General features: G+C 47.5%; 1 protein-coding gene and 1 long non-coding RNA gene across 5 annotated transcripts in view; both read right to left on the bottom strand.

The window, feature by feature from the left end:
- Positions 1-836, bottom strand: part of MDGA2 (MAM domain containing glycosylphosphatidylinositol anchor 2) — a 504,154-nt gene extending 503,318 nt beyond the window's left edge. For both annotated transcript variants that reach the window (XM_072986938.2, XM_072986939.2), the window contains exon 1: positions 1-836. This exon is cut by the window's left edge and continues 202 nt beyond it. The gene's annotated coding sequence lies outside the window, so the exon portion shown is untranslated.
- Positions 837-47,109: 46,273 nt separating this feature from the next.
- LOC144586331 (uncharacterized) lies at positions 47,110-64,077 on the bottom strand. Of its 3 annotated transcripts, none has more exons than XR_013541110.1 (3): positions 63,878-64,077; positions 58,716-58,885; positions 47,110-49,182 (listed from the first exon to the last, which is right to left on the bottom strand). It is a non-coding gene; the product is annotated as an uncharacterized LOC144586331 (long non-coding RNA). The 3 variants fall into 3 exon arrangements; XR_013541106.1 differs by lacking the exon at positions 63,878-64,077 and adding an exon at positions 59,565-60,795; XR_013541105.1 differs by lacking the exon at positions 63,878-64,077 and having other exon boundaries at positions 58,716-60,795.
- Positions 64,078-71,365: the final 7,288 nt, after the last annotated feature.

Here is a 71,365-nt window from a genome sequence, read left to right as displayed (position 1 = left end):
AGCCGCATAGCCCGGCGAAGAAGGGGGCCCCCGGGGCCGGAGGCGGGGCGCGCGCCGGGAGCCAGAAGGAGGAGAAGGAGAGGCAGCGGCAGCAGCAGCGGGCGCCCCCGCCCCGGGCGCTCCGGTAGGGAGAGCTGCACGGAGCCCGGCCGGGGAGAAGCACCACCAGCAGCAGCACCAGTAGCGGCGGCGTCCACCGGGGAAGCGCAGGCGGCGCCCCCGGGCGGCTAGATGGCGACGGCGCGGAGGAGGGAGGCGGCGGCGGCGGCGGCGGCTCCGGCGGGGCGTCCCTGGGCGGCAGCCGGCCGCGCCTCGGCCCGCGCCCCCGGCAGGGCGGCCGCCTCCGGGGCCATGGCCGGACGAAGCGCCCGCCTCCCTCTCGCCTCTCTCGCCTCTCCTCCCCGGGGCCGAGCGGACGGGGGCCCCTCCGGAGCGCGGACGGCCTCGGGCCTGGCTGGCGCGCTCGGTCACTCGGCTCGGCTCGGCCCGGGAGGCGGCGGCTCCTCCACCTCCTCCTCCTCCTCCACCACCACCACCGGCAGCAGCAACGGCAGCCCCCGAGCCGCCGACGTCAAGTGCGCGCCGCCGCCGCCTCTCGCTCTCGCCCGCTCGCCCGCCCGCTCGGCTGGGCTTCTCCGCCTCCGCCGCCGCCGCTGCCGCCGCCGCGGAATGGGAGGCGCCGCGCCTCCTGCCTGCCTGCCCTCCTTCTCGCCCGCCTTCTCCTCCGCCCGCAGCGGCGATCTGGCGGGCAGGTGCCGCCTTGCGGGCAGCACCGCGCGCTTCGTCAAGGGGGCGGCGCGCCTCCCCTCCTCCGCCTTCTCCTGCTGCTCTTTCACACGCACTCACTCACACTCACACATCCCTCCGCCGGCCTTCTTCCTCTCCTCCGCCTCCTCGCCGTTGCCTTGCCGAAGAGCGCGGTGTGACCCCGGAAAGCGGCCAAGCTGGCCCGCCTTCCCCTTTCGTCCGGGCTTGGTTCCTTCCCCTCCTCGATCGGAGTCGCTCTCCGGAGGGAGTCCACTTTCAAACAGGGTGGCTTCCTCACCCAACAGACCAGCTGGTCGGGTTTTAGGTGGCTTGGGTTTTTTCTTGCTCTCCAGGGTGTTGCTGGACTCGAAAGCCGCTCAACTCATTCCCTCTGGTAGGACCTTTCCCTCCCTCGGGAAGAATATGCCCTGTGATTAGAAGCCTAGAAGCCACACTGCACTCTTCTCTCCTGGGAGCTCTTTTCCAAGGTCCAAACACTGCTGCAGTTCAACCCATTGTGGCTGGCTTTCTGGTGAGTGGCAGCTTTCAGGTGACACAGACTTCTTGATCAACAGGCAGGAAGCCTGGCAGGTTTTGTAGCTTTATCCAGTGAAAAATGCTGTTTGACTTAGAACTTCACAGCTACGGAGCAGTCTAGTCGTCTCCGCAAAGCAGCCTGGCCCTTAACCGGACAATGGAACAAGCTGGATTGGGGGCAGGCAGGTCAGGGCCAACTTTGAGGCTGCACAGAATTCCTCAATATAAGCCGGATAGTCTAGTGATTAATGAATGTCACCAAAGAATTCACGGTGATTATGCAGCTGGACGAACAAGATCCACAAACAGGAACTTCTCTTACATTCTTTATTTTTATTTTTATTTGGTTTGCCTGGTTTTATTTACACACACACACACACACACACACACACAAAAGTAATATATTATATTATGTACATAATTATATACATAATATAATACAGTATACATAATGTATGTGTCTTTATTATTTTCAAGACACTACTCTGGGCTGTGTCCATCAGAAATTAAAAAAATAAACATACATTATGTAGACACGAATTACTGTATATAAAACATAACAAACAGAATTCCTCCTTACAAGTCACGATACAGGCGGCCAACCCAAAGCTTCTCGGGATGAAATGGATGCCATCTTCTTTCTCCTCCCTCCCTACGGATCCAGGAACAAGCTCTTGGGGGGAGCAGCTTTTTAAAGGCAGGACGGGAGGGTGCCTGGCGCAAGGCCCTGGGGGGGGGTCGCATCCCATCCTAAGGGATAAGGGGGGGCCACCACGGAGAAGGCCCCGGTGACCGTGTCCCCTCAGACCGACTCTTTTCCTTCCGAAAAGTTTGCCTCAGAAAAGCTTCCGCCTTGCCTTCCTGGCTGAGGCCATTTCGTTTTTACCTCAGAATCGTTCTGTTTCTCGGTGGGCTTTTAATCTTTCAGGGGACTTTCTATTTTTCTGGCCCATAACCTTTTGTGGACATGCGCTATTCTGATATATAACTATCAGAGTCCGGGCAGAGCAGTTTAAGTGGGTTGAAAGAAAAACACCCTTCAAACTGGGTATTCTCCTTTGTGTATGTTTTGTGCCTGCGAGTCATAACAAATAATCACTTGGTCTTGGTTAAAACATTAAATAACGTTCGCTGTTCAAAAGCATATGTATAATTTAGTAAAACTCTCAGTGCTTAGACCCATTGGTATTTGCCCTACCTGCAGTTTGTACTTGTTGCCACCCGTGTTTAGTAGAAGAAACAATATGGGTAAAAGCAAAAGAGGCAGTGACAGAGTTTACCTTCTTGGGCTCCATGATCACTGCAGATGGTGACAGCAGCCACGAAATTAAAAGACGCCTGCTTCTTGGGAGGAAAGCAATGACAAACCTTGACAGCATCTTAAAAAGCAGAGACATCACCTTGCCAACAAAAGTCCACATAGTCAAAGCTATGGTTTTTCCAGTAGCAATGGATGGAAGCGAGAGCTGGACCATAAAGAAGGCTGACCGCCGAAGAATTGATGCTTTTGAATGGTGGTGCTGGAGGAGGCTCTTGAGAACCCCCTGGACTGCAAGGAGAACAAACCTATCCATTCTGAAGGAAATCAACCCTGAGTGCTCACTGAAAGGACAGATCCTGAAGCAGAGGCTCCAGTCTTTGGCCTTCTGATGAGAAGAGAAGACTCCCTGGAAAAGACCCTGATGTTGGGAAAGTGTGAAGGCAAGAGGAGAAGGGGACGACAGAGGACGAGATGGCTGGACAGGGTCATCAAAGCTACCAGAATGAATTTGACACAACTCCGGGAGGCAGTGGAAGACAGGAGGGCCTGGCGTGCTCTGGTCCATGGGGTCACGAAGAGTCGGACATGACTTAATGACTAAAAAACAACAACCAAAAAAGCAAAGTAGAAGTGAATAAATAGAAATAAATAAGTAGAAATAAATAAAATAAATAAGTAGAAATAAAATGAAAGTAAAAATAAACAGTTTAAAAAAAGACAAAAACGGGCTGGCACCTTAAAGAATAACATCTATATGTTCTTAAGATGAGCTTTCATGGACAAGTCCACTTCATCAGGCAGAAGAGAAAAAGATGTAACATGGCGAATATGTACACATGGCATCAAGCTATGGCTGGTGAAATAGATGAAGCAACTGCCTCTCCCATCTCGACACTATTAAACTTTGAGCCCTGCCTGGCTCTGTCAACTCTTATCAGCCACCTTTTTGCCCTGCCAGCCTTTTCTGACCTGTATCTGAGCAACGTCTAATGGACACCTGCCTTGTACAGCCGCCTGCCTGCCTGGCTCCAGACCCGTTCTGATCCTGTCCGAATGCTTCACGATGCAAATATGACGCTCTAGCTCTTCCATGCAAAGACAGACAAACAGACATACACAAATGCTTACGATGTTGTACAATCAGATCCATCACAAGTTCCATTTAGGGCTTTATAGGTAAGAACCAGAACTTTGGACCATGCATGAAAGCAGATTGGTGACCGGGGCAGGTGGAGCAGAATGGGGGTGATATGTTCGCATTTCCTGACCCCAAAAGTCAGTGCTCTGGACCTCTTGAAAATCCTGTATCAGTCTCATGGGAAGCCCCGCATGAAGTAAGGTCTTTAGGAGTTCTGGCGCATTAAGCCTCCAAAATTCTGGACGACGAGAGTTTGCTCAGCAGCCAGGAGGTCAACGGTCCTTCCCATGAGGCAGAAGAACCTTGCCAACTCCAGCCACGTTTTCTCCTCCAGAAAGGGTTGCACCTTGGAAATGAAGTCTTTTTAGTGGGTCCCCAGAAGCCCTTTATGCAGGCAGCCGGCGAGTGAGGTGGACCTGTTGGCTCAGCTTAAGATGGACATCCAGTGCCAGCTTTGGAGTTGCACCGAACTTTCTAACGTTCACCGGACACTTTTCCCTCAGTGTGGCTGAGACGGCTACCTACAAATGCAAGCATTTGTTGTTGTTGTTTAGTCGTTAAGTTGTGTCCGACTCTTCGTGACCCCATGGACCAGTGCACGCCAGGCCCTCCTATCTTCCACTGCCTCCCGGAGTTGGGTCAATTTCATGTTGGTACCTTCGATGACACTGTCCATCCATCTCGTCCTCTGTCATCCCCTTCTCCTCTTGCCTTCACCCTTTCCCAACATCAGGGTCTTTTCCAGGGAGTCTTCTTTTCTCATGAGATGGCCATAGGATTGGGCCTTATCTGAGCAATATAATGCAAACATAGAAATACATTTATAGACCACTAAAAAAAAAATTAAAATCATCATCCAGTACATGAGCTTTCATGGATCAAGGTCACTTCGTCAGGCATGTACCAGTGAGAAGAACTTTAAAGTCCTTCAAAAGTTCATGGCGAGATGGATTTTGCCAAGAAAGTTACTCTTAGATGTAAAGTCCAAAAGTTCTCGGCAAGATGGCTTTCACCAGGCACATCTTTCTTAGATGTGAGGCAGGCAGCATTTGAATTGCTGTTTTAAAGTTAAGGCTGAGGCAGTTCTTCAAACAAAGAGCCATAGGCCATGCAGGCGGACCCCCGCTTTGTCTACTCTTGAATTTGTATTTTGTATTGACCACATGGCTCTCTTTCATTTCAGTGAAATTCAGCGTGCCAAGTAATTCAAAAGGCTTCATCGCTGGCTGCAAGGTTGTCTAAAAAAAGGAGTGCTGTGTAAATCCAAAGCTTGTCAATTAGCAGCAGCAGAAAGCAGGGCTCTGTCTCCCTGTAGCATACAGGAAACAGATGAATCACGCCTGCCGAAGCCTTCTTCCGTTCGTCTGTGTCGCAGTCTACCTGTATCAGAAAACCCGGGGCAAATCTGCAGCTCCTTTTATCCTGCCTGCTCCTTAATGTTAGATTGAGCTCTCTTTGGTTTGCAATGGAAGGAGACAAGCTTTCAAAGGCCGCCAGATGTTTTGCCTGTTGTCTGATCAGTTTTCCACCTGACAAGCAGATGCAGAAATGGTCTCCATGGCTGGAAAAAAAAATCTGCATACACTTCTCGCCGTAAACGTCCTTGAGGTTCATCCGTCGCAAGATGTGTTTACATCAACAGAAATAGTTTTGCCACTTTCCCCTGGTTTGTTTCTCTCACTTCTGAGTTATATTCCAAAGTGAGAAAAGCCAGGAAAGTGAATCCTTTCCTTTCCTAACTCCTTCATGGCTACCCTTGGTACTCTCGGCTTTCTTCGGATTTCATGACTGGATGGAGATATACAAAATCTCTCACAATTCAATTTTCTTCATCGTCCGCATTCAAGTTGTACGGTTCCTCTGTGATCATGATTTTTGCCTCCTTAACATTCAGCCGCCATCCTGCTTCGGCACTTTCTTACTTCCACTTTCTCCAAAAGTCGTTTCAAGCCACTGCGTCTTTCTGCCTGGTAAGAGGGTGTCCTCTGCCTATCTCAAAGTGTTGATGTTTCTTCCACCCATATTCACTCCTCTTCCATCTCAATCTGAAATATTTTTGGCATCACCTGGCAGGACAAAGCTCCAAATAGAGTAGTCCTACAGCGAGCTGGAATTTTTAGCATGTATACATTACTGAAACAGTGCCATCTACGTTGGCTTGGGCACGTCGTGAGAATGGCTGATGGTCGGATTCCAAAGGATCTCCTGTATGGAGAATGAGTGCAGGGAAATCGCCCCAGAGGGAGACCACAGCTGCAATACAAGGAGATCTGCAAGTGAGATCTGAAGGCCTTAGGGATGGACCTCAACAGATGGGAAACCTTGACCTCTGAGCATCCAAGCCTGGAGGCAGGCAGTGCATCACGGCCTCTCCCAATTTGAAGAGACCCTTGTCCAGCAGGCTGAGGCCAAAAGGCAGTCCCGAAAGCAGCCAAAGCAGGGAGCTGGACAGGGGACAGATTGCATTTGTGTTCAGTGTGGGAGGGATGGTTACTCTCGAATTGACCTCCTCAGCCACACTAGATGCTGTTCCAAGTCCTCCATACAGAGCATGTTCCCATAGTCTCTCAAGACTGAAGGATGCCTAATCATCTGAATCTAGTCTGGCTTTCCATGTGAAAAGTTCTGTGTAGAGATGGAACAGATAAAGAGATAAAATGCGCCCTGGTCTTGACACCTTGGCCTCTGCCACACCATTCTGTTTCCTTGTATCCTGTCCTGATGTTAGTTTCTTGCCCACAATAAAAATTACGCATCAGGGGAGAGAGGTTGGGGCATCTTTAGGGGATGGGAAGATGTGTTTGCTTATTTCTTTTTGGGGAGGGAAAAAAACCTCATTCTGGGTTTCTCGCCATTGATTTCTGAGATCTGATCCCAAACAGAGGAACCAGAAAAGAGCCATGAACCAAAACAGCCCATCCTGGAAAGACAGTGACCGGTTTTAACCCCACTTTGATATGTCCCCTAGGGATCCAGCCAGATGGCTTGCGTGAAAAATCACTTACTCCAAGGCTTAAATCTTAGAATCACAGAATCACATGATAATGGAGTTGGAAGGGGGCCTCTAAGGCCATCCAGTCCAACCCCCTTCCTGCTCAAGGCAGGTATCTAGATCACAGCAATAACACGGGTGTGTGGTCTCCAGAGGCCAGATTCTTGCATGATGGACCCAACCACCCAGATTATTAAACAGTGACTCCTTAAATGCTTTTAAAATGTGAGTTCATGCTGTGAAAAAAAATTACTTTGTTTGGACTGTAGTCCCCAAGACAACTCTCAGCATTCCGGGGGTTATAGACCAAAAATGTCATCTTGAGGAGTCTTCAAGATGGATCATCCTCACCCTTTGTGCAGGAAAGGCAATGCTTAAGATAATCAACACATTGGAAACTGCTTTCTCTGGCATCTCAGAGACCCATCTCTCCATTTGCGACCTGATCCTTTTAATGGGAGATACCGGGAGCACAACCTCGGGCATGCTGTGTGCAGAACACGCACTTTGGCAGTGAATCCTGGTTGAACCCCCTTCCGGAGATCCCAACACCCATTGTCTTTTTGACAACACATCTCCTGTGCCCCATAGTGGGGGTTTAAAACAAGCCAAACCATTACTCTGAGACCCAGGAAAATTCCTAGGGCAGGGAAGGGACATCGCATGCTAGAATCATGCTGTTGGAAGGGGGGTCCCTCTAAGGCCATCAAGTCCAACCCCCTGCTCAAGGCAGGAATCCCAAATGAAGCAGATCGGACAGAGGGTTGTCTAAATTTCCCTTGAAGGCCTCCAGGGTTAACAGCGGTCAAACCTCTTGAGGTAGCTGGTTCCATTGATTCATTCATTTGTTTAAAATATGTTTACCGTGCCTTTCTCCTTAATAAGGACCCAAGATGTTGTACATCATTAAAAGACAATATTTAAAGCTAAGAACAGGAAGTGTACAAATATTTAAAAAGGAGCAAACGAATACCATTCTGAGAGATGGTAAACGCATGTTGTATAAAGACCCAGTCAGAGCAGCAAGGCCTAAAAACAGCCAGTCACTGAGGGGAGACTGGCCTCAAGAGAAAAGTCTATTTGCCTGCCTCTGGATGGAAGGACAGTCAAGATGGGGCCAGCCTGGCCTCCAGTGGCAGGGAGTTCCAGAGTCTAAAGGAGCAGCCACAGAGAAGGCCCTTCTCCCGCGTCCTCACCAGACGCCGCTGTGAAGGTGGCGGGACCCAGAGAAAGGCCCTCTCCTGAGGATCTTAACGCCCAACCCAGTTCATGGTCGTCCTGCTCTAACAGTTAGGATGGTTTTCCTGATATTCAGCTTTCCTGTCGCTTGAAGCCATTGTCATGTCCAGTACTCGGGGATGATGGAAAACAGATCCTGCCCCTTCCTCTGGATGACAGCCTTTCAAATAGTTGAAATGTGCTATCCTATCACCCCTCCGTCTTCTTTTCCAGAGGCTAAACATGCACAATTCTATCAGTCTTTCCTCCTAGGGCTTGGTTTCCAGCCCCCTGATCATCCTCGTTGCCCTCCCTCTGGGCTTGCTCCCGTTTGTCAGCCTTCACGAATCCTGCTCTGGGAGGAGCTCCAGAAACCCGCAAGATGGCCAGAATCCGTCCACCTCCGCTGATTGGGACGGCGTCAAGTTCCTTCTGCGTCCCACTTCCTTCTTCTTTCTGTCTCATCGGGGCCGAAGGACGGGAGAGTCTGGAGGAAGGGCAAGTGCTAGAACCTCCATTCTTTAATATCCTTTTTTTCCAACGAAGATGACAATGATTTGAAATCCCAAACGGAATTGTTTTGCAATCCCGGCTGGCTGCTTGAGGGCACGGCTTCCTTCCATCCTTCGCACCACGATGGCTTTCACACATGGGGAGAAGCCAGCGCCTTCGACATCCTATTTTAGGTGGTGGTGAGTCAGCTTCCCCCATTCGCTTTGGCCCGCTGACATGATTTCCCTCTCCCAGAAAAGGGGCTCTCTCTTTTTTCCCCGCAGACATTAGCACCGTAGCCCATTAGCTTAGCAATCTGGCGGTTGGCATAATGACTTCATGAGTTCTCTGGATCCTTTATTCATCTCCCCCCTCCCCGGCAAGGAAATGATGAGCACTATTAGCTCCAGTTAGGGAAATAGGTAAGTAAGTTCAATAGCCCTCCTTTTTGCCCAAGCTGGACTTCGAGGTCGTTTAACTGAAAAGGCACATGCAAAATGCAAAAAAGTTTACCACTGAAACACAAGATTCAAACACAGCTGAGCAAAGACTAGAGTACAGTGGTGCCTCGCTAGACGATGATAATCTGTTTCACTGAAATCGCTGTTTAGCGAAATCATTGTCTAGCGAAAAGCATTTCCCCATTGGAATGCTTGAAACCTGTTTAATGTGTTCCAATGGGGAAGAATCATCGTTGTCTAGCGAAGATCGGCCATAGGAAAACCGCTTTGCGAACCGCCAACCAGCTGTTTAAATCACTGTCTTGCGAAGCTTAGGTCCCGAAAACACCTGTTTGCGAGCGCAGAGGGAGCTGTCAATATCGTCGTCTAGCGAAAATCGGTTTGCAAAGCAGGGACGAAACATTGTCCAGCGAAATTCCCCCATAGGAATCACTGTTCTGTGAATCCCTATAGCGATCGCAAAAAGCCAATGTCTAGCGAAAAAACTGTCATGCGAGGTAACTGTCTAGCGAGGCACCACTGTACATAAAAGTCTGTTGATAACTGGTGAATCGCACACCAGTAACAGCTCCGGCAATTTCAAGAAGGCTGCTTTTCCAACCAACAAGGACCGATCTTAGCGGTCAAAGGCCCGTTGGAAGACAAGGGAAGACCACAGGGTGGAGAATAGTGGAGGTGTTCCAGACACTGGGAGCAGCCACTCAGTTGGCCCTCCTGCGTATCGCCACCAGATTCCTCCAAAAATGATGATCTAGGGCCGTGATGGTGAAGCTTTTTTTTATCCCAAGTGCCCAACCTGAAAACAACAACAACAACAACAACAACAGCAGCAGCAACAAGAACAACCCAACGGGTGGCAGGTGGCAGCAGTGGCAGAAACAGAAGTGGTAGTGGAAGGGGGAATCCCAGGCACGGAGGTCCCCCCAGACCCCACTCCGTATCCGCCTCCCGTCCTGCCCAACCCCGCCACTGCCTATAGCTTGGCCGGCCCACCAGCGCCAGCGGCTCTGGATCCTGGCCTGCCGCCTGTTGGGGCGCTAGCCCTGCGGCTGCAGCCGCCTCCTCAGGTTTGGCTGCCAGGGGTAGCGATCCAGCAACGTATGGCTCCTGTGCCCACAGAGAGGGCTCTCTGTGCCAGCTGAGACACATGCGCCGTAGGTTCGCCCCTCAGTGGTCTAGGGTGGGGGTCAAACAAGATGAGAAGCAGCATGTCACTTAAAGCAAAGCTCCTTGGAGAGTTAAGAGACGTCTCTTCATCCTGGCGCAAGGTTTCCTAGTTTCTGCCTGTCATATTAGCTTGGTGCTAGGAGTCAGCACAGGTTTTGATTTTCAAGTCTGGTTGCTCAGAGATTTGAAGGAATTGTGTCTCTGGAGGGAAAACAGGCATTTACATCAATGACCGGGATCTAGACAGGAAGACTCATTAACTTTTGCATCTGACATTAAACTGAGAGAGGTGGCTAATGCCGCAGAAGGCAGAATCGGGATTCAGGAAGACCTCAACAGAAGGGAAGAACGGTACAAAACAAAAGGAGTTTCAGTAGGGGAAATTAAAATTTTTGCTTTTAGTCAGGAAAAAGAAAAACAGATGTGCAGGGAGAAGGAGAGAGATGGCTGGCTTGACAGTGGCAGTCGTGAAAAGTGTCTAGAGGCCTTAGTAGACCACAAGCTCAACAGGAGGAGTCAGCAGTGTGAGGCCAAGGGAACAAAAGCCAAGGCAATATTAAGTTAAATTAACAGAAGCATAGTGTCTAAATCAAAGGAAAGGACGATACCACTTTATTCTGCATTGAATGGATCTCGCCTGAAATACTGTGTCCAGTTATGGGCACTGCAATGTAAAAAGGACATCTAGAGGTTGGAACATGTCTGGAGGAAACCAACGGGAGAAAACGATTCTGTGGCTTCCGAACCACCTTAGGTCCTTTTAAGGGAAAAGGTGGGGTAAAAAATTTTAAAACAATATTTATGCAACCATGCATGCTGCCTTTAGTAGTTTTGGCTGGGATGATGGCCAGTCGCTAATAGCACCAACCCTTCATTCCTTCCCTGCCTCTGGTTTCAAACAGAGTCCCACCTCTTTGCTCTGTCTCTTTTCCTGTCTCTTCTGCCTGTTGGAAGTAGTCAGTGAGTCTGTTGGAGCCTGTTGCTGAAAGCAGTCCTGTTTGTCAGTTTGCCGTTTGATCTGTTGATTTGTAAGTAAGGAAACCTTTCATTCTTTCTCTTACAGATGTCTCAGAGTGGGTTCCTGAGACTGTAAGATAAAGGTTCCCCTTGACATTGAGCCCAGTCATGTCCGACTCTAGGGCGCGGTGCTCATCCCCGTCTCCAAGTCATAGAGCCAGCGTTTGTCCATAGACAGTTTCCCGTAGTCACATGGCCAGCGTGACTAGACACAGAATGCTGTGACCTTCCCACCGTGTTGGTACCTATTTATCTACTCGCATTTTTACATGCTTTCGAACGGCTAGGTTGGCAAGAGCTGGGACAAGCGACAGGAGCTCCCTCCGTCGCGTGGATTCGATCTTACGACGGCTGGTCTTCTGACCTTGCAGCACTGAGGCTTCTGCGGTTTAACCCACAGCGCCACGTCCCTAGAAATGTCTCAGAGTGGGTCCTTGAGACTGTAAGTGCCAGTTAATGAGAAAAGAGGGGTGGACTACTCTGGGGCACTTGGAAGTGATTCTGCTCTGGTGGATCCCTGTATTTCTGCTGCACAACTAGAGGAGTTTATCCAAAAATCTGAAGCTCTGGAACGTGTTCAAAGAATTCCTGAGTAAACAGGAAAGTCTGAGGTCTTTCTTAGACCTCCCACTTTGCCCATGATATGCACGGCATATGCTTCAAGCCGGAGAGAAGCTGGAATGGACAAAATGTGACATTTGAAATTAACTGTAAGAACAGCAGAAGGCCACCTGGCCTTTTCTTTTCCCTCTTTCCGCCAGGGAAACGAGAGTGCCCAAAATGAATGACAAACGATACCGGCTGGAGAGGGCTGACCTGCCTGTCAAAAATATCCTTCCAGAGGGGCACACGGTGGTTGGCTAACAGCCTTAACTGGATCCGGAGGCAACCGGCCAAGATACCTGATGCTCTCTTGGCAACCGGCTAAGCTCTCCCTTGGCACGGTGGCTCCCAGCCATCGCAGCGGCTCTGTCGGGAAAAGCAGGACGGCGCTCTTGCTATGGCCGGATCCTCACTCGGGTGGAAAACCCACGTCTGTCTCGAAATGCAGATGGGGGCTCGCGTAACGGAGTCCCTTCTTTCCCCCACCCCATGCCGGGGCAGAGCAACCCTCTACCCAAAGCATGCCAAAATGTTTGAAGAGCTACACCGCTCTCCGGGATCTTGCAGCGTTCTCCCCTTGAGGAAGAAGGGGGAAGTGGCAGAATTGTAGGGTTGGGGGAGAAGAGAGGAAATGAAAAGCAAAAGAGTGTGGCCCTAGAGCAGATGTATTTCAGCGTGAGCTTTTCCTGGATCAAAATCCACTTTTTGAGGCCCAAGGAATGTAGCTAGGTGTCCTCCGTATTTATTCCTGTCCCCAGGTAGTGAGAGGCATAAGCAGGTGGGGATGGCAGTAATAGAGAAAGTGGCCATGGTTCGTTAATACAGGAATGGGGCTATCAAGCTCTTAATTACTTGAGTTAGCAGACTCTAGCCAGGGTGATCAACTGTATGCCAGGTAGATTTGCATCTGCAGCGTGCAAAGATATTCATGGCCGACCTGGAATGCATTTTTCCCCTTTCCTTTCCTTTTCCTCCCATTTAATTTTGCTAAAATGCTGAGACATACTAACACAGCTACTTTTTTAAAAAACCAAAGAAGAGGAATCACCTTTTCCACAGTGAGATTCCTGGGCCCCCCACTCCACCCGAGAAATGTCACAAGAAGTCTTGTGGGCTCTTTTCAGACGTTTTCAGATTTATTTGATTTGGGTGATCTGCTGAGCTGCACAGGATTCTTAGTGATCCCTGTGCAGAATGTCATCCAATAGTATTGTGGTATCTCCAGGGATCTGTTCTAAAGTCCTTACCCGTGGATACTCAAAAACACAGATGTTATCAAACGCTATACATTGCAAAGCTTCTGGCTCTCTCTAGTGGCCAGTTCTTGTAAATACACCCTGGAAATACATACGTACACACATGTATTTCTGGGTTGTTTTTTTATTTAGTATTTTCAGCCAGCAGATAAATGAATCAGTGGATACTGATCCTGCAGATAGGGAAAGTCCAGCTGTATTTCAGAATCTGAGTAGGATTTCTATAGAAAGGGCAGCCAGATTGCTCAGGATGGCTACAAGAGCTGTGCAGGACAGTGTGTATCCCGAACCGGATTCAGTAGAAAAGGTGTTCAACTAGGCAGAAGTTTGCAGTGTCCAGCTCAGAACCATGAATGGGGAAAACAAAGGATGAGGTGCTGAGCCGAGGGGGAAAGAAATCTTTCTGGGGTGATGGAAATTCTCAATAGGGACTCTACGCAAGATTCAGAAAAGTGCCAAGGAGGAGAAATGCTGAGAATATTCACCCCTTGTCCCTCAACTAAGGCCACCGGATGGTCTTCAGCACACCTGAAAAAGTAAATCATGGACACAGATCTCAAGGGTGAGGCAATACATCTGGACTTCTTGCTGCAAGACCCCCTTTGCATAGAATCATAGAAAAGTGAAGTTGGAAGGGGCCTGTAAGGCCATCCAGTCCAGCCCCCTGCTCAAGGCAGGAATGTAATGAAAGCATATCTCCCAGGTGATGGTCTAGGTTTTTCTTGAATGCCTCTTGTGTCAGAGCACTCACCTGCTCCTGAGGTATCACTGCACAACTCTTGTGTTCTTCTGGATCAGCGAGAGAGCAGGTTGAACCCCATGCCCTGCGCAGACCCTGTGCCATCTCTGTGACACCAGGTCTGGGTCCAGAAGAAGATGCCGTCAAAGGCTCATTGGTCAAGAAGCGGGAGGGGGGAGGACCCAGAACAGGCTCAGGATCCAGGTGGACGCGTGGACCCGAAAGGCCTCGCTGGTGGCTTCTTGAAGGGCAGGGAGGACCCGCTTTGAGAATAAGCCAAGCCGACCTGAGAGCCCTGTTACATACAGCACTGATGTTACCTGTCTGTCATGGGTTTGGAGGGAAAGTTCCATCCTATGGGGAGTGGAAGGCGGGACATCAGAAGGAGGGGCTGTACTGTATATATATGTGAAGCCTGTGTGGTGAAGGAGGAGAGCTGGAGGAGAGCTGGAGGAGAGCTGAGAGAAGAAGCTGGTGTGGGAGTCTGTGTGTCAGACAGGGTACTACTGTGTGTCAGTCAGTACCAACCTGATAGGTTCAGGTGTCTGTATGGGAAGCCAGAACTGATAGGTTCAGGGTCTGTGCTTTATTTAAAGGTGTTCTGTGTGAACCAAACTGGTGTATGTATGATTGAGACTAAGCCACGTTACTGTATCTTATTCACTTGATCATTTTATTTTTCCTGTGTGTTATTTAAATAAACCTTATTCCTTTGTTTGTTAAAAATCCATTCCTGGTCTGTGTGACTCCTTACAGGGAATGGTTGGTGGCAGCTTAGTGAAACTGTGGCACATCCCAGTAGGTCTGGGGTTGTCACATTGATTGGTGTCCAGCGTGTGGGATACGACTGGTCCAGTTGTCCAGTGGTCCAGCAAAGCCTTGGCAAGTGTGCCCAGAGCAAGGGGGGGTCTAGTCAGGGACAATCTGAGGGCGCGTAGGTAATCTTCTAGGCGTACCTCACGGGGAGGTGCGCTAGTGGAAGAACGTGCCAACTGGGGACTAGATTAGGGAGCTCTGAGGCAACCTGTTTTGGCGGGAAAAAAGCTGAGGCAAAACTGTGTGAAGTAGAAGTGATCTAGCCTGTCTGCTGAGAGGCCTAGCAGAGGGGGGTAGACTCTGGCTTGCAACAGTTGCAAGTTAGTGCTGAAGAACAGCAGCACTCTATAGAAAGCTGGTTCTGAGGCAAAAGAGAAGAAAAAAAAAAGTGGTCGCTTTATTTTGAGGCTTGACTTTTGAAAGCAGCCTGTTCTGGGGGGGGGGATTATGCCCTTGACTCGAAGCCAAATGGCAGAAATGGGTGAAGTGAAAGACCCACAGGTGGACCAAGGTTCTGAGGATGAATTTGGCTCAGTGCAGGATGACAGCACGGGAGAGCAGAACCCAGAACTCAGGAAAATGCTCATAGCCCAACAGCATGAACTGAGGGTGAGGGAAATGGAGGAAAGGGAAAGAGAGAAACAAAGGCAATTTGAAATAGAGAGAATGGAAAGAGAAGAAAGAATGGAGAGGGAGAGAGAGAAAATTGCTCTGGAAAAAGAAAGGATGGCGTTTGAGTTAAGAAAATTGGAACTGATGAATCAGAACAATAATAACAATAGAGATTCTGAGGGGGGCCAATTGTCTAAAACTGACCTGAAGAAATTCCCTGTATACCACAAGGGAGATTGCCCTGAGGTGTTCTTTTCCCTCGTGGAAAGAGCGTTTGTGGACTTCTCAGTGAGGGAAACTGAGAAGATGACCATTATGCGATCTTTAATCAGTGGCAGCCTGGCAGAAGTCTATGCAGAGATGCCAGAGGAACTGCTAAAAGATTTCGCTGAGTTTAAAAAACTGGTGTTTGCCAGACATGGGATAAATGCGGAACAGCTGAGGCAAAGATTCAGGTCACTCACCAAGAAACCAGAGCAGACTTTTACCCAAGTGGGGGCCCAACTGGTGAGGCTGCTAGAGAAATGGCTATCTCAGGAGGGGACAGAGACCTTCCAGCAGCTTAAAGACCTGATAGCGCTGGAACAGTTTTATTCAGTCCTGCATGGGGAACTGAAGTTCCAGGTGAGGGAAAGGAAACCGAAATCTGTGGCAGAGGCGGCCGAGATCGCAGATTTTATTTCCCAAATAAGAAAGCCCTTAGGTGAGGGGAAATCTGTAGGTAAACCCAAAGAAACCTACAGCAAGTACTCTCAGGGACCAGGAAGAAACCAGCAAGGGGGAGGGGCCCATGGTGAAGGGAAGCCCTCAGACATGAAACCAAGACCTCAGATTTTGGAGGGAAAACCAAAACAAGATGAGAAAGACTCAAAATATAGCAGAAAATGTTATTTCTGTCAGGGAAAGGGCCATCTAATCTCAGAGTGTGAGAAATTAAAGCAGCTAAAAGGAAATGTGCCTCATGATTCGAGTGGAACCAAGCCAAAAGCTGTGTTCTGTGTCCAGAAAGAGCAAAGCTCCTTGTCACTGAGGGAGCCTGTTGCCATGGCTACTCAATCTGGAACAGTGACATCTGCTGATCAGGCTGAGGAAAATGGTCCTCTTGTGGAGGTCAAGCGCTGCTTGCTAGTGAGAACAGATTCACAGTTGTTCGAAACAGCAGGGGTGGACGTAGGAATACTTGACCATCGGTATCGGGGGTTAAGGGATACTTGTTCCCAGGTGACCCTGTGCCATCCAGATATTATTCCTAGGGAGTATGTAATCCCAAATGAGAGCATAAAGGTGGCAGGGATTGAGGGACAGGTGATCTCACTGCCAGTAGCGGAGATACCTGTGAGCTTTCAAGGCTGGAGGGGAGTTTGGCGGCTAGCGATTTCATCGACTCTGCCAGCAGCCGTGCTCGTGGGAAATGACCTGGCTGAACATGTGAAACGGGTGCTAGTGATTACACGTTCACAAGCCACCACGGGGACAGTTCAGGGGGGTAATGATGAGCCCGAGACGGAAGCAGATGATGGGAGTTCCGAAGCTGTGGTGGAAACCTTAACCACAGACAGCCGATTTGGCCAAGAGCAAAAGGCAGACGCCACTCTCCAAAAATGTTTTGAACAGGTGACAGACGCCCAGCTAACACCTGAAACCCCAGTGAGATTTCATGAGAAAAAGGGAATTTTGTATAGAGAGACCCTGAGGAATATCTCAAAAGGGGGAGATGGGATCAGAAGTCAGCTAGTGGTACCTGAAAAGTATCGCCCCATGATCTTACAAAGGGGGCACTCTGACATGTTTGCTGCGCATTTAGGGGTGAACAAAACACAGCAGAGAATCACACAGAATTTTTACTGGCCTGAAATAGGGAAGCAGATCAAAGAGTTCTGTAAACAATGTGATGTGTGTCAAAGGCAGGGGAATAGCCGCGACAGGACCAAAGCAAAGTTGTGCCCTTTGCCTGTGATTGACACTCCGTTCAAATGCATAGGGGTGGATATTGTGGGACCTTTGCCCAAGGCCACAAAGAGGGGGAACAGGTTCATTCTCACCATTGTGGACCATGCTATGAGGTACCCTGAAGCCATACCCTTGACTAACATTGAAACTAACACAGTGGCAGATGCCTTGGTGGGGTATATGTCCAGGATGGGATTTGCCTCAGAAATAATCACAGATTTGGGCGCATCGTTCACATCGAAGCTCATGAAACGCTTATGGCAAATCTGTGGAATTAAGCACAAGGAAACCACTGCCTATCACCCTGAAAGTAATGGGTTAACGGAGAAGTTCAATGGGACTTTGATGCGCATGATTAGGGCTTACTTGGCGGAGAATCCAAACAATTGGGACCAGAAGCTGCAATCCCTTTTGTTTGCTTATCGATCAGTGCCACAAGCCAGTACCGGGTTCAGTCCGTTTGAACTTTTGTTTGGGAGAAGGGTGAAAGGGCCACTCAATTTGATCAAACAAAATTGGGAGCAGATCACCCAGGATGACCCACAAGACGTTGTGACATATATAGACTCTTTAAGGAATGACCTAAAGAGAAACCTAGAGCTAGCAGCAGAGACCCTGCAAGCTCAAAAGGTCAGAAAGAAAGCTTGGGATGACCAGGAAGGCAGGGAGAGGCACTTTAACCCAGGGGAGGAAGTGCTTTGGCCTAGGCCCTGCAAAGAAAACAAACTGCAGCTGGGTAGCCCAGAAATAAAATACTTGGGTGACATAGTAGGGGGAGGAGTGATCAAACCCCTAGAGGCCAAGATAGAAGCTGTTCGTGATTGGCCTAGACCCAACACCAAGAAAAAAGTCAAATCATTTCTTGGGTTGGTGGGCTACTACAGAAAGTTCATCCCGAGGTTTAGCGAGATAGCGACTCCGCTGACCGATCTGACGCGGAAGAAGACTGATGACCGCATCCCGTGGACCAGCGACTGTGAGGAGGCGTTCCAGAGGTTGAAGGAGGCCCTCATCAACTATCCAGTGCTGCGTGCTCCAGACTTCGACCGAGAGTTCATCATCTACACCGATGCGTCTAACAGCGGGGTAGGAGCAGTTCTTTGCCAGGAGGATGAGAATGGTGACCAGCATCCAGTGTCCTACCTGAGTAGGAAACTCCAGAAAGGTGAGAGACATTTGGCAACCGTGGAAAAGGAGTGCCTGGCCATAGTCTACGCGATCCAGAAGGCCAAGCCTTACATCTGGGGAAGACATTTTATTCTGTGCACTGACCATTCACCACTGCAATGGTTAAAGACAATGAAAACCCACAATAGTAAACTTATGAGGTGGGCTTTAAACCTGCAAGACTATGACTTTGAAGTGAAGGTGGTCAGAGGGTCAGTGAACTGTGTTGCTGACGCCTTGTCAAGAAGACCCGAAGAATGAAGACGGCGAAAGAAACATGGACTATGTATATATTTTGGTGACCAAAGGTTAAATGTACTTGTTTATTAAACATGCTTGGTTTGTATGAATAAAGGTAACTTGATGTATTGTAAATGGTAAATGTTTAAATGCCTAATTGATATGTTTATCCTAAAGTAAGTATGGTATTGTATGTTAATGTATAACTGTTTTTGTATGTTTTGGATCCAGGTTGTTTTTTGGAGAAAAGCACTTTAGCTTTCCCCCTACAAAACAACTTATAAAGAGGGGAGGTGTTACATACAGCACTGATGTTACCTGTCTGTCATGGGTTTGGAGGGAAAGTTGCATCCTATGGGGAGTGGAAGGCGGGACATCAGAAGGAGGGGCTGTACTGTATATATATGTGAAGCCTGTGTGGTGAAGGAGGAGAGCTGGAGGAGAGCTGGAGGAGAGCTGAGAGAAGAAGCTGGTGTGGGAGTCTGTGTGTCAGACAGGGTACTACTGTGTGTCAGTCAGTACCAACCTGATAGGTTCAGGTGTCTGTATGGGAAGCCAGAACTGATAGGTTCAGGGTCTGTGCTTTCTTTAAAGGTGTTCTGTGTGAACCAAACTGTTGTATGTATGATTGAGACTAAGCCACGTTACTGTATCTTATTCACTTGATCATTTTATTTTTCCTGTGTGTTATTTAAATAAACCTTATTCCTTTGTTTGTTAAAAATCCATTCCTGGTCTGTGTGACTCCTTACAGGGAATGGTTGGTGGCAGCTTAGTGAAACTGTGGCACATCCCAGTAGGTCTGGGGTTGTCACAAGCCCAAAGCACAGAAATCCATCTGAACGCCGAAGAAGTGGACTCCTCCAGAAACGCTCACGAAGAATCCTAGAATCATGGAGTGGGAAGGGGGGCCCCTAAGACCATTGAGTCCAACCCCCCCCCGCTCAAATCAAAGCAGATCGGACGGAGGGTGGTCCCATTTTCTCTTGAAGGCCCCCAGCCTTGGAGTGTTCAGCATCTCCCCCCCCCCCCGAGATCATGGGTTCCACTGTCGTACTGCTCTAACAGTTAGGAGGTTTCTCATGATATTCAACCGAAATCAGCTTCCTGTGACTTGAGTCCGTGGTTGGGTGTCCTGCACTCTGGGGGACGATCGATCAAGTGTCTGAAGACTATCTCCCCTCCGTCATCTTTTTCCCCAAGGCTAGACATACCCAGTCTTTCCTCACGGGGCTTGGTTTCCAGCACCCTGACCATCCTTCCTGCTCTCCTCTGAACTTGCTCCCGTCTGTTGGCCTCCCTTCTTAAAGTGCGTTGTCTCGGACTCAAAAATGAGACCCTAACCAACATAGAACAGAGGAGGGGCTGGCACATTTCTATATTCTTTATTTTTCTTTTGTTTTTGTCTGATCCCCCAAAAGACGTCGACATCCAAAGCGTGTTTCAGAAATGACACTGTTTGGGGCGCCCTTTGGCAAGCTGTATTTAGTACCGATGTATTTTGCTTGTGGGCCAACTTTCTTCCAGTCCACCCCCCACCCTTTCCTCAGATCCAAGCTCCCACTAGATAGTTTGTTTATCTTATTTTTATTTATACAAGTTATTTATATGCCAACTTTCTCCCAGAACACAGACCCCATGCTGTTTACAATGGAGTATACATTGCAGTGAGGTACAAATACTAAAACAGAATGAAGCCCATTATTTAAACATGCAGTTAAAAGTAAAATGTTGCCAACCTGTTTAATTGAAATACTCAAAATGTTCTACCTAAAATAATCATCGAATTGTCGTAAGGTTGGAAGGGACCTCGGAGATCCTCTAGTCCAACCCCCTGGAGCCCAAGGCAGGAGACCTCAGACCATCCTGGACAGGTGGCTGTCCAAACTTCTCTTGAAAACCTCCAGCCATGGGGTACCCACCACATCGGGAGGCAAGCTGTTCCACTGCTTAACGGTTCTCAGAATCAGGAAATTCCTCCTTATTTCCAGGTTGGGTCTCCCTCTGACGGGTTTCCACCCCTTGGTTCCTGTCCTACCCCTCAGGCCCGATGGAGAATAAATCGATACCCTCTTTCCTGTGGCAACCCTTCAGATCTTGGAAGACTGCTCATGTCTCCCCTCAGTCCCCTCTGCATTAAGATAACATTATTTATTGAATTTATATCCTGCCCATCTAGACATAGTCTACTCTGGGTGGCTTACAACAAAGTAGAATTAAAGCAATTCAGACACTGAATACAACCACAATTTAAGCATAGTAATAATAGTGTAGCTCAAAATGGAAAAGCGATGAAATGAAAAAGACAGAAAATTAAAATAAGATGTAAAGCTCAAGTACTGACAATGGGGAAGGCCTGCCTGAAGAGCCAGGTCTTAAGTTGACTCTTGAAAACACCCAGCGAGGGAGCTTGGCGAATCACAGATGGAATACTATTCCATAGTCAAGAGGCCACTGCCGAGAAGGCCCGGTTTCTTGTTCTTTCTTTCCGGGTCTCCCTCGGAGTAAGGCCCCTCAACTGTCCCTCCTGTGACGAGTGATACGAGTAGATCTAGGTGGGAGGAGGCACTCCACCAAATATCAAGGTCCTATACCGTTTAGGGCTTTATACAGCATCATTAACACTTTGGAGTCGATGTGGAAGCGAATAGGCAGCCAGTGTAAGGCAGCCAGAGTGGGAGATATATGCTGATGTTTTCTTCTCCCACTAAGAAGTCTGGCCACCACATTCTGCACCATTTGGAGCTTCCGCATCAATCTCAAAGGTAGCCCCACGTAAACATACTTTGTTCTTTTAATCATTCTTCATAGGGTTTAGCCTCCAGTCCCCTTATCATCTTTGTTGCTCTTCTCTGTCCCCCTTCCAGGGCCTCAGCATCTTTTCTGTATTGTGACAACCAGAACTGGACACAACACTCCAAGCACAGCCTCACCCATGTGCTATAGAGGGGTACGATCTCTTCCCATGATCTTGATGCTTTCCCCCTCTTGATGCAGCCTAGGATGGTGTGGGCTTTCTTGGCAGCTGCAGCACACGGCTGGCTCATCCTTAGGCGGTGGTCCACCAGGACCCCTAAATCCCTCTAAATCCCTACTGTTGAGCCAGGTACCCCCTATCCTGTACCTCTGCACCTGGTTTCTCCTGCCTGAGTGCAGGACTTTACTTTTCCTGCTAACGGAGGATGCTGGAAGAGAGAAGGTGTTGTTATGAGCCAAACAAATGGGCGCCATGTCCTTATGTAGTCCGGTGAGGAATTTAAGGAGCCCAGGGGGAAGCCCAACCTCTGAGGGGTTTCAGCGGTGGCCAGGAGAGCCTTTGCAAAGTTAAAACTAGTGCACCAGCTGTCTCCATTCCTGAAGAAGTCTAACTTGGCCTTGTTGACCCACCCCTTCGTTACATCCCGGCTGGATTACTGTAAAGCACTGTACTGGGGCTCCCCATGAAGAGGGTTTGGAAATTTCAGCTGATGCAAAAGACAGCGGCTGGACTACTGACTGAGGCCAGCGACAGGGAGCCGATAACATGCCTGCCACAGCAACCGCACGGCACTGGCGAGCGCTTCCATTTCCAGACTCAATGCATAGTGCCGGTCATTACCCATGAAGCCTGATCTGGTTTGGGTCCAGGCAGAAAAGGACTCCATTTTTAACAATCATAACGGAACCTCTGAATGCATTCTCAAAGTTAAGATCGTTTTTAAAGTTTACTTTCTTTTCATTGTTCAATCATATTTTAATTTGTTGTTGTTTAGTCATTAAGTCGTGTCCGACTCTTCGTGACCCCATGGACCAGAGCACGCCAGGCCCTCCTGTCTTCCGCGGCCTCCCAGAGTTGGGTCAAATTCATGTCGGTTGCTTTGATGACCTTGTCCAACCATCTCATATAAGCAAGTAATACAGCAAAGCATACCTACACAGAGAGAGTTGACCTGCGTGTATTAAATGTGTATTAAAGTTATAGCAAGAAAAAAAAATATTTTCTGGGACCCAGAATGTCTCCAGGAACAATATTCTTCTACTTCTTCTTCTGGCTCCATTCCAGCTTTCACCTCATGGCCATTTGGGGAAAGATCCCTTTTACCGTCAGCGGGGAGAAGGCACAGCAGGTCTCCCTAGTTCCCTGTAAGGTCCAATGCTTGTATTGCCCTTTGAGGCAAAGCCGTAATTCCCTCACCTCATTGAGACCTGATGAAAGAATGGCATTAAAAAATGCCTATCCATTCCTAAAGTACCTCTAAAACTTAGCTTTGAGGGATAACCAGAAACTGTTAGTAGTTTGCCCTTTAAAAGGAACCTTGTAAGGATTTGTTTTACTTTTGATCCCCCTCTTCTCTCTCTCTCTCTCTCTCTCTCACACACACACACACACACACACACACATAAACACAGAGAGAGAGACATAATTAAATTGTAAACCGCCCGGAGAGTGCTTGTAGCGCTATGGGGCGGTATATAAGTCCAATAAATAAATAAATAAATAAATAAATAAATAAATAAATAAATAAATAAATAAATAAATAAATAAAAACAAACAAACAAACAAACAAACAAACAAACAAACAAATAAATAAATATCAACGGGCTGCAGCTAACTTGATGGCTTCTTCTAACTCCTTGCGGCCAAACCCTGAGAGCCTGAGCCCTCCTTTGACCAGCATCCCTGAAACCTGCTTGCAGGGCCAGGCGTTCCCACGTTTGTTTTAACCCCCCCCCTTCCAAAAGGAAAAAAAGGGAAAGCATCTCTTCTTTGAAAGGGAGCGGCAGGTAGACATTGGGGGAGGAGGCAGCCCCCAGGGGTCTTCAGCAGGGCTGCTCAAAACCCCCTACAAACAACAACCACCTGGGCCTCCCCCCCATCCTCCTCCGAGGGGGGGCTCCCTTTCTCCCTCAGCCGTGCCCCTAGGGGGTGGCCCTTCGAAATCCCTGCCTATCCTCAAAACACACCTGGGCAGATCACCAGGTAATAATAATACCCCTTTGTTCTTTTTCTTTATCAAGTGCATCCTGGCTGAGGGAGGGGGGGAGAGAGACCCTTCTCAGGAGTTGGGGGGGGCTCAGAGACCCTCCTGGCTGGCCCCTGGGGGAGGCCCATGGATTTTTTTTGGGGGGGAGAGGCTGTGTTTCCGCCAGCCCTCCCTCTTCCACGTGCAGAGGTGAGAACCCCTTCTCGCCATATAATGCCCCCCCTCGGCCGGCCGGCCTTCCCTTCCTCTCCCTTGGGAAGAGGTTTCTACTCCCTTCCCCCCCCCCAGGACACTCAAAAGGATGGGTGGGTCTCCTCAGGCCCTGATTCTAGCGAGACCCCCCTTTGAATCAGACTGGCCTTCCTTGTGATCATCTTGGCTGAGGCGGGGGGGGAAGAGAGACCCTTCTCAGGAGTCGAGGGGGGGCTCCTCAGCGGTTCCCCCCAAGTCCCTTCCTCGGGGGGGGGAGAGTGCCCTGGGAACCCCCCCTCCCAAGAGGAGGCCATGCGGACGACAGGACGACCCTTATTCTTTTCCCTCAGGAACTCTCAAAAACCCTCAGCCAGTCTCTCTCAGGGGCCACAGCAAAGGTTTCAAGATGGTTCCCTCCTTTCTCACCCCCCCCAAGGGCGGAGGGGGGAGGGGGGCCACGTGACGTGGGCCTTTCTCTCTCACACACACACACACTCTCTCTCTCAGTCCTCCCCCCCCCCGCCAAGCCTCAGGCAGCTGCTGACTCCGCCCCTCCTGTCCTCTGATAGGTTCATGCAAATCAGATTATGAATATATGGATAGGAACACCTGAGGGTCATGGGAACTCGCCCCTCTTGGGGTCAGTGGAGGTCAGTTTTGATTTATTGGTCCAGAAAAACTAACAAGGACCCCAAGAACAACAACAGAAGGGAATACCCTGACCTGCTTCCTTAGGGCCTCCGAAAACACCCTCGCCATAACTTTTTTTTTTTTTCCAATTTATATGCCGCCCAAACTACCCAGAGGTCTCTGGGCGGCTTACAATAATTAAAATTCAATATAGCAAAAGATAAAATAATTAAAATACAATTAAAATACAATTAAAATTGCCATCAGACCCACAGCTAATATAATTTCAATTAAAAGCCTTCTGGAACAGGAAGGTTTTGACCTGGCGGCGAAATGTCATCAGCGTCGGCGCCAGACGAATCTCAGTCTGGAGGGCATTCCATAGTCTGGGGGCAGCTGCCGAAAAGGCCCTTTGTCTACAAGCCGTCCCTCTTACCTCCTTGAGGGATGGCTCTTTCAAAAGGGCCCCCTGGCTAGATCTTAACTGCCGGGTGGGTTCATATGGAAGGGTCACCCGCTCTCCCTCAGGCCCTGCCATGGATGCCCTTGCTTGCCATGACCTGTGGGGGCCTTTTGGGGCACCTGCAAAGGGGGGGGGCTTTGTTTCCAATGGTAAGGCTTGGCTCTCTTGGGACTGCCCTGCTTGCTTCCCTGCCTGCTTTGAAGCCTCTTTATCCAAAAGGGGGTGGCGGGTCTTTTGCCCAAAAGGTTTTGGGCGGGTCTGGATGTCCTACTAAATCTGGATGTTTGGCTCATCTGAGTGACTTTGGGCCTCCCTAGACCCCAGGAGAGAGAGCCTAGTGTGGGGTGGTGAGCCTGTGGGGCACACATGTGTGGGGAGGCCTCCCTTAGCACTCAGCCCCCCCCTTGCTGCCCACCCATCCCCCCACAACCAAACATCAAACAAATGGTGGTCAGCTACTTCTTGCTGATTTCCTTGGTCCTTCTTTAACAGGTTGGAAATAAGCCATCATCATGTGTTTAAATGCATGTACAAATGGGGAGGGAGCAGAGGTGGAGTGTGTGTGTGTGCGCGCGTGTGTGTGTGTGTTTGTTTGTTTCATCAAAGCACAGTAAGTGTCTCTTTTGGGAACTTGTTGTTTTCCCTTGTCAAAGGGTTCTGTGTTAATGCTGTGGAATTAAAAGTTTAGGGGAAAAAATTGTGTGTGTGAGAGAGAATTTATAGTATTTGTAGGCCAGCTTTCTCTCCATAGAACAAACAACTAGAACAAAAACGAGGAAACAACAGTATTAAAAATACCATACAAATGCCATATATATATATATATATACACACACACACACACACACACATATATGTATATGAAATGTTTAAAAACGAAGATTAAAACAATTTTAAAAGCATTTTAAAAATCTGTAAATTAATAAAGAAGCATCCCAATTGTGTGTGTGTGTGTGTGTGTGTATGACTCAAAACTGAAAAAAACAAACGGATTCAAGGAGGGAAACAATGGTTTTAATCCTACTTTCTTACAAGCTGCCCACAGTAGGCACTGTCTTGATGGGCAGCATAGAAATTCAATAAATCAATCAATAAATTACAATACCAGTACAGTGCCCTTGGTTTGGTTATTTTTGTTTTGTTCAGTCGTGCCCGACTCCTTGTGACCCCATGGACCAGACCACGCCAGTCCCTCCTGTCTTTCACTATCTCCTGGAGTTTGGTCAAATTCATGACCCTGTCCATCCATCTCATCCTCTGTTGTCCCCTTGTCCTCTTGCCGTCACACTTTCCCAACATCAGGGTCTTTTCCATCTTCTCCTGAGATGGCCAAAGTATTGGAGCCTCAGCTTCAGGATCTGTCCTTCCAGTAAGCACTCAGGGTTGATTTCCTTCAAAATGGATAGGTTTGTTCTCCTTGCAGTCCAGGGGACTCTCAAGAGCCTCCTCCAGCACCACAATTCAAAAGCATCAATTCTTTGGCGGTCAGCTTTCTTTATGGTACAGCTCTCACTTCCATACATCACGACAGGAAAAACCATAGCTTTAACTATGCAGACCTTTGTCGGCAAGGTGATGTCTCTGCTTTATAAGATGCTGTCTAGGTTTGTCATCGCTTTCCTCCCAAGAAGCAGGCGTCTTTTAATTTCGTGGCTGCTGTCACCATCTGCAGTGATCAGGGAGCCCAAGAAAGTAAAATCTCACTGCCTCCATATCTTCCCCTTCTATTTGCCAGGAGGTGATGGGACCAGTGGCCATGATCTTAGTTTTTTTGATGTTGAGTTTCAGGCCGTTTTTTGCACTCCCCTCTTTCACTCGTCTTTTAATTAGCATATAGTTTAATTATTTTTTTCAAGTTTAACTTCATATGCTTTTAATTTTATACTTTTTAATTTTGTGCACCGCCTTGGGTCCCCTTATCAGGAGAAAGGCAAGTTATAAATAAAATGAAGAAGCAGAAGAAGAAACAGCACCTTCAGAGCTACAAAACCCAGCAATATTAGCAGCAGCATACATACTGTGCCAATGTTTGATACTTAGTTTTTCGGTTAAAACTTGTACCCGTTATATAATACAAATCAATGTGTTTTTTTAATAATTTTGACTGTGCCTGGTGTTTTTGAACAACAATACACTCTTCACATAGATTTAGCTTCAAAGCAGCTGTCCTGCTCTGCTGTGGCCGGACACTGTCATCATCATCATCATCATCCACCCAGGGTTGAAACATCTCAAAATCTTGAGGTCCTTAACCAATTATTGATCCATCAGCGGATGTAACAGAGTGTTCCCCACTTGCTTCCTACTTCTCCCTTTTCAACCTCCTGGCGGAGTGGCAGTCGGGTGAAGTCACAGGGAGAGAAGCAAAACCCTGCCGGAGCCAGCTTCTCAAAAGTTGGGGAGCGGCGCTCGTCTCCCGTGCTCCAATCTCAGAAGACTCTTACTAGGATGTTTATCGCAGGTTGCAGTGGAATAACAATTAGTTTTTTTATCGGGATGTCACCGTTGATTAAAAAAGGCGGTGGATCCAGGAGGACTGTGAGATAATTACATTTTCCGTGCTCCGATACTGTAATGTTTTATTTTTGGAATATCGTCTTTCACCACCACAAACCCCACTTGCTTAATATTCATCTCAGACTTCTTCACACAATAGACAACCGCCCTACAGAGATATGGGCCTGGCAGCCGCTGACACAGCGCATCCTGCCTTTAAGAAAAGAGACTGAGAAAGAGAGAGAGAGAGAGACTCAATGGATGTTCTCTCCTGGCCGAAATAAAGAACTGCCAGCAAACTTCTTCCCTGGGCCCTGATTTCCATCCCAGGATATCAAGAGGTCTGCTCGGCTTTTCCCAGAGGCTGGGCGACCATTTGGGCAAAAGGGTTGGAGGGCGAGAAATATCAACAGAGGCAAAAGCCAGTCCGACCGAGTTCATTGCTTCGATTGCGGAAGCTGGGGAGAGGACATCCAGGGGACATTCCCTGATCCCACAGGAGACTCTAGCTGCCTTCAACAGGGTGGAGTGATGCACACACACACCAAGCATCCATTCTTCAGCGGTCAGCCTTCTTTATGGTCCAGCTCTCATTGATGGACTCTAAGGCCCTTAGTGTCTATCAATATATTGTGGGTTGGGCTCTGGTTACATCTGAGGATCCTCTGGCTCGGGCCTCAAGAGTAGCTACTCTTGCATTCTGCAAGAGCCCAAAACATGGGCAATATCTTCATTTTTGAGTTTGAATCCAGACAAGATGTAGGGATGTTGTGCCCCAATCCTGAGTTTTCCAGCAAGGGCACTGGAGGGTTTAGAAGAAGGGTACCCAGAACAAATCATCTTATGGTAGGGCATCTTGACTCTGAGTCCTCCAGCTGCCTTCCAGATCCATTCCCTCATCAGCTCAGTGTGGCCACCTTTTGTCCGGGATCCCAACTGCTTCTATGATGGCTGGACCATTGCGCTGAAGTTTTGGCAAGCTTCTGTGCTTTGGCTGGGAGGCCCGTTTCTTGGCCGGGGTGACTGTCAGTTGATCCAGCATTAATGAATCCTTCCTTCCCTGCCTCTGAATTAAGAGAGAGATAGCGAGAGAGACCTCTTTGCTAAGAGTCCCCCCCTTGAATCTGTTGGGAGTCTGTGTGTCTGTCAGCTCTGTTTGTCAAACAGTTGTCTGTTTGATCGGTTCTACTACAAGCAATGAAACCTTTTGTTCTGTTTTCTATTAATGTCTCTATTAATGTCTAATGTGTATTGTTGAGACTGTAAGTGCCAGTTGATGGGTAAAAAGGGATGGATTATACCGGGAGCTTGAAGCTAACTCTGCTAAAGTAATTTAACCAGAAATTAAAAACTCTGCAATACTTTTTCCTACAACTTTCTTCTCCTCTTCTCCGTTGTGACCATTGTGACTTTTTATTGGACTTCTTGTTACACACCTTGAAGGCCCTATCAGGGTCAAGCGAAGCTGGTTTCAATGTGATGGCACATAACAGCAACACTTACACAGTGGAAAATGCAGAAGTCTGCACAGAGATGGATCTGCATGTTGATTAATTGATGGCCTTAATAAGCTCGCTCCTATTCTTGGTCAGTTCCAAACAGAACACACACACACACACACACACACACACACACAGAGAGAGAGAGAGAAAGAGAGAGAGAGAGAGAGAGAGAGAGAGAGAATGACTTTGCCTCTCTCTCCTTCAGCTTATTTTGCAAGCAAAAGGCACACAAGGATAATTCAGCTAAGGCTTGCAGTAATAACTACCTTTTGCACCATCAGCAGGAAAAAAAGAGAGAGAGAGAGAAACAGGGCCCTTGTTAACTTATACAGATAGATTAATGCACAACACACTTGGTGGTAAATGTGCCCCTCGCGCACTCATGAAAGGAGCTGTGGGAGCAATTTCACCTTCCATAATCCAACTGGGCTGATTTGCCTGTGTGAAATAAAACCCCGCAAGACTATAGCTTTGCCTCCTGTGAAATGTTGAGCTGTTGCTTGCCTTTTTTAAAATTATTTTTTTCCCCACCCTTTGCTAACAGCTATCCCATACTAAATGCAGGAGAGGGTTCATTAGCATGTAAAAGCTGCCTCCCTCCTTCCTGAGGGTGGAAAGCTGCAGCACTGCAGAGGCTGGAGCACACTCTGCCGGCCGAGGAAGCCAGGGAGTTAGCGCCGGCGATTCGGGAAGTTCTGTTTCTCCAGCCTGGAAGAGGCGCTGGAGAAATCCAGCCTCTGAACCCCAGGGCGGATTCCCCTCCTACTGTTTGCTGACTCCAAGGCAGGACAAAGGCTTTTAGCTTGCCATGGCTCAAGACAAGAGCCAGCTGCAAACATCTGGAGGGGTTTCGTTTGGAGGACACAGCCAGCTTGTTTTCCTGTAGCTTCAGAGGGTAGGGACCTAAAGTAGTGGGTTCAAGTTACGACAATGTCGATTCTGAAACCTTGGGGAGGCCTTCTTGGAGGTCGAGGCTGGCGCGAAGGGGGTCAGAATTCTTTCTTTTTCATCTGCCTTGACCAGCATTGACAGATGTTTGTTGTGGGTTTTTCGGGCTCTTTGGCCGTGTTCTGAAGGTTCTTCCTAACGTTTCGCCAGTCTCTGTGGCCATGGGCATCTTCAGAGGACAGATGTCCTCATATTCAAGAAGGAAAGGACTTGAGGGGTTTGTTTTCTTTAAAATGGAATGAAGGAGAAAGCAGGAAACATTGCAGATTTTATCCTTGTTGTTCCTGCACCTCCCAAACTCTGATGCCACCCGTTGCAAGAAGGCGGGCACCAGTGAACTCCACCGTCTAAAGGCTGCCACCTCTAACAGAGTGTTCTCAGGGTAAAGGTGACCGGGTGACCTCCTCACTGGGAAGACGTCCTCCGAGTGCTGCAATCCTTGAGTCTTCTCAGAGAAGTCCAGTTCATCACCATGGACAGCGATCTTTCATGCAGTGTGAGGGGTCCCTCTGCATCACCTACCGGTCGTCGCCTCTTTCTTTAGGAAAGAGCAGCGCTTTTAATGGAAGGGCAGCTGAGCATTGGTATGAACCAGACAGCTCCTTTTGTGCATTTGAGGGTGCTCAGCACATGAGAGCATTCTCTTCACTTTGCCTGCTGAAGAGGAAAGTGTCTTAATCCTTGCGGCTGAGAAGATGCTCTGGCCGGGCTTCCTTGAGATTTCAGTCTGGGCCTGGAAATATGGATGAGGGTCATCTCAGTTTTTAGTTTTTCAGGGAAGGCTCTTCTGCCTTGCCTGGCTTGGAGAGTAGCGGATTGTAGTGGCGCTGGGGAGAGCACCAGCACCTCCTCTCTGTATCTCTCTCACAAACTCAGGCTAGCATCTTATCCAAGGCCTGCCATCTCTTCCTGTTATGGCAGACGGAGGTCATGGAGATATTTAAGCAGCCATCTTCCATCGCTGAACAGGGATTCAAACCCAGGTTTCCTGGATCTTAGGTTGCCTGCTACACCATACTGGATATCACCCTTATATCGATATCTGTGTGTTATGTCTGCTAAGACGTAGGAGGATGACTCTCACAGCCTCTCATGTCCAGGAAGGAAAACAGAAGGGAGAAAATCAGCAAGATCCGTGTTTTTCTGTCTCTCTTTCTTTCCTCTGGAGAAGTCACATGGAAAATCTCATCAAATTCCGTGGATATTTTGTGGTCCCTTTTTCTAGGGGAAAAAAGAGAGATTCCAAACCACACCGGCTTATTACAATGTCAGCACAAAATGGCATTTTTCTCGGCAATTATTCATTGGTCAGGGGATTCAGCTGACCAGAATCTGGCCCTTTCCTGTACAGAACAATGGGTGAAAATAAGGAGGGGTGAGGGAATGGGGAAATGAGGTCCATTCTTGCAGGAAGCCAAGAAATCACGCTCTCGTGCAGGAGAACATCTCATCAGGGAGTCTGGCCATGCTGAGTCTTAGAAATCTGCCAGGAACATTCTCTGCCTCCCTGCTAGGAGGCCATTCTAACTTGGAAAATGCTGTATGTTAAAAAGAGCACTATCCAGTTCATCACTGATGTTGGTGCCTGGCCCATATCCCCTGATAAAAGTATTTGTGAGAATATCAGAGAATCAGAGAATCATAAAGTCGGAAGGTGCCACTACGACCATTGAGACCAACCCCCTGATCAAGGCAGGGATACACATCAAAAGATACTTGCCAGGTGGTGCAATGATTTTTCTCTTGAATGCCTCCAGTGTTGGATCCTTCAACACCTCTCTCCCTGAGGTCATGGGTTCTATTGTCATACTGCTCTAACAGTTAGGAAGTTGTTGTTTTTCTTTCTGAAATTCAGCTTAAATTTGGCTTCCTGTAACTTGAGCCCATGGTTGTGTGTCCAGGAATCTGGGATGATTGAGAACAGATCCTGCCCCTCTTCTGGATGACAGCTTTTCAAATATTTGAAGAGTGCTATCCTATCACCCCTCAGTCTTATTTTCTTAAGGCTAAACATGCTCAGTTATTTCAGTCTAGAGAGATTAAAGAGCTTTCCATCTTTAGTCTCTCTAGACTGAGGGCGAAGACCAAAGTCCAACTGAAATGCATGCGGGACTTCCTCTTCACTGATGATGCAGCCATTGTTGCCCACTCTGCTGAAGACCGCCAACAACTTAGCAAGGCCTGCCAAGACTTTGGACTAACAATCAGCCTGAAGGAAACAGAAGTCATGGGCCAGGGCGTGGACTCACCTCCCTCTATTACCATCTCCACACAAGAATTGGAGGTTGTCCATGAATTTGTGTACCTTGGCTGAACAATCTCTGACACTCTCTCCCTAGATGTCGACCTGGATAAATGCACTGGCAAAGCAGCTACCATGTTCTCAAGACTCACAAAGAGAGTATGGCTTAATAAGAAGCGACAGCATACACCAAGATCCAGGTCTGTAGAGCCTGTGTCCTGAGCACATTCTTGTCCTGCAGGGAGTCTTGGACCCCTTGTGCACAGCAGGAGAGGAAGCTGAACACCTTCCAGATGTGTTGCCTCCGATGCGTTTTTGGCTTCACCTGGCAGGACAACGTTCCAAATAGAGAAGTCCTAGAACAAGCTGGAATTTTTAGCATGTATACATTACTGAAACAGCGACGTCTACATTGGCTTGGGCATGTCATGAGAATGGCTGATGGTCGGATTCCAAAAAAATCTCCTGTATGGAGAATTAGTGCAGGGATATCGCCCCAGAGGGACACCACAGCTGTGATACAAGGAGATCCGCAAGCGGGATCTGAAGGCCTTAGGAATGGACCTCAACGGATGGGAAAACCTGACATCTGAGCGTTCAGCCTGGAGGCAGGCGGTGCATCGTGGCCTCTCCCAATTTGAAGAGACCCTTGTCCAGCAGACCTGAAACCAGCAAAATCAGGGAGCTGGACAGGGGACAGCTTGTATTTGTCTTCAGTGTGGAAGGGATGGTCTCTCTCGAATTGGCCTCCTCAGCCACACTAGATGCTGTTCCAAGAGCATGTTACCATAGCCTCTCAAGACTGAAGGATGCCTACACACATATTCCAGTCTTTCCTCATAAGGCTTCCAGCCCCCTGATCCTCCTTGTCCCCCTCCTCTCAACTTGTTCCAGTTAGTGCTGAATAGAGGGGGACTAGCACCTTGCGGGATTTTGAAACTATACTTCTCTTAATGCAGCCTAAAATTGCATTGGCCTTTTTTGCAGCCACATATCAGCCTCATGCTTGACTGCAGCCAAAGAAGGTAGGTGCCAAATGGAACATGGGAGTCTCTGCCTAAGTGCTCAGCTCTTCATTTTCTTTCCTATTCTGCCTCTTCCCTTTCCTTTTCTGGAGGGCCATTTGACCACCTCGGTAGCTAGCCACAGAAATCAGGGCAACCGAGTCCAGGCAAAAGAGGCCGTCATATTTTGTAGCACACTCACTTGACTTGAGCTATCCTCCCTGAGATTCATACTGCCTCGATCCCAGCTCCCATTTGGGACTTCGCTCCCCTGCCAGATGAAAACAAATATTTGATTTCGTTTTCTGGCTGAAAGCTTGCCGCTTAGCGTCGTGCGTTGTGATGAGAGTGGGCCCGTTCGAAAAGGGGAGATCTGGTGAATCCCCTTCTGTGTAAATTCCATGGATTCCGTGGGCCTACTCTAGCTTGCTTACTAGGCTAAGCCAAAGGACTTCAGCCTCTGTCCGCGATTCCTTGCTGCATTTTCAACAAGCTGGTCTTCGTTTGTTTCTCGCTTTCTTGAGCATTTTGTAAGACACGGGAAGGCAGGATGTTTCGCTGAGCCTCGCTAGACGGTTCACCAGTTTCAGTACCTGGGCGGAGGGTTCTTCGAAGGGCACGTCAGGTCTTGCCGTGGCTTCTGCATCAACCTGCCAGCTCAGGTTATGCAAAGTTCATTTCGTGTTTCGCGCGTTCGTCGGCTCAGCTCTGACCCCTGAAAAGCTTGCTATTAAAAAAAAAACCCTCTCATTAACATTAACCTTAACCTTCCTTCTCCTTATGATGATGTCAATCACAAACAAATGTCAGATCTGGGATTAGGTTAGTAAAAACAGCCCACCTCTCTAGGAACGAGGCAGCTGCCTTCCTGTTTTATCCTTTCCTTGCCTTTTCTGTTTGTTTTCTGGTTCCGGATGTCTTTTTTTGGTGCAGAAGGAACAGCCACTTAGCAGGGACCCTGGAAGGACACCCACCCACCCACCCCCCGTTTCTCTCCTCTTGTCCAGGAATTCACCAGGGCAGCCTCTTGGAAGAATGGCTTGCCTCAATCAAGGGTCCACACGCTCGCTGCCTCTCACCTCAGCTGCTCCAAGAGGGGATGTTGTGTCAACTGAGCTAATGCCCCCCCCCCCCGGGGTTTGGGAGGAACTCGCCTGCACGGACCGCAGGCGGAACACTTCCGAAGAGCGGCCGCACAAATTGGAGCAAATTGTGGCGTCTTCGTTGAGAACACGGAGAAGATGTGTTCGCTCAGGCAAGGAATGAAACCTTCATTTCCTCCCCAGCACAGCACCCCACGGTGTGAGGGGAAATGTTCCACTTTAGGCTGCCATCTCTTCTTCCATCACCAGCCTCTTCTCCTCTCCTCCCTCGGTTCACCTCCATCCTCCCCCCCCCCGGCACCTCTCCACCCACCATCTCATGTTGGATGTTCAGTACCTGGGGCCTCCAACCCTGATTGTCCATCCGTTTACATCAAGGGACTTCTCCAAAGGTCGGCAGAACTGGGGGGGGGGGCACTTTCTGTGTTGAGCCTCAAAGAACATCCCCTGGGGACGTCTGGACTCTGAGATCCCCCCCCATGATCGAATCACAGAATCGTGGAGTGGGAAGGGGCCTCTCAGGCTATCGGGTCCAACCAGGTGTTCGAGGCAGGCATCCAGATCAAAGAAGATCGGACCGAAGGTGGTCCAGTTTTCTCTTGAAGGCCTGCAGGGTTGGAGACCTCACCACCTCTCAAGGTCACGGGCTCCACTGTCCTACTGCTCTAACAGTTAAGAAGTTTTCCTGAACAGATCCTGCCCCTCCTCTGAAGGGCAGCTTTTCACGTCTTTCAAAAGGGCTATCCTATCTCCCCTCAATCTTCTTTTCTCAAGGTTAAACCTGCTCAGTTCTTTCCGCCTTTCCTCTTTATAGGGCTTGGTTTCCAGCCCCCTGATCCTCCTTGTCGCCCTCCTCTGAACTTGCTCCCATTTGGCAGAGCATGAGGCCAGAATTCCAGGCTGTTTTTTTGTCATTTGTCCTACAAGATTCCTTGCTTCCTCCAAACTTTGCAGCAAGCCATGAAATACCTTGCTAGAAAAGAGGGAATTTCTCTCCAGCGATAATGTATTCGGATTCCTGCATTGACCAGGGGGTTGGACTTGATGGCCTTAACTTTCAAACTAGCTGCCTAGAGTGGTCACAACTGACTAGATAGGCGGGGTAGAAATGAAATGAAATGAAATGAAATGAAATGAAATGAATAAATAAATAAATAAATAAATAAATAAATAAATAAATAAATAAATAAATAAATAAATAAATAAATAAATAAATAAATAAATAAACTCTGACTCCCCAGCCGGAGACCTAAACCTTTGATCTGTCCAGCAAGAATTTAAAGCAAAAAGCATAGTGTGTTGCTTATATACCACCCATTTAGTGCTTAAAACACTCTCTGGATGGTTTACAATTTGTTTATGCAGGCTACACATTGCCCACTTTGCCCAGCAAGCTGGGTACTCAGTTTATTGACCTCAGAAGGATGAAAGGCTGAATCAACCTCAAGCCAGCTACCTGAGCCCATGGAGATCAAACTCAGGTCGTGAGCAGAGTCTTCACTGCAAGGCTGCAGTTTAACCACTGAGACTCTTCCAGTAAATGGAATACGAGTGGAATACTCAGGCTCTTCTCAGGTATTCCAGCACTTCCAAACAGCTTAAATGCATTTTAAAAGAGGAATTCAAAACAACAACAAATGCAACTCATTGGGAACCCGTATCTAATGGGTCGTTTAAGGTGTTCTGTTAGCAGTTGAACCACTGATGAAATTAAGGAGTGATCGCCTCATCTGTGTACCCGTTGCAACTGAACTCCTTGGAAAACTTTGCAAAATGTTCCTGCAGTATGATCGCGTGGCCACCAGGTTGTGTTTGGTTCCCCCTCACCCACCCTATTGTTCGTGCTAGTTTCCTCTCCCCCCCCACCCGTTGCCCTGTGCTTTCATCAACTGCTGTTTATTGATTCTGTCCGCTGCTTGCTGTTTATTTTATTGTCAATGGTGCTCCATTGCTTCTTGTTTTACCTATTTTTTAATGTTGTACGTTGCAACTCATTGAAAAGCATCTGATCCCTTGTGAAAATAAAGACAGAAACCCTGGTGGGCCTTCACCCCTGGGCCCATTCCTTTGATTTAAAGTCTGCCCTGGTTCAAAGCTTCTCAGGTATGAGATTCAGAGAACCATCCTCCAAAAAAGTAACTTTGACAAGCTCCGGCTGGACCCTCTCTCCCAAGAGTTGGTGTGGGTGAGGAACGAGTTACTCTGGTTTATAGAGGAATGCATGTGAGCAGGTAGGTAGGTCGGTAGGTAGGTAGGTAGGTAGGCAGGCAGGCAGGCAGGCAGGCAGGCAGGCAGGCAGGCAGGCAGGCAGGCAGGCTGGCTGGCTGGCTGGCTGGCTGGCTGGCTGGCTGGCTGGCTGGCTGGCTGGCTGGCTGGCTGGCTGGTTGTTTGGTTGGTTGTTTGGTTGTTTGTTTGTTTGTTTGTTTGTTTGTTTGGTTGGTTGGTTGGTTGGTTGGTTGGTTGGTTGGTTGGTTGGTTGGTTGGTTGGTTGGTTGGTTGGTTGGTTGGTTGGTTGGTTGGTTGGTTGGTTGGTTGCACTTTTACCCCACCCATCTAGATTCAGGAATCTACTCTGGGTGACTTAGAAAGTATAAATATAAAAACAGCATTTGAATAACATTCATTATTAAGAACAATAAAAATTAATAAAGAAATCAGGATCAAGATGGGAAAAGGAAGCTATGTCATGGGAGGGGGGAAGACCTGTTGGAAGAACCAGGTTTTCAACTTCTTTTTAAAAAATTCCCAGCGAGGGTGCCAGTGGGATCTCCTGGGGGGAAGGTGTTCCAAAGATGAAGGGCCACCGCTGAGAAGGCCCAGTTTCGAGTGACACAAGTCGAGCTAATTTGAGGCAGACGCTCTGCCAGGTATTGAGCCCCTAAACCATTTAGGGTCCTCATTTCTCCTCCTCACCGATGTCTCGGTGACCCATCTGCTGAGCTTCAGCGACACATAAGCATGCTGCCCAAGCTGATGGCAGCGGCCATCATTTCCACATACGTGCCCGTAGGATCGTGGCCTTGATCACGCACCCAAGCGACTGTCTCCTTTGAAATTACACAATAAATTAAAACATCAAATATTCATTGCATCATCTCTGTTTGACATTTCATTCTCATCCATAAATTGCAACGGGAATACGCGCCCGGCCGTATTATTAATTACCCATCCATTATTTATGCCCTGCTGTATTATTAATAGAACAGCAACATTTTTGGTTGTTCTTATAAAAAAAGAGGTGTCCCAGTTGATATGTGAGTGGGAGAGGGAACACGTCTTACTGTATGGAGCATGTGTGGAAAGACGCGGTCCCAGAGTTAACGTGGAAGCAAGGAGCGTTTCACCCGTGCTGCGCCAGCTGGGTAAGCTGATGGAAAACCAGGAGAGGAGCTTAGATGGAATGAAATAAAGTCCACCCATTCTGTGGCCAGTGAGAAGTTCACTATCTGAGCCTAGTGGAGACAGCAAAACCCACTACAGTATCTTGTTCTATGCATTTGGCAGTGACGTGAAAATGGAAGGGGCCAATGGAAGAAACAACTGCCCAGGTTGCTCCCTAGAACTTTCCAGCCCTGGTACTGCACAGTCAAACCCAGCCCTCCTGAAACTGAGGGCCTCCATGCCCACCATGGTTATGATACCTCCTGGGCAGCCCATCCTCTCACCCATCCTCCCACCTTTGAGATGGGCCACCTACTCCATGATCCTGGGAGCTGGTATGCCAAAGCCGGATATGTCCCTGGCAAGATCCGCTGGAGAAGCAAAGAAACACCAGGATTGGGAATCAGGAAACTCTGTTTGGGGGGAAGAGGCGAAGCTAAGAGGGAGAGGTCCTGAGCCAGGATGGTGAAGGGGGCTCAGTCCAGCTCTTGACTGTCATCGTAATGAGGGAGCTGTCCTTGGTACTGACTGCGCCTTTCGGCTGCCTTGGTGCCAGCGGGCTCTCCGGACACTCACAACCATTCTTCCCAGCTTCTGGCTCCCGTATGCCATCTTTAAATGTAGAGATTTTGAGTTTTGAGTCACCCGGGCTGATGGTTAATTCCAGAGCCTCCAGAATGGTAAATCTTCACCAGAAGAACACAGGTTCCACCCCAGCTGACATCCAAAAGAAGGGTGTCCTCTACCTGGGTGAGAATGCCATGGCACCCCATGCCTCTGATCACACATTCTGCCCAATGTAGAAGTGATACGTTGCCGACACATGAAAATATAGATCTAGAAATCGAAATGACTGATACATGAAAAGACATATCTAAAGTTCATGTTAATGTCTCCAGGTATTCTCTGGTTGATGTTTGGGGCTATAGCTCCCATCAGGCTAGACAGCATAGTAGTCCAAAAATTCAGGTTGTCTATTTATTTATTTTATTTATATCCCGCCTATCTAGTCGGTTAAGACCATTCTAGACGGCTTACAAGAAACATACAGCAAAATGTATAAAAACCATACTACATAAAGAAAAAACTTTCAACAAAATAGGTCAAAGAGTGGGAGAGGAGAGGAAGGGGAGATCAAGAGTTGATTGAGGGGAAGGCCTGCTGGAACATCAGTGTTTTTAGTTGCTTTTTAAAAAATACCCAGCGAGGGAGCCGCGCAAATATCAGGAGGTAGATTATTCCAGAGGCGAGGAGCCACCGCCAAGAAGGCCCGATTTCTTGTCCTTTCCTTCCGGGCCTCCCTCGGCGTTAGGCTCCTCAGCCTCACCTCCTGGCTCACGTGAGTGACATGGGTAGATCTTGGTGGGAGAAGGCGTTCCATCAAGTATCGAGGCCCTAAGCCATTTAGGGCTTTATATGTAAGCATCAACACTTTGAAGTCGATGTGGAAACAGATGGGCAGCCAATGCAATGCGGCCAGAGTGGGAGAAATATGCTGGTATTTTTTCACACCACTAAGAAGTCTGGCCGCCGCATTCTGCACCACCTGTAGTTTCCGCAACAGCCTCAAAGGCAGCCCCACATAGAGCGCATTACAGTGGTCTAATCTTGAGATTATGAGCACATGCACCAAAGTGGTGAGGGCCCCAACATCAAGGTAGGACCGCAGCTGGGCTATCCGCCTGAGGTGAAAAAAGGCGGAGCGGACCACAGATGCCACCTGGGATTCCTTGGTGAGCGCTGGGTCCAGATGGATCCCCAAGCTGCAGACCCCATCCTTGGCGGGCAGGGTCACCCCCCGAAAGAGAGGGAGTTTCCCAGATCCCCAACTGTCGGGGCGCCCACCCTCAGTACCTCCGTCTTGTCCGGGTTCAGCCTCAGCCCGTTCTCCTGCATCCATTGCAGTACGGTCCCCAGGCAGCGCTGAAGGGACAGAACGGCATCTCCTGCGGTTGGTGAAAAGGAGATGTAGAGCTGAGTATCATCAGCGTACTGATGACACGATGCTCCGCACCCCCTGATGACCCCACCCAGCGGGCTCATATAGATGTTGAACAGCATTGGGGAGATGATCAACCCCTGTGGGACCCCACAATTGAGGCTCCACGGGGCCGAGAAGCTCTCCCCAAGCTGCACTCTCTGGGGGTGGTCCTCCAAGAAGGAACGGAGCCAGGCCAATGACAGGCCGCCAATTCCCAGCTCAGAAAACCTCCCCAGGAGGATACTGTGGTCAATGGTATCAAAGTCCGCTGAGATGTTGAGAAGGACCAACACAGATATTTTACCTCTGTCGGCCTCCCTCAACAGGTCATCGTACAGAGCGACCAATGCCGTCTCCGTATCGTGGCGTGGCCTGAAGCCCAACTGAAACGGATCCAGGGCATCTGTTTCATCCAAGTGCGCCTGGAGCTGGTTCGACCACTTTGTTTAAGAAAGAAACATTGGCCTGTAATTGCCAATTTCATCCACCGCCAAACTGGGTTTCTTTCTTATGGGCCTAATGAGTGTCTCCTGGAGGACAGATGGAAATCTGCCCTCAAGGAAAGACCCATTAATTATCACAGTGGCCCATTCCGTTGTCTATCCAGATGGAAGAGGGAAAAGGCACCATGGGAAGGTTGGTGTATCAGGTCTCACCAGGGGCACTTTAGCTCCTGGAGCAAAACAGCAGGGGTGGGGGGGTGGGGAGAAGAGGCCAAGGTTGCCTTTGTCCAGTGTTATCCTTGCTGTTGTGGTTTTGTGCCATGAAACAACAGCTGCAGCATCATCTGTTGGCCCCCTGAATTTTCAGCAAGTCCGTCCCGTGGGATCCCCCATAGGAGCCGCCTCCCTGAGAAAGAGAAAAGACTTTTTTTTTTAGCCAAAAATGTTGGAGAGGGTCCAAGCAACCGAAATGGGTTTCAAACAATTCAGCAGCAAAGAAGGATCTTTAGGAATAACACACCGACTCCAGGCTCTTGCAGCGGCTGCTGCCTGCAGGACAGCCATCTGTGAAGCAACGTCAGAGGCAGAGGCTTCCAGCGATTCGCACGCATTCAGCAAATTTGGGATGAGGTTACCCTTGCGAAAGAAATACAGGCACTCGTAATTTTGGTAACCCCTTTGTATGACTTTAACTCTCTCTCTCTCTCTCTCTCTCTCTCTCTCTCTCTCTCTCTCTCTCTCTCTCTCTCTCTCTCTGTGTGTGTGTGTGTGTGTGTGTGTGTGTGAAAAGCTGCAACTGTAGCAAAGTCTGATTTTTAGGTGAGATAGCTATCCCTTTATGAAAAATTTGTGCAGGAAATGGTACACAAAGTTAAAGATTTAATCTCATTGGCACAATCCTGTTGTGTAGGTAACGCCAGCAGAAGGGAAATGACATAACTCACAGCGGCAATAAATGCTTCTTGTCATGAGTCCGTGCTTAGCTCCTCACCGCCTTGGCATCTGAGCAAGGCCTCATTAATTTGTGGCAATTTGCTCCTGCGAGGTATGCCATGTCCCTTTTAGCAGTGAACTGGGCAACGGGATTTTGGCTACTGACTACAACCAGAAAATGAGGCATGGAGTTCTTCGCCCCACACACTCAACAATGATGGCATAGCAGTGTGCTTGTGTGTGTGTGTGTATTTATTTTATTTCTTTATTTATTCGATTTTTACCCCGCCCCTCTAGACAGCGTCTACTCGTGTGTGTGTGTGTGTGTGTGTGTGTGTGTGTGTGTGTGTGTGTGTGTGTGCGCGTGTGTGTGTGTTTGTGTGTGTGTAGGTCCTTCCCTTGGTAGCTGAGTGATTGCTACGAATCCAGAGGGTCCACAGCTAGAAACCGGGGAGGTGGCCATTTGGCAGTTAGGAGCAGAACTGCCTTAAGAGGTAAAGAAAGTTTGATGATCCTCCCGGGAGTCTGGGCAGCTCTTCAAGTGGAGGAAGCAAATCAATATGGCTATTTTGGGGCATTGCAAGAAGCCGCGAGCTGTGCTGTCCGAGATATTCTGGTGCAAAACATGCCACTTTTCCACACTCTACCTGTTCATGGTCTCCTTCCTTGCAAGTCCCTGGTTGGTCACAGGAATGGGCAGATCTACCAAATTCCATTTCCACCGCCTGCCTTTCCTCCACCACCCTGACTCCTGTTCTGTCCTCTTTCCGGGAGCAGGAGTTCCCTAAAGCAGCTCTTCCAGAGTCCTGGGTTGTGTCTGAACACCTAACGCACCTTCCCAGCCGGCCGGTTCAGGCTGACGGCGAAGGCCGTCTTGTTTGAAATGCTTTTGAGAAGAGCCGCTTCCTCTTTGTGGGAGCAGAGAGAGATGCTTTCGCCTGATCCGGGCCGAACTCTGCAGAAAGACCCCCGGAGGTTCGGTACATCTCGAACGCAGGCTCGCCCGACACCCTGCATGCCACCTCTTTTGTTTCCTCTTTGTGCAAAGTTGTGGGAGTTTGTGCTGAAGAAGAAAAAATGGGAGCCATCAAAGGAGAAGCGGCGTGTTCCTCATGCCCTGCAAATAATACAGGGCCGAGGATCGGTCACAGCTGCCACAGGGGGGCCGAGGGGTGTGTGTCGCCTCTTTACAAGATGTTTATGAATTATAAATAAATAGAAATTGCAGGGTTCCCGTTCCTGCAAAAGCAAATTGGGTCCTCCTCCTTTTGCATTATTTTGCTCTCTCTCAGTTTCTTTCCCTCTCGAATTCCTGCTGAAGGTGCGGAAAATTAAGGCAGTTGTGCTAGCAAGTGTGGGGGGTATTTTTGAGGGGGTCTGGGCTGCAGATGGAGAATGGTAATTTCGCTTTCACGATTATTGAAAAGCTTTCGGGACCCTGTGAAAATGACACAGTGAAACTGTGGTCTGGAATCTCGACTAGAGACAGGTAAAGGTAAAGTTTCCCCTTGACAATTTTTTTGTCCAGTTGTGTTCAACTCTAGGGGGCGGCGCTCATCCCCGTTTCCAAGCCATAGAGCCAGCGTTTGTCCGAAGATAATCTTCCGTGTTCACATGGCCAGCACGACTAGACACGGAACGCTGTGACCTTCCCACTGAGGTGGTCCCTATTTATCGACTTGCATTCGCATGCTTTCAAACGGCTAGGTTGGTGAGGAGCTGGGACAAGCGACGGGCGCTTACTCCGTCGCGTGGATTCGATCTTACGACTGTTGGTCTTCTGACTCTGCAGCACAGGCTTCTGCGGTTTAGCCCACAGCGCCACCACGTCCCTATGAGACAGGGGCAAACAAACAATGAACCAGGAAAAAAAGCCCACACCCTGGGCTGGTTTGTGGTCTACTTTGTGGTTCGGTTGGTGCATTCTGGTTTTGGTAAAATGAAATGAAGCGCCGAACTTTTTCCCTTTTGGTGCTTCATTTTGCATTCAAAGCAAAGGGACGTGGGTGGCGCTGCGGGTTAAACCGCAGAAGCCTCTGTGCTGCAAGGTTGGAAGACCGGCCGTCGTAAGATCGAATCCACGCGATGGAGTGAGCTCCCGTCGCTTGTCCCAGCTCCTGCCAACCTATCCGTTTGAACGCATGTAAATGCGAGTAGATTAATAGGGACCACCTCGGTGGGAAGGTAACAGCGTTCCGTGTCTAAGTTGCACTGGCCATGTGACTACAGAAACGGTCTACAGACAAAACGCTGGCTCTATGGCTTGGAGACGGGGATGAGCATTGCACCCTAGAGTCGGACATGAGTGGACTAAACGTTGAGAGGAACCTTTATCTTTGCATTCATGGTTCGGTGACCAGTCTCCCACAAGGAGGAGGAGGAGGAGGCAGCGTGACCAGGTAGGGAGATGATGGGGGCAGCGGGAGGGGGCAAGGGCATTAGGTTCCTCCCCCCCCCAGCATGAAATGAAAAAAAGAGAGAGAAAAACGAACCACAAACCAGCTAATTTTAACAGGGTTCAAACCATGAACCATCCCTATTTGGTGTTCTCCAGTTTGTGCCCATCTCTTAACCTGACTATAAAGCAGTGGGCAAATGATCCTTCTCTGATCAAGGTGACGGGTATAAATCGTGGCCACAAAAGAGCCAGAATCCCCCTTGTGGGTCACACCACAAAAGAGGCTATTGGGGCAGAAGTGATCTCAAATGTGCGACCTACAGAGCCACCAGGATAATGGCTGATCGTTGCACCTAAGGAAATTCACTTACGAACTTGCTCATACGGCGCAAATGGTAGCAAATCTGCCCTAGGTCATTCTCTAGTAAGGATGCCACAGAGTTAAGAAACAGCCCTCTTTTACCTTCGGTATCCCATACCCCAACTCAAGTTATCCAAATAATAATAATAATAATAATAATAATAATAATAATAATAATAATAATAATAATAATAATAATAATAATAATAATAATAATAATAATAATAATAATAATAATAATAATAATAATAAAGAAACAGACCTCTATGTGTTTCATATTCCTGCCATGAGTTGAAGGACTCAGCTAAAATTTCTGACCCTCTCTCGTTTCAGAGGTTCAAAAGAATTCTCTCTATTTCAACCAAAAAAAAATTTTTGGAACCTGGGGATGTCATGGAGCCTGAACTATTTTTGGAAGCTGAAACTGAGACTGTCCTACTTTGGGTCCATTGTGAGAAGGCAAAGGATTATCTGGAAAAGATCATAATGCTGGGAAAAATGGAAAGGCAGCAGGAAAAGAGGAAGACCCCAATGCACGATGGACTGACTCCCTCAAGGAGTCACTTGTTTTGGTTTGTAAGAGCTGAGCAGGTCTCTTGAGGAGAGGGCATTTTGGAGGGCGCTCGTTCATCAGACAGGACAGGACAGGACAGGACAACAACAACAACAACAACAACAACAACAACAACAGACCTTGTAAAATGGACCCTTGTAGACAAAACTGGATGTGACAACCATGTTGGCTGGTGGATTCTGGGAAGTGTAGTCCAACAGAAGTTATTCCTCCAGGTTAAGGGCATCAGGTAATGGCGCCAAGAACTCCAGCTTCATCCCTATTATTTCACTATTTCACTATTTCACTATTTCACTATTTCACTATTTATTTATTTATTTATTTATTTATTTATTTATTTATTTATTTATTTATTTATTTATTTATTTATTATTTATAACCTGCCCATTTAGACCACGTCTACTGTGGGCGGCTTACAACAGGAATATCATAATTAAAAACAACAATTTAAATCAGTAATATTAGTATCATTCAAGATGGAAAAAACACAGAAGGAAATTAACATAGAAAAGTAAAAAAAATCAAGTACGGCATGATTATTTGGCTTCATGGAATGGCATCTCCTTTGCCCATGATCTGGGGGAAAATGAAAAGGTTTCCTTGGACAGGACAGGCCCAGAATTGCAAAGGAAGATGGCGTCTGTTTTTACTGCATAGCCTGTCTCTCTCGTTGGTCCCCTCCAGGTCGCCCCATCCCTTTGCGGGAAGAAGCACCTGCTTTGCCAGCGCCGTCAGATCCCTGGCCCTCATGCAGACGGAGCGCCACCCGCTTCGAACCGGCCAACGTTGCTGGCTGGCGCATCTTTCCAGCAACATGACAACCTTTCGGAGGCCTGAGGCCACTGGATGCTCGGCTGCTGGTGTTCCCTGCCTGACATGCAGCAGTAGCAACAGTTGTATTTACTTCTTTAATTTGTGTTTTGATCTTGCCCAGCTCATGCCGAAGGCCCGACTCTCGGGTAAGCCACAAGGAGCATCGTACAAGCATACAAAACCAGCAATAAAACGCACGTGAAACGACATGCAGAAAACATAATCTCTAATATTAAAATCATGAATACCAAAGAAGCATTGTAACTATACCTTAAAGATATTTTTTTCAAATACAAAATATAATAATGCTAAGCAGCAGACAAAGACAAGCCCATGAGAGAGGGGGAAAATGAATTCCTCAAGACAAGATTAGTCTGGGATAAGGTCCTAAAAGGCTTGTGAGAAGAGGTAAGCCTGACAAGTATCAAGGCCCTAAAACATTTAGGGCTTTGTACATAATGTGGTGCTGGAGGAGACCCTTGAGAGTCCCCTGGACTGTAAGGAGAACCAACCTGTCCGTTCTGAAGGAAATCAACCCTGAGTGCTCACTGGAAGGACAGATCCTGAAGCTGAGGCTCCAATCCTTTGGCCATCTCATGAGAAGAGAAGACTCCTTGGAAAAGACCCCGGTGTTGGGAAAGTGTGAAGGCAAGAGGAGAAGGGAAACGACAGAGGATGAGATGGATGTACAGGGTCACCGAAGCAACCATCATGAATTTGACCCAACTCCAGGAGGCAGTGGAAGACAGGAGGGCCTGGCGTGCTCTGGTGCATGGGGGGGTCACGAAGAGTCAGACACGACTTAACAACAAAAGCAACTACAGCACCTTGAAATCGATGCGGAAGTGAATAGGTAACCAATGTAAGGCAGCCAGGATGGGGGAGATATGATGGAATCTTTTCACTCCAGTTAATAGCCTGGCCGCTGTGTTTTGGACCATTTGAAGCTTCCGCGCCAGTCTCAAAGGAAGCCCCATGTAGAGAGCATTACAGTAGTCTAATCTTGAGACTACGAGTGCATGGACCAGTGTGGTGAGCGCCCCCGCGCCTGTCGTTGTTATGACTTATATACCGCCCCATAGTCCTAAAACCATGTTGTACAGTGGTTAAAGTGCAATACTGCAGTGAAGATTCTATTCATGACCTGAGTTTGATTCCAGGCTCAGGTACCAGACTCCAGGTTCACTCAGTCTTCCATCCTTCTGAGGTCATTAAATTGAATACCCTACTCGCTGGGGGAGGGCAATGTGTAAGCTGCATCATTGATCCAGAGAATGTTTTAAGCACATTAGGGCAGATTATAAGCAGCACTTTTTTTAAAAAAAAAGCATTCTCTGGGAGGTTTACAATTTAATTACAGTGGACCCTTGACTTACAGACGGCTTGACTTACAGACTTTTTGAGTTACAGACTTCTCTGGCCGCAAAATTTAGGTTTGACTTGCAGACTGAGATTTGACTTACAGACCAGAAAAAAACCAAAATGGAACAAAAACGGCCTGTTACGGGATTAATCGGTTTTCAATGCACTGTAGGTCAATGGAGACTTGACCTACAGACTTTTTGACTTGAGAACCGCCTTCCAATACGGATTAAGTTCTCAAGTCAAGACCCCATTGTATGCAGGCTACACATTTCCCCCCCACACACACACCGATTCTTTTTTACTGACCTCGGAAGGTCGGAAGGCTGAGTGAACCTCAAGCCGAATCCATCAGAATCAAAATCAGGTTGTGAGTGGAGGCTCGGCTGCAGAAGAGCGAAAGATAATGTCAGAAGGATAGCAAAGTGATCAAAACTTATCCTGAATTCATCTCCAAGAACATTTTATCATCAGCCAGAAGGCCAGTCTCGCTTCTGCAGCAGCTCTTGAATCTTAGCCAGGCTTTTAAAAAAACACACAAACACCAGAAGGTGATTTTCAGACATTATCTTGGCCCAGGACTGAGGCCAGAACCCGCATTTGCATGTTTAACGACCAAATAACCTTGCCTACAAAAGCATCATTGATGAGGAGAAAGTGCGCTGGACAAAAGATTATTGAGAGCCCAGTGACCACAGCAAAGTCCAGCTTTAATCAACTCAGGATTTGCATTAAAATCTAACACTGTTCCATTTCAGATCTTGATTTGTTTACCAAAAACCCTGCTGCATAACTAAATTGACGGGAGACAGGTTCCAAAATCATTTTAAAATGGATCACTGCACGATTAAACTTTTCTCATAATCACAACTTGGAAGTTAATAGTTATAGTTACTCAATGATAACTTATTAATTAGTTACTTTTTGGGTTATGAGTGCAGTTATAGCAAAAGTAACGCAACAAGTCCCAGTTACTTTTTAAGTGTAATAACCACCATTTCTACTTACTTTGAAAAGTTACTTCTAAAGGGCATTTTAGGGCTTTTTTTGACAACAAGACCCAGCATCCACAGGGGCCATGCTGATTGGAAAGATCATGGACAATGTAATTCAGAAAAGTAACTTTTCCAGGCTCTGCCTCCAGCGTCCAGACAGACCAGTGTTCCCTGCACCTCAGAAAATGTCCTCCATTTGGAGGGCCTGCCCCCATCTTTCCTGCCTGCGATGTTTAGATGGTTACTCAAACCCTAATGCTGCTCCTTAGAATGAAAATGTCACCCGCACGGATGCACACCAGGACTGTACCATTAAAGAGCCTTAACAAGAAGAAGACGAAGAAGAAAGATTATCCATCAGTTTAAATAGGTCATGCATACACTTAGCATATGTTGCACTAATTCTCTTCCACTGAGCCAGTCACACTGGCTAATTGAAGATCTTGGAAGAGCCGAAGAAAGTTCCTTCCTAGGCAGGTTAAAGAAATAATTGAATTCAACCAGAAAGAAGCTCCAGATTCCCAAGGGCAGGTCAGTCTGCTGGAGGGGGGGGGTCTATGCCATTTCAGCATCGCCAGACGCCCAGTCCATATGATGACTGCGTTAAAGACTTGATGTCCCACCCATGGCTTATTCTCATCCTCTGAAGAGAGAAGGAAGATTTATACAACTCATACCTTGATATTCAGAGGAAGATTGCTTTGATTGCAAGGTTATCTGGTTTCACACTGGTATTAACCCTTTTAGGGATAAATGTGACAGACCATGAACTCAAACTATCAAAGAGTGTTATAAAGTTCTCTAAGTGCTCCGAGTTTCATTGTCTGTCATATATATGGATCTGACCCGGAGGTCTGTGAAGATTCTCAATCCTCCAGGTGAGTTTATCCGGAAGTTAAGTCATGGCAACTGGATTGCTTTCTCATTAGGTTGAAATGTTTCACCACTCATCCAAGTACAGTGGTGCCTCACTTAACGGGTGCCCCGTTTGACGACCAGTAAAGAAAATGGCCACCTGCAGTGTTTTCGTGCCCTTTCCTCGCTTACAGGGCAGCAAAAATGGCGGCCAAATGGAGAATTTTCGCATAACGGTGAGTTTTTTCCTCGTAGGAACGTATTAAACGTGTTTTAATGCGTTCCTATGGGCTTTTTTGCCCCACATAGCAATGAATCCGTATAGCAATGATTTTTTCAGAACGGATTATCGTCGCTATGCGGGGCACCACTGTAGAAGCAATTGGGATGAGTAGCGAAACATTTCAACCTAACAAGAAAGAAGTCCAGTTGCTATGACTCAACTTCCAGCCGACCCAGTGATGTTACCAGACAAAGCAAGGTGAAAATGAGGTGTTTTTTACCCACGTGGGTAGAAAGGCATAACCAGAAATGATACTAGGATGCTTACAAACTTAAATAAATCTTCTCCTCTTCATGAAGGGGAAGGTTTGTTTAAGTTTGACACAGAGAGACATTACAAAAGTCCTTTGTTAGTTCAAAAAAAGAGAGAATGAACCATTTTCAAGTAGAAAACTGAATAATGTATTTATTTTTATTTATTAATTTAATTCCAGGACCATCAAAGAACAAGATTCCATAATGAGAAAACGATAATATTCATGAAAATCAAACCAGTTGTTACATACAGACTATGATTCTGCTCTTGCTAGATACAATCTGAATAGATAAAATCCTGAACAAATTAAATGGATTCTATTAAATACAAATCTCAAGGCTGCTGGCACAGGTTTGAGGGGATTTCATGGAAGGAAATCTTGGCAAGTCTGGTGGTGAGCACAGGTAAGAATTGTGAGGAGCACCATCAAAAGGTAAGTCTTGGTGAAAGAAGGACAAAGCCACCACTCCGCCTGTTGCTGAGTCCACTCTGCCTGTTGTTCTCTTCCTTCCGAGGAGCCCCTCCAGCTTCTTAGGTGACCGTGACAGGCGCAGACATGCTTATTAGCCATTGCTGCATCTCAAAGTTGTCCTACGTGAGGGTAAAAGGGACAGAACGGTTTTCATTGTCAACAGCACAGGGGAGAGGGAGATAATGCACAATGCTTTTGGACTTCTGTGGATTTTTTTTACATAAAATCCTGAAATATCAAAACATTAAAAAAAAGCTTGCATAATCTTGCCCAGAGAGAAGGTAAGTTTGAAATCTTTTGCTCTCTCCTGCAAGACTGAAACCAGTCACAAATTTACAACACACAAGAGGTATAATTTTAAAGAACCACACGAGTCCTCACCTCCAGCACGAGAGAGAGACAAAGCTAATCTCTCCACAATTTGGGCAAAGTGTTTGCTTACAAAACTAATGCCTCTTATCATTTGGAACATAGAGTACACACATACCACTGGTTCTGAAAAGTGCATGTAACAAAGCCGCAGCTAATCTACTTGACTTCCATTTTCATCTTCTGTTTGCAGAATCGATTCTGAAAATGTGCATAAAGTCGTGCATACCTGGAGGCTCACAGTGGGGTTTTCCAGTAAGATGCCGGACAGAAATTCTAGCCTACAAATTGCAAGGTTTTGAACAAGGTTTGGATTAAAATTTCACTACAGACCAGCTTTGGCGCTTCCCAAATGTTTTGAAACAGATCTTGGATAAAAAAAAATCAAAACATAAAATCTATATTTTAAAAGAAAACAGGTCTAGAGAGACATATTTTGAGACAGGAAATGTGCCTATGTATGCATATTTTTGCTACCACATTAATCTGCAATTATTTTTTCTCGAATCTGCAAGAAAATGTCCCACAGAATATAGACAATATATTCAGATTTTCTTGCCGATCTAAACAAAACTCTTGGAGCAAAAATGGAGCAAGCATCCAGATTTAAAAAAAAAACATATGCAAAAGCAAGGTGGCCCCAGAATAGATTTATTTTGCATTGCTTGCCAATTTCTTGTATTTGCCCTCTGAGGTCTGTTCAACTCTACCGGCCTTCCATGTCTCTCTCTTGCTTCGCAAGCTCTCCTCCCCCAGATGAGAGATGCAAGACAATCCTTGAATTCAAGTCAGTTGCACAGGCCTACATGGGAAGCCCCTGGCCATTTGAATCAGAGAAGCCTAAGGGTCTGAAATTGACTAAAAGAACAAGATGCATACATACCGTAGAGGTATTCTCGAAGGCTTTCATGGCTGGGATCTGATGGTTGTTGTGGGTTTTTCGGGCTCTTTGGCCGTGTTCTGAAGGTTGTTCTTCCTGACGTTTTGCCAGTCTCTGTGGCCATGGGCATCTTCAGAGGACTGGCATACCTACTCCAGTCCTCTGACTGTTGAGGGAACATCCATTCTGGACAGAGTTCCTACTCCAGTCCTCTGAAGAGGCCGGCCCCAGAGACTGGCGAAATGTCAGGAAGAACAACCTTCAGAACACGGCCAAAGAGTCCGAAAAACCCACAACAACCATCTTGTAGACTGAGGGTTAATACTTCAGCTCGGGAGGGTCAAACTAAAATTTTTTCACAGGAGATTGGTGAGAAGACCAAAAGTACTCCTGTTTCAAAGCCCAGAAGTTGAGGGCGAGAGGTAACTTTATTATAAACTCAAAATGTTGTGTGATGTCATGTAATAATGTAGTGTCAGGGGGGGTAAAAAGACCATTGATTTTTGACGTGGATGATTTTTCTTCTGCAAAAGTCTTCATGGTTTGCTCTTCTGTTCTTAACAGCAAAGAAACCACCTGGAAGGAGCGATGTTCTGGGGCACAGAGATTAACATGCATGTATCCTGCAGAGAATAGGATCCATTCCCATGCAGGATGTAAGGAATCCTGCACAGGATTTCAGGGGAAGAAACCGAGGGCCTTTTTCTTAGGGAGAAATCCCGCAGAAGGGAGGAAATCCAAACTCTGCAGTGTCGAGTGAGACCGGAGAAGAGAAGCAGACGGTAAATCACCACTAAATTTGAATTTTCATCCCAAATGCTAATGAAGATAAATTATGCCTGTTTTGTCACGCTAAAACTAAATAAATATTAAAAGCACTGATAGCAGTATCCATTAATTATTGAACGTATAATAACCATTAGCCTGCTATTTGCTATTCATTAACTTCATATTTTTGCATATGCTGAATGCTTATATTTCGAGAGTTGCTCCTTATTAATCCTAAAACATGTCTTTACTTGTGGCAGGGGGTGACAGTTCTGTCTCATCTCAAACAACCCCCGCCCACATGAAAACAAATATCCGTACTACCTTCCATAAACAACATAAACAACAGATTCCATGCCATGTTAGGAATCCACTAGAATGCAATTTAATCTGTTTCATTGTGATAATAATAACAATCCTAGAACTGCAGAGCTGGGAGGATCACCGAGTCCAGCCCCTAACAAGGACATCCAGTGGAGAATCAAACTCCCAACCTCTGTCTCCACAGCTGGAGACATAAACCCCTGAGCTATCCAGCAACACTGGCTTTTTATCTTTGAAAATGAGTGACGTTGCATGAAAAATCTGAGGAGGAGGACAAAGAGGCTGGCTTATGTTGACCCTATGCATGAGGGGCTTCCGAAAGTTCTGTTATGAACAACCCAACTCAGGTCTTGCAAATGGGAGGCCATGGCTTCCTTTATCAACTCACCTCATCTTCTGTTCCTCCTCCTTTCACCTTCTCCCAGCATTACTTATAATCTCACGACATACCCAAAGTTATGATAGCCCCAGTTTTTGCTTCTAGAGAGAGCCCACCCTTGATGTGGTTTAGAACCCATTTCTTCGTCTTTCTAACTACCCATGGTATCCATAAAAATAACCTCCAAGGACACATTTCAAATGAAGTGATTCCCCCACCCCCATTTTTTCCCTTTTTACAGTTTTCACTTCTGTGCAAAATGACTGGGATAGCCATCATATGGAAGACCCAAGCCTTGCCCTGTAGCCATAAACCAACTCTAGAGGTTCTGAGATCCATTCATGATCTGTTAGTGCACCTCTAGGCCTCTTGGGCTAGCACACTGCTCTAGCCCAGAGCTGCCTTGTCTTTGAGATGATGGCAAATGAGTCATGGACACCCATCACTGGAAGGAGCGGACAGGAGTTCGCTTAGCTCCAAGCTTCTTTGTGCGCATCAGGAATTGAACAGGTAGTCCGTATATGTACAATGTTTCCCCAAGTTAACTGCTTTTTGCACACAAGATTATTTTAACATGGCAGCTGAAATCCAGTATTAAGTCACAACTTTGTTGTTTAGTTGTTAAGTTTTGTCCGACTCTTCGTGACCCCATGGATCAGAGCACACCAGGCCCTCCTGTCTTCCACTGCCTCCTGGAATTTGGTACCAAATTCATGTTGGTCGTTTCGGTGACACTGTCCATCCATCTCATCCTCTGTCGTCCCCTTCTCCTCTTGCTTTCACACTTTCCTAACATCAGGCTCTTTTCCAAGGAGTCTTCTCTTCTCATGAGATGGCCAAAGGATTGGAGCCTCAGCTTCAGGATCTGTCCTTCCAGTGAACACTCAGGGTTGATTTCCTTCAGAACGGATAAGTTTTTTCTCCTTGCAGTCCAGGGGACTCTCAAGAGTCACAACTAGAGTAGGTCTATTGAATCAGTGGGACTTATAGAGGAGTTGTCTCACCTTATCCAACTCAACTTACCCACCTTATACAGATTCAATGGGCCTCCTCTAGTTCCAACTTACTACTGGATTTCAGCCAGTGTACATCTGTAAGTTTTGTAGTTGGTAAACACAGGTTGCAATCCTCAGTACATGAGGGGAAGTCCTGGGTTTTAGTGGTGGAGCCACCTGCTTTGCACACGGCCGGTCTTGGGTTCCACCCCTGGCAGCCTCTCCAAGTAGAGCTTAGGAAAGACCATTGTCTGGAGCCCTGGACACTTTTTGCCTGTCCTCTGCGGGCCACTAGAGAGCTGCATTCCTGCACAGATTATTGCAAAATATACCTATGCAGATCCTGCAAGAGTTAGTTTTGAGTCACCTGAACATGATGGTGGTTAGCAAGCTTTATCATGAAACACTAGCCTTAACGACCTTTAAGAATTCCCGACCAGGCCTGGCCAAACAGAGGAAACCATTCCAGTCTTGTGCGAACTCTGTTAGCAACCCTTTTGATTCCAGAATTAGAGTACATTTGCACTACACAACGCCAGCAAGATGACACCACTTTAATTGTCACAGTTCTATCCTATGAGCTTCTCGGGCTTGTCGTTTGGAAAGATAGACCTCTCTTCTAGAGTGAAACTCTAGTGCACTCCCCTGAACTACAGCAAAGAAGGTTAAGTATTTAATCAAACTGCAGATCTCAGGGTTTTATAAAAACAGTACCAGACTAGCATTATCAGGTAGTGTAGATAAATTCCAATTGTGTCTAGTATTAAATTTTAAACAGCCACAGGGTGGCCGAAATTCTGTTATGCAGATGATGATGATGATGTCACCGGCAGGAGGAAAGTTTTGGTAATTAAAAAGCACCTGCATCTTGTCTGGCACCCGAGGAGAGGAACAGAAACTCCTTAATTACTAGGAAACTCCCCTGCTGGTGGCCGCCTCGTTCTCGGACCTGCTAATTGCAATTATTTTTCCTCCTGATCAGACAGAACATTGACCAGTGGCTGCCCGTGGTTCAGTCGCCCTGTCGTTCTAGAAACCTGTCATTTGAGAAAAGGAAAACACCCTAACGAAGAAGCAGACAGAGAAACAGACAGAAACATTAGGGATCCCATAGGCACCCTCTGTGCCTCGTCGAAATTCCGATCACACACAGTCACGGTCTTCAATTTGTTAGCTGGTAGACAGGATTATCCCGATCTTTCCCAGTCCTACGAAGGCAGCTTGTTCCCCAAGGCAGCGACCAACGTTTATCTCTCAGGCAACACGGAGCAATAGCAGTCTTTTCCATCAGCGCCCGGCTCTTATCCACCTTTCAGAGGCTGGCCTATTTTGTTTCAAATAGCAGGATTGATAGCAATCCACGTGATTCCAGAGTGTGCCAAAAAGCACTCACCGAAACTATCTGGCAGCCGGGTGATAACAGAAGAGCAGGGAGCCTCTGATTCACAGTGCAGCGGCGGCGGCTCCTGCCCGGATCTGCTCTCCGCAACCACCGCAGGAAGGCAGGGGGGACCAGACCGGCCGGTGGCCTGAACCCCTGCAGGACCCCCTGCCTCCAGCCTTCCCAGCTGCGGCCTTCATGCCCTTCAGCCTTGTCTTCTCTACACAGCTCTCTGCTCTTTCACATGCTCCCTTTTTCTATCACTTCTAGAATTTCCTCTCCATCCTGTTCTGCTTGCAATAAAAATAATTAAGTGTCATCAAGTCAGTCCTGACTTACGGTGGCCCTTGTCAGGGTTTTCCAGGTGGAGAGTCCTCAGAAGTGGTTTTCCCGTCCCTTCTTCTAGGTGTGCCCCTGGGTCTGGGCAGCTTTTGGCCAAGGCCACCCGGGCTGGCTTTTCTCCCAGGAATCAAACTCCCAACCTCTGGCTCTGCAGACAGAGACCTAAACCACTGAGCTATCCAGCCAGCTGCTTCACCACCACCTTACCTTACCTTCTTCTTCTTCTTCTTCTTCCTCCTCCTCCTCTTTCTCCTCTTCCTCCTCCTCCTCCTCTTCTTCCTTTTCCTCTTCCTCTTTTACCTCCTCCTCCTCCTCTTCTTTTCCTCTCCTTCTCCCTCTTCTCCCTCTTCTTCTTCCTCTTCCTCCTCCTCCTCCTCCTCTTCTTCTTTGTTATGTGCCTTCAAGTTCAAACCAACTTATAGTAACACTAATAGGGTTGTTCAGGTATATGAGGTTTTCTTTCTTTCTTTCTTTCTTTCTTTCTTTCTTTCTTTCTTTCTTTCTTTCTTTCTTTCTTTCTTTCTTTCTTTCTTTCTTTCTTTCTTTCTTTCTTTCTTTCTTTCTTTCTTTCTTTCTTTATACCAGAGCATTGCACAATTTAAAATTATGGTTGTATATCACATATAAGTAAAATTAGAAACATATTAAAATGTTAAGATAATTAGACTATTTTTAACCAGAAGCAGGCTACTTCAATAGCCTTATCTTGGCCATTTACGAGATACATTTCTTTATGTACAGATGTTGGGGCACAAATTGTATACAGGTTGGTGCTGTATGGATTGCATTTCTCCATGTTGTTGCTTAGTCGTTAAATTATGTCCGACTCTTCGTGACCCCATGGACCACAGCACGCCAGGCCCTCCTGTCTTCCACTGCCTCCCAGAGTTGGGCCAAATTCGTGTTGGTCACTTCAATGACACTGTCCAACCATCTCGTCCTCTGTCATCCCCTTTTCCTCTTGCCTTCACATTTTTCCATCATCAGGGTCTTTTCCAGAGAATCTTCTCATCAGATGGCCAGAGGATTGGAGCCTCAGCTTCAGGATCAGTCCTTCCATTGAGCGCTAAGGGTTGATTTCCTTCAGAACGGATAGGTTTGTTCTCCTTGCAGTCCAGAGGACTCTCAAGAGCCTCCTCCAGCACCACAATCCAAAAGCACCAATTCTTAGGCAGTCAGCTTTCTTTATGGTCCAGCTCTCACTTCCGTACATCACTACAGGTGATGTACAGGTTCCCACAGTTATAAATACTATCCAACAAGCACCAACAGAGCATGGACAGAGTTCCTATCTAGTCCTCTGAAGATGCCGGCCACAGAGACTGGTGAAACATCAGGAAGAACAACCTTCAGAACACGGCCAAAGAGCCCGAAAAACCCACAACAACCAAAGGAAAAATGAAGTCCAACAAGATTTCCCAACAGGTTCTTCTTCGGATAAAAATCTCATGCCAGATCAAAGCTTCACAGCCTTTAAAGTGCCCCAGACTCTTCCCTGCTTTTCAATGCAAGGGTGATGCAGCTTTCCCTTTTGGAAATATGGGCCCTTCTGTGTTCCTGTACAGGTTTGGCTAATAAAAAAAACAAACAAACCAGGGAATTCTCACTGCCCTCCTGCTGAACAGGGAGCATTCTCCATGGTGATGAATTGATTCCGATAAGTGGAACCTCCTTTCCTGGTTCCCGGTGGGAATCCTGAATTTTGTTTCATCTGAGCCTGTGAAGCTGAGTGAACGTTATCCGCATATCCCAAGGTGCGCTGAAGGACACAGTGTGGTTGTTCCTCTTGTTTTCAGAAGGTGGCAGCACTGTTTTTATTGGGCTTCACACACAGACACACACAGATATACACACACAAATATCTTTCTGGCCCTTCCCTTCCTCCCCTCTTCTCCTTTTGCAGCCCAAGCGCTCCACGGACAGCGCTGGACCACAAGGCACTTTTTTTGGGGTGGTGGGGGTGCAAATCAGTCGGGAACACCTTCACTTGAGTTGATTTTTAGTGTTTAATCTATTTAAAATATCTTTGCCCCGTCTTTATTTCATTATTTATTTAGCAAATTTTTACCCCACCTTTTCTCCTTAAAAAGGGCCCAATGGCTGCTTACACCATTAAAAGACAGCATTTAAAGCAGTGCTTCCCAATTTTGGGGGGTTTGTGACCTCCTTTTATAATCAACCTACGACACCCCACCACCATGTCTGCATAAAAAGGAATTTTTAAAGGGTTAAAGTCATCCCTTCTCCGCAAGTAGAGGCTTTTTTTCCCCCTCCCAAAGGGTCTGATTCTCATACAGACACACTAACTTTAATATCCCACTCCGAAAGATCAAGGAAGAAATCATTTATCAAGGGCTAAAACACATATAAGGTGACCTGTGCAACACCCCCCCCCCCCGGAAACCCTTTCTTACCACCTTGGGGGTCACGACTCCAGGTTGGGAAACACTCATCTAAAGCTAACAACAGGGAGTATACAAATACTCAAAAAGATTAAACAAGTATCATGCTTAAAAAAAAACAACAGGAAATATATGCAACACCAAAACACATTCAAATTAATAAGGTACAAGAATCCATTAAAAAAAACCCACTGAGGGAACCCTTCACTGAGGGAAAGCTTGCCTTTTTAATATTTTCAGGCAAAGCCCAATTGCCTTTGCCTGCAAATATAATAAAGAGTCATACTAAAAATGGTGAACAAAATCAACCAGATTCAAAGTAACCCCACTCAGGCAACCCTTCACTCAGGGAAAGCCTGCCTGAGGAGAAAGGTCTTCGCCTGATGGGGGAAGAACATCCAAGAGGGGGATAGCCTGGCCTCCAGTGGGAGGGAGTTCCACTGTCTGGGAGCAGCCGCCGCCGAGAAGGCCATTTCCGATGTCCCCACCAAACAGACCTGTGGGACCGAGAGAAAGAGCTCTCCGAATGATCTCAGGACCCGAGCCAGCTCAAAGTGGGAGATATAATCCTTGAGATAGCTTCGATCCAGGCCATTGTGGACTTTATAGGATGGAACCAGCCCTTTGATTTGTGCCCAGTGTCTGACTGGCAGCCAGTGGAGTTGCTGTAACGGGGGGCTGGGAAGTGATGTGATCCGTGTAATCAGCCCCAGTTAGCCATCTGGCTGCCGTGTTTTGGACCTGCTGAAGTTTCCTGACCCTATCCAAGGGCAGCCCCACATAGAGCATGCTACAGTAGTCCAGCCAGGACGGGACTCAGGCATGTGTCCCTGGGGCCGGATCAGTTTTAATTGTGCAAAGGCACACTCCTGGTCACCGCTGAAACATGGCTACCCAGGCTCGGAGATGGCTACAGGAGCATCTGGCAAGGTGGGCACCTGTGTTTTCAGGCTGAATGTTCCTTGTTCTGTCTTTCGACTGACCAGGAGTCTGGATTAAGCTTCGGTTTATTCACCCTCATCCATTCCATTACTGACAGTCCAGAGACCAATTTAGAGCTGAAAGAGCCTCCTTGGATTTAGATGCTCCGTTTGCTTGAGCCGGCCCATCCCAGGGTCATCGTTTCCCCTACTCTTGCGTGCGCCCCCCCCCCCCGGTCGTGTGCCAGTCCAGGGCCATTGTATCCACCGGTGACTGGAATTAAAAGCCAACCGGCCCCTCCTGTGCTCCTTTCCCCTCACTCCTTTCCCGGATGGCAATTACGGCTTGCCTCAAAGGTTCCTATTATATCATTTCCATATTTAGCAGATTATTTGAAAGATGTAGATTTCCTTTCTCTGTCAAGGTAGAAGAAATGCCTTGCTGAGGTTAAAACAAAAAATAACCATGTCCAGGAACCCACATGTTGCAACCCCAGCCGGAATAAATATGCCTTGTGATTGAAATCGGTACCTACTCAGGTTGCTGGCACCAAGGCTCTGGCCGCTGGGCCCTCCTTTTGGGGGATGTGGATGCAGCGGAGAGCCTGCCTTTGGAGGTGCGCTTTCGGAGTGACGCCACCAGGGCCCCTGGGATGCTCCGAGACTCCGCTGGCCCAGGTGGGCACAAAGGATAGGGCAAGGCCAGCCCAGGTCTGCAGGAACAATGCACGAATGTGTGTGAGTGGCATAGCTGCCCGACTTTAGAATTAACTAGTTAGAAGAAACTGGAATTACTAACTAGTTGGGTTTCTCCCCCCCCCCACACCATTATAAGACTGGAATTAAATTATATTTACAAAGTTTTGCTTTGGGTATACGGAGTAATACTTGCCTTAAAAAGCAGAGATATCCCCTTGCTGACAAAGGTCCGCATAGTCAAAGCTATGGTTTTTCCTGTAGCGATGTATGGAAGCGAGAGCTGGACCCTAAAGAAGGCTGACCACCAAAGAACTGATGCTTTTGAATTGTGGTGCTGGACGAGGCTCTTGAGAGTCCCCTGGACTGCAAAGAGAACAAACATATCTATTTTGAAGGAAATCAACCCTCAGAAGGTTGTAGAAAAATATCTACTTCTGCTTCATTGACTATGCAAAAGCCTTTGACTGTGTGGACCACAGCAAACTATGGCAAGTCCTTAAAGAAATGGGAGTGCCTGATCACCTTATCTATCTCCTGAGAAATCTATATGTGGGACAGGAAGCAACAGTTAGTACTGGTTATGGAACCACTGATTGGTTCAAAATTGGGAAAGGAGTACGACAAGGCTGTATATTGTCCCCCTGCTTATTCAACTTATATGCAGAATACATCACGCGAAAGGCCGGACTGGTGGTGTTAGCTTTATGTTGTTTAGTTTGGATGCTGGTTTAATAAAATATAAAAAAAATTTAAAGAAGAAGATCCACAACCTTTCCCCTGTATTAATATCAAATAAAAAAATTGTCCCGAAATACCAATAAAATATTTTAAATTATCAAATCATTCTTTCCATTCATATAACATGTAAACTTATCATTAATAATATTCAGGACATCTTTAAATCATTCCCCATGCTTTATTTTCTAATTCTTTTTCCACCAATAATCTTGCTGCTCTTAATACATTTAAAAGCTCTTTCTTCATTGCTCAGTGCCATTCCTCTTTTATCAAATATTTGTAAAAGCACTACTTTGGGATATACCTCGATATTTAACTTAAACAATCCATTGATTTCCTTAAAAACCAATTGCCAAAATTTCAGGATATTCTCACATTTCCACCAAATTAGGCTTTGGTGGAACTCCTCTTGCTTTGCATACGAAAGGGCAGCTAGAGTAGGCCGATTTGAATCGCTGGAGCTTGGTTCCCCAAATCCATACGGATCCAGTAGTCCTACTCCAGTGCCATCATCATCATCATCCTCTGCTAAGCAAAAGGTATCTGTGTATCCCTTCAAGGGGGGGGGGGCTTTGAAGGGTCCTGTCGGGATGTGCTCTCCAGTCCCCCTCCCTGCTTATGCACCACGGGTGGCCTCCAAGGGTGTGTGTGTGTCCTGGTGGCCTTCAGCAGGGCTACTCAAAACTCTTCTAAACAACCACCACCACCTGGGCCTTCCCCCCTGTCTTCCGAGGGGGGGGGCTCTCTTTCTCCCTCAGCGTGCCCCTAGGGGGTGACCCTCCGAAATCCCTGCCTATCCTCAAAACACACCTGGGCCGATCACCAGGTAATAATAATACCCCTTTATCATTTTTCTTTTTTAATCCCCTGCCCTCAAGAAGTGCCTCCTGGTTGGGGGGGGGGGGAGAGAGAGAGAGACCCTTCTCAGGAGTGGGGGGGGGGCTCCTCAGATACCCTCCTGGCTGGCCCTTGTGGGAGGCCCTTGGATTTTTTTTGGGGGGGGAGGCTGTGTTTCCACCAGCCCTCCCTCTTCCACCTGCACAGGTGAGAACCCCTTCTCGCCTTATAATGCCCCCCCTTGGCCGGCCGGCCTTCCCTTCCTCTCCCTTGGGAAGAGGTTTCTACTCCCTCCCCCCCCACAAAGGACACTCAAAAGGAGGGGTGGGTCTCCTCAGGCCCTGATTCTAGCGAGACCCCCTTTGAATCGGGCTGGCCTTCCTTGTGATCATCCTGGCTGAGGCGGGGGGGGAAGGTAGACCCTTCTCAGGAGTCGAGGGGGGGCTCCTCAACGGCTCCCCCCATCCCTTCCTCGGGGGGGGGGGAGAGTGCCCTGGGACTGGGCAGCTCCCCCCCCCGCGAGGAGGAGGCCATGCAGACACGACAGGACGGCCCTTCTTCTTTTCCCTCAGGAACTCTCAAAACCCTCAGCCAGTCTCTCTCAGGGGCCACAGCAAAGGTTTCAAGATGGTTCCCGCCTTCCCCCCCCAAGGGCGGAGGGGGGAGGGGGGCCACGTGATGCGGGCCTCTCTCTCAGTCCTCCTCCCCCGCCAAGCCTGAGGCTGCTGCTGACTCCGCCCCTCCTGTCCTCTGATAGGTTCATGCAAATCAGCTCGTGAATATGACCCTGAGGGTCATGGGAAATTGCCACACTCATGACGTTTGGAAGCCCTCTTAAGGTCACTGGAGGTCAGTTTTGACTTAGTGGTCAATAAAAACAATAAGAACAACAACAGAAGAGAAGCCCTGGCTGGCTTCCTTTGTGCCTCTGAAAAACCCTCGCCATGACTTGAGGGTCACCCGCTCTGCAACAGGTAGTGCAATGGGTGCTATTCTCTGTTATCAGGACTTGGGCTTTTTGGCCTGGAGGGAAGGCAAGGGCTTCTGTATGTAAGAAGGCCAAACCACTGAGAAATGTAATGACATCTGACTGTTCCTTCTGTTATCCTTCAGCTGTCTGAAGGAGGACTTTGGAACTTCAGAGCCTGCAAAAGCCTCCCTTTTGCCATCCCAGAAGGGCCCTTGTTGCCTCCCTAGACCCCAGGAGAGTCTAGCGCAGGTGCTGGTGAGCCTATGGTATGTGGGGAGGCCTCCCTTGGCACCCAAGCAGAGCACTGAGCCGGCCCTGCTGCCCACCCTCCACAATCAAACCTTGAACCGTTGTCAGCTACCTCCTCTTGTTGCTGCAAACAGAGGAACTGTGTGTTTGTGTGTGTGTGGTTTTGTTTCATCCAAGCAGATTAAGTGTCTCTTTGGGAACTTGGTTTTTTGTTTCCTTGTCAAAGGGTTCTGTGTTAATGCTGTGGAATTAAAAGTTTAGGAAAAATTTTGTGTGTGTGTGTGTGTGACTCAAAACTGAAAAGTGGCTCAAAACTTAGGAAAAATTGTGTGTGTGTGAGACTCAACATTGAAAAAAAAAAAAGAAATGATTCAAGGAGGGAAACAATGGTTTTAATCCTACTTTGTTGCAAGCTGCCCACAGGAGACCCTGTCTTGATGGGCGGGATAGAAAGTCAATCAATCAATCAATCAATTACAATGCCACTACAGTGCCCTTGGTTTGGTTATTTTAGCTTGTAGTGAAAGTCCACACTTAATTTGCTTTACTTATCTTTACTTATCATGAAGTTTGGAAACTGTTTTAGGGTCACTGGTCCACAAAAAAAAAAAAAAAAACAACAAGGAGAAGAAGGACAACAACAGAAGAGAGGCTCTGGTTTCCTTCCTTTGTGCCCCTGAAAAACCCTCGCCACGACTTGAGGAGCACCCGCTCTGCGCCAGGCCCTGGCACTTCATGGTCATGAGCAGCTAAGCCTGCTTCGGCTCCGTCTGGGCTGCTGGCATGGCTGCTTCTGGAGATTTTGCCTTTTTACCTACAGAAGAGATTAAGCAATCTCTGTTATCTTCCTGTTCCAGCGTCTTGTGGGCAATTGTGCTGGGCAATTGTCATCCTGTCGCTGTTAAACCTCTAAATCCCTGTGAGACTAAAAATGGGATGTGCTAACAGTCATGGCAGGAGGGAGGCAGGGCAGTTCCTAGAGGGCCTGGCTTCCCCACTTTAGGCAGGCCCTCCCTCCTATGTCATAATGGAGAGTGTCCTAAGGGCACCCTTGGACTGCCTCCCCTGAGGGTATATATAGGAGAGATGTTTCCCCTCACCCCCCCCTTCATTGGTCTGGTAGGGAGGTCTGTGCCTCCTGCCCTCTTGCTGGCCCAGGGGTGGTTTCCTGCCCTCCTGAGGTAGGTTAGGCTGAGAAAAGGGCTTCCCTTCCCTCCAGCTGACCCAGTGGAATTTGAACCCAGGTCTCCAAGGCCTAGTGATGTTTTGATCAAATACTGTAGACCTTTGTGGAGGGATGGAGAGCAGGTGTGTCTTCATCCCACCTTCTTTTAAACAGGCTGAATGGACAGGTATGTGCGCAGAATGAGCGCTTTCCTTAAAAACATCACAGGTGGAGCCAGACAGAAAATAAAATCTGCTGTTTTTTTTATATACAAAGCAGCAGATTGGACTCACTTGAATCAAGGGGCGTTAAAACTCATCAGGAATAATTGGAGTCACACACGTTTTAAGGAAACAGAGAGAGAGCTACTAGTTAACAAATGCCCGGCCTAAAGCAGTTTTGTTCATTTCATTTCATTTATTTTATTTTCTAACATTCCAACCAGAAAAACACAAAAACTTGTCCAGTTTTCTCTGGGGGGCAAGGGGGGGATTTGCCATGTTTTCAGGTGCCACCAACCTCCTTCCCCTGGAGGTTGTTTTAAAATTGCCAATAAAGGGTGCAAGGAAGCCTTTTTCAAATAATTAAAAAAATCTGGTCGGGGATTGTTGTAGCATTTGCGGAGGCCAGGGGCTCAAGACTGCAAAAATATACATTCAGCCCCGGAAAATTGTTTGCCAAGAGAGAGCGGAGATGCCTTTTAAGGCAGGATGAGACTATTTTGTTTTCTCTGCCTTTTGCAACCTCAGAATGCTTGCTACATGTACAGTGCTTTTATACCGTACAATTGCACTCATCTCACACACTAGCAAGGTTATGCTCAAAATCCTCCAAGGTAGGCTTCAGCAGTATGTGGACCGAGAACTCCCAGAAGTACAAGCTGGATTCTGAAGAGGCAGAGGAACTAGAGACCAAATTGCTAATTTGCGCTGGATTATAGAGAAAGCCAGAGAGTTCCAGAAAAACATCTACTTCTGCCTCATTGACTATGCAAAAGCCTTTGACTGTGTGGACCACAGCAAACTATGGCAAGTCCTTAAAGAAATGGGAGTGTCTGACCACCTTATCCATCTCCTGAGAAACCTATATGTGGGACAGGAAGCAACAGTCAGAACTGGATATGGGACAAATGATTGGTTCAAAATTGGGAAAGGAGTACGACAAGGCTGTACATTGTCCCTCTGATTATTTCATTTATATTCAGAATACAGTGAGGTCTTGACCTACAGAATTAATCCATATTTGAACGGGGTCCGTAGGTTGAAAAGTCCTCAAGTTGAAAATGCATTCCCCATAGGAATGCATTGAAAACCATTTAATTAGTACCTAGCCCAAGACCCCCCCCCCACAAAAAATTAATAAAAATTAATGTTCAAATTAAAAAAAATAAAATTACCTTTCTGAAGCCTTCCTGGGGTGTCCTGTCGCCGCCATCACCGCTGCCCGAGGCCCCTTCGATCGGACTGGCCTTCCTGTGTCCATCCTGGCTGAGGCAGGGGGGGGGGAAGAGACCCTTCTCAGGAGTAGAAGGGAGACTCCTCAGAGGTTCCCCCCCAGTCCCTTCCTCTGGGGGGGAAGAGTGCCCTGGGACTGGGCAGTATCCCCCCCCAGGCTCCCTCTCTCTCTCCCTTTCTCAGCCCTCCCCCCCCCCCCGCCAAGCCTCAGGCAGCAGCTGACTCCGCCCCTCCAGCCCTCTGATAGGTTCATGCAAATCAGCTCATGAATATGACCCCGAGGGTCATGGGAAATCGCCACCGTCATGAAATTTGGGAGCCCTCTGAGGGTCACCGTTTTGACTTAATCATCCACCAAAAAAACAAGAAGAAGAAGAAGATGGACAACAGAAGAGAACCCCTCACTTGCTTCCTTTGTGCCGCTGAAAAACCCTCACAGTGACTTGAGGAGCACTTGCTCTGCGTCAGGCCTTGCCCTGGCTTCTCTCTTTGCCATCAGCCCTTGAGCCTGGCAGGGCTCTTCTCTGGGCTGCTGGAATGGCCCATTTTGGGGGATTTTGCCTTCTTATATACAGAAGCCCTTTCCTTTGCCTGAACAGCCTCGAACATGTCTTGTAGCTCTCCTTGGATCTCATAAATGCATTCAATACCCTTGCGCCATTCACAGCAGGTCGCTCTCTCTCTCTCTCTCTCTCTTGGGCTCTTAAGCCCCCCAATCACTGTGAACCTCAAAATGGGATGCATGAACAGGTGTGGCTGTTGCTCCCTGCATCCTACTGGGGTGTGTGTGTAGGACCCTGCTCCCCACTTCAGCCAAACCTCAGGCTGCTTCGCCTCCTGTGTCATAATGGAGCATGTCATAAGGGCACCCTTGGCCTGCTTCCCCCAAGGGTATATATAGGAGAGACGTTGCCTTCCCCCCCCCCCTTCATTGGTCTGGTAGGGAGACTGTGCCTCCTGCCCTCTTCCTGGCACAGTGGTGTTTCCCTTCCCTCCTCCTCCTTTGGTCCTTGCAAGGTTAGGCTGAGAAAAGGGCTTCCCTTCCCTCCAGCTGACCCAGTGCACCCTCCCCCCACTGGAATTTGAACCCGGGTCTCCAAGGCCTAGTGATCCTTTCATGAAACAGAGGCCTGGAGGGAGGGAAAGCATGCGTGTTTTCATCCCACCTTCTTTTAAACAGTCTGAATGGATAGGTACATGCACAGAATGAGAGCTTTCCTTAAAAAGATCACAGGTGGAGCCAGACATAAAATAAAATCAGCTGTTTTTTATATACAAAGCAGTAGATTGGACTCACTTAAATCAAGGGGCATTAAAACTCATCAGGAATAATTGGAGTCACACACGTTTTAAGGAAACAGAGAGAGAGAGAGAGAGAGGGAGGGAGGGAGGGAGAGAGAGCTACTAGTTAACAAATGCCCGGCCTAAAGCAGTTTTGTTCATTTCATTTCATTTATTTTATTTTCTAACATTCCAACCAGAAAAACACAAAAACTTGTCCAGTTTTCTCTGGGGGGGGGCAAGGGGGGGATTTGCCATGTTTTCAGGTGCCACCAACCTCCTTCCCCTGAAGGTTGTTTTAAAATTGCCAGTAATGGGTGCAAGGAAGCCTTTTTGAAATAATAAAAAAAATCTGGTCAGGGATTGTTGTAGCATTTGCGGAGGCCAGGGGCTCAAGACTGCAAAAATATACATTCAGACCCTGAGAGAGAGCGGAGATGCCTTTTAAGGCAGGATGAGACTATTTTGTTTCCTCTGCCTTTTGCAACCTCAGAATGTTTGCTAAGAGGAGTACAGTGATCTGCTGCCTTAGACAATTGCAGCTTGAGTATGCTGGGATCCCAGGCATTCGCTTCCCACTCTTCTTGCATTCACCGCTCGTGTGACAGAACACACCGTGTGCAATCCAAGGGAAAGGACGCTCTCTGCTCCTCGTCCCATTCAAGCCAGCCTGAATTTTCATTAAATTGATTCATCACTTTCTGCGATAACGATGTGGTCAATAAATTACCCAACTCAATAGCTGTAAATCAAGCAAAGCAAAACTCAGTATCTATATCTGGATAACATAAAAACGCATTGACAAAGCAGCTACCTTTTTCTCTAGACTCACAAAGAGCGTATGGCTCAATAAGAAGCTGACGGCCTAGACCAAGATCCAGGTCTATAGAGCCTGTGTCCTGAGCACACTCCTGTCCTGCAGGGAATCATGGACCCTTTGTGCACGGCAGGAGAGGAAGCTGAACACCTTCCATAGGCGTTGCCTCCGACGGATTTTTGGGATCACCTGGCAGGACAAAGTCCCAAACAGAGCAGTATACATTACTGAAACAGCGACATCTGTATGGGCGACCAAAGTCCAACTGAAATGCATGTGGGACTTCCTCTTCGCCGATGATGCAGCCATTGTTGCCCACTCTGCTGGAGACCTCCAACAACTCATGAATCGTTTCAGCAAGGCCTGCCAAGACTTTGGACTAACAATCAGCCTGAAGAAAACACAAGTCATGGGTAAGGGTGTGGACTCACCTCCTTCTATTACCATCTCCACACAAGAATTGGAGGTTGTTCATGACTTTGTGTACCTTGGCTCAACCATCTCTGACACCCTCTCTCTGGATGTCGAGCTGGATAAATGCGTTGGCAAAGCAGCTACCATGTTCTCTAGACTCACAAAGAGAATATGGCTCAATAAAAGCAAAAGCAAAGCAAAGCGTGCTGCTTATATACCACCCCATAGCGCTTCAACTACTCTCTGGGCGGTTTACAACTTAGTTATGCAGGCGACACATTGCCCCCCCCCCCAGCAAGCTGGGTACTCATTTTACCGACCTCGGAAGGATAGAAGGCTGGGTCAACTTTGAGCCGGCTACCTGGGATTCAACCCCGGGTCGTGAGCACAGTTTTGGCTGCAGTACAGGCCAAGATCCAGGTCTATAGAGCCTGTGTCCTGAGCACACTCCTGTACTGCAGTTAGTCCTGGACCCTTCGTGCACGGCAGGAGAGGAAGCTGAACACGTTCCATATGCGTTGCCTCCAACTGATTTTTGGTATCACCTGGCAAGACAAAGATCCAAATAGAGGAGTCCTAGAACGAGCTGGAATTTTTAGCATGTATACATTACTGAAACAGCGACGTCTACGTTGGCTTGGGCACCTCGTGAGAATGGCTGATGGTCGGATTCCAAAGGACCTCCTGTATGGAGAATGAGTGCAGGGAAATCGCCCCAGAGGGGAGTCCGCAGCTGCGATACAAGGACATCTGCAAGCGGGATCTGAAGGCCTTAGGAATGGACCTCAACAGATGGGAAACCCTGACCTCTGAGCGTTCAGCCTGGAGGTAGGCGTTGCATCACAGCCTCTCCCATTTTGAATAAATGGCTGGACCCTCGTCCAGCCGGCCGAGGCCAAAAGGCAATCCTGAAAGCAGCAAAACCAGGGAGCTGGACAGGGGACAGATTGTCTTTGTCTTCAAGGTGGAAGGGATGGTCACTCTTGAATTGGCCTTCTCAGCCACGCTAGATGCTGTTCCAAGTCCTCCGTACAGAATATGTCTCTAATTCGCTGTTTTCACAACCCAATGAAGCGTGCACAGGATTTCTGTCTTAATGCACACACAGAGGATGATACCTTACAGAAGAGTTTTGGGGCTGGGATGTTTTCAGTGTATTCAACCAGGATGATAATCTGAGAAGCACTGAGCATGAGATCCGGCCATCTTAACTTATTTTGTCACCAGAGACACCTGGCATCTATTTATTTATTTATTTATTTATTTATTTATTTATTTATTTATTTATTTAATTTATACCCCGCCTATCTGGTCGCTGAGGCCCACTCTAGGCGGCTAACAACAATAAAATACAATAACAATATAAATAAGCAATTCTAATTAGTAAAAACACTACAATACATTACATAGAGTGCAAAACAGAAACAGTAAAGAGGGAAGAAGGAGGTCAAGAGGAATATGATGGAAAGGCCTGCCCAAACATCCATGTCTTCAATTGTTTCTTAAAGATACCCAGCGAGGGAGACCCGCGAATCTCAGGAGGGAGATTATTCCAGAGGCGAGGAGCCACCGCCGAGAAGGCCCGATTTCTTGTCTTCTCCTTCCGGGCTTCCCTCGTCGTTAGGCTCCTCAGCCTCACCTCCTGGCTCACACGAGTGACACGGGTAGAACTTGGTGGGAGTAAGCATTCCGCCAAGTATCGAGGTCCTAAACCGTTTAGGGCTTTATACGTGAGCATGAACACTTTGAAGTCGATGCGGAATCGGATGGGCAGCCAATGCAATGCGGCCAGAGTGGGTGAGATATGTTGGAATTTCCTCACTCCACTAAGTAATCTGGCCTATTGGCAAGTAATCTATTGGCATCAACCTTATGAGAGGAGTTTTTAATGGATTGTTATGCTGTGTTGTTTTAAATGTGTTTTAGTATTGATTTTATAGACCATTTTCAATATTATACCTGTGCGATTCTTTTCAACTATTTGTTATATGTACTGTTTTCAGCTTTTCAGTATTGTCTTTTTAGGAAGAACTGTGCTGGTTGCTAATTTTCCAGTGGTTTGAGAACTGGAGGGGAGGAGAACTCACAAAACCAGTGGTTCGCAAGCTTGTCTTACACTGGAGGTGCCTTGACAGCAAATAACAACAATAAGCAACCAAGAAGCAGGAGGAAAAAAAAAAGCCATGTCCAGCTTCAGCATACATTGCATCCTTTAAAAAATATCTGATTATTCGTGATGGCTCTCTAGGTTTATTTTTTTTTAACCTTGTGGCCTCTTGATAATATCAGGTTGAGCTTGGTTATGGCTGTGATCTATATTTATAACGTGTTATGTTTCTCTCTCTTTTTATTTATTTATTTATTTATTTATTTATTTATTTATTTATTTATTTATTTATTTATTTATTTATTGCATTTTATATGCCGCCCATCTAGACATAGTCTACTCTGGGCGGCTCACAATTTAGAAGATTAAAAACAATTTAAAATATACAGTTTTACATTAAAAACAAAATGATATAAAATGTAATATAATATAATATAAATTATATAAATTTTTAAATTATTGTTGCACAGTGTCCGGATATCTGGTACGTGACAGGTGGTGTGGAAATACTTGACAGGTGGTGTCCTATATGTATTGCAAGATGGCTGGATAGCTCAGTGGTTTAGGCATCTAGCTGCGGAGCCAGAGGTTGGGACTTCGATTCCCCCATGGGGACTCCTGGAAAAAGAGCCAGCCTGGGTGGCCTTGGGCCAGCTGCTCAGTCCTCCCGGGAAAAAGGAATGGTCACCCAAAGTCAAAATTTACAGCATGCACTTATTATTTTCTATTGCAATGTTTGCCTTGACTTCCCTGTGCCTAATAATAGAAATGGTTCCAAGCTTGGGAACATCACTTCCTTTGAATGGGAGATCCCAGAATCCACCAGCCGGCATAGCTACCGGAATTCTGGGAGTTAAAAAGGACCTTTTCTGTGCTCTGCAATGGACATGCCGAGGAAGACCTGGGGGTTCACGGCACCCACTCCCCATTATTGCCGTGGCCAGAGCAATGAGGAGATGGGCACGCGAGGTCAGATCCTCTGCATGGTAAGAGGGAGTCAACAGACATAATTCCACTTGTCTTCCGTACCTCTTTTTTCTCTACAGGTAAGGAAATGGACGGAGCTGGAGCAGACCTCGCCTGCCACGCTTCCACAGCAGTTTGCCACGCTTTGCCGGGTTCCGAGGCAGTGGCTGGCGTCTGTGGTCAGTGCTTTGCTAGGGCGAAGGCTTGTGATTGCAGAGATATAGATGTTTAGACTACGACTCCCACCACCTGCGATTATGGACGGATGTGTTCCTTGGAGTTTTGGTCCCTGTATCCCCCTTCCTAAATCCCGATCCAGTGGGCCTCAGAACGTCTGTGTCCCTGTGAGGTTGCTGAGGAAACCTGTCAGGTGTGCTTGGATAGAATACATGAGAATGCAACGTCTTCTCCTCTCTCTCTCTCTCTCTCTCTCTCTCTCTGGCAAAAACACGCTTTGCATGGAGAATTCTGAAGCCCGGTTTCTACCCACTACAGCAAGACCCCCTTATATGTGGGATCGGTATCCACTGATTCACTTATCCACAGTCTGAAAATATCTTTTTTTAAATCCCAAAAATAGATATTTCTAATGAGGGCATGACCAAATCTTGCCACTAGAGGGAGCCAGCGACCATACCAGAGCAGAGTTTGCTGTCCTCTGAAGATGCCCATGGCCACAGAGACTGGCGAAACGTTAAAAAAAAAAACAACCTTCAGAACACGGCCAAAGAGCCTGAAAAACCTACAACAACCACTTGCTAGGTATTATTTTTGCTAGAATAATAGCATTTGCTTTAAAGCACATTTTTCAGCATCCGCGGGGGGGGGGGGGGAGCTTCGAACTGATCCCCTGAGGATATGAGGGTCCTATGATAGTTGCTTGTAGAACTTGTACATCTAAAGCTATTTTCATCCCAACTGTGAAGAGGTCTGCAGAGGAAACAGTGTGGTCTAGTGGTTAGAGCAATGGACACCTAATGGCTCCACTATCATTAGGGGTGTTGAATCGTGCTGGGCTTTAGTCCAAACTTTACCGAAGCCGTCCAGTGTGCTGAAGTCACTCTCAAAAATAGGTACAGCCATCTTAGATCAGTCTTTGGCAGCTGGGATTAGATGTTGCCACCCCGCCAACGACTGGGTTGCCAACTTCCACCGAATTATATTGTCGTCTTGGGATTTGGGGAAAGGAGGTTCAAGGCCAACAAGGGATCTTGGGTTGGTCAGACTAAACAGAGATGAGGCAAACCATGTCGGCCACCCTAGACGTGGAAAAACAAATAATAAGTCCCAGTAAACTCTTGACAAGACAAAAAAATCTTGAGCCAACAGGAGGAGAGCCATCTCATATGGTCGTTGTGGGTTTTTCGGGCTGTTCGGCCATGTTCCGAAGGTTTTTCTTCCTAACGCTTCGCCAGTCTCTGTGGCCGGCATCTTCAAAGGACAGGAGTCAGGACTTGGTCTGTGTTCTGTCCTCTCATGCTTCCTTGTTTATAGTTGCTAAAGAAGAGGGGATTCGCACAAATAATAGCACACTCCCCATCTCCCAAACTTGCTTAAACATCCAGGAATTTGCAGCCAGGCTTCCTGAGAGCCAGCCCTCACTCCTCCCTATGCCAGAGCTAAGGAAATTCCTTAAAGGATGAAGCAAAAGGATGCGCAATCATGTGGCAGCTGCTGACCAGATCAGTCTGGAAGAGTGGGCGTTGTTACATCACATGCATGCATAATACATTATTCCCCCCCCCCCGTGCTGGTTTGACAGTAATGGAATAGTCCCAGGTTTTACTGGCAGCTAATCACTCCAACAGGCACATAATGAACATTCCTGGATCTCCGTGCACGCAA

The sequence above is a fragment of the Pogona vitticeps genome, chromosome 1, assembly GCF_051106095.1.
Source record: "Pogona vitticeps strain Pit_001003342236 chromosome 1, PviZW2.1, whole genome shotgun sequence".
Taxonomy (NCBI): domain Eukaryota; kingdom Metazoa; phylum Chordata; class Lepidosauria; order Squamata; family Agamidae; genus Pogona; species Pogona vitticeps.
This window is presented reverse-complemented; position numbering and strand designations above follow the sequence as displayed.